Source organism: Pungitius pungitius, chromosome 4, assembly GCF_949316345.1.
Source record: "Pungitius pungitius chromosome 4, fPunPun2.1, whole genome shotgun sequence".
Taxonomy (NCBI): domain Eukaryota; kingdom Metazoa; phylum Chordata; class Actinopteri; order Perciformes; family Gasterosteidae; genus Pungitius; species Pungitius pungitius.
This window is the reverse complement of record NC_084903.1, coordinates 4,442,868-4,514,956: the sequence shown is the minus strand read 5'-3', so window position 1 is coordinate 4,514,956 and position 72,089 is coordinate 4,442,868. Positions and strand designations below refer to the sequence as shown.

At 42.2% G+C, this 72,089-nt stretch overlaps 3 protein-coding genes across 9 annotated transcripts in view; 1 reads left to right on the top strand and 2 right to left on the bottom strand.

Annotated features, from left to right (window-relative positions):
- Positions 1 to 8,142, top strand: part of adamts17 (ADAM metallopeptidase with thrombospondin type 1 motif, 17) — an 81,282-nt gene extending 73,140 nt beyond the window's left edge. For 2 of the 5 annotated variants that reach the window (XR_009956010.1, XR_009956009.1), the window contains 2 exons: positions 4,689 to 4,793; positions 6,794 to 6,828. Coding sequence is in view for 2 of the 5 variants with exons in the window: in XM_037449773.2 (XP_037305670.2) it covers positions 6,794 to 6,971; positions 7,541 to 7,686 (324 nt within the window). In the remaining 3 variants the exon portion in view is untranslated. Of the gene's footprint in view, positions 1 to 4,688; positions 4,794 to 6,793; positions 6,972 to 7,540 lie in introns of those variants that run through there. The other 3 variants (XR_009956011.1, XM_037449773.2, XM_062561672.1) reach the window with 3 other exon arrangements.
- An 8,912-nt stretch (positions 8,143 to 17,054) lies between these two features.
- Positions 17,055 to 21,511, bottom strand: mex3b (mex-3 RNA binding family member B). 2 transcript variants are annotated; one of them, XM_037454773.2, is made up of 2 exons: positions 20,947 to 21,150; positions 17,055 to 19,605 (listed from the first exon to the last, which is right to left on the bottom strand). In XM_037454773.2, the coding sequence occupies exons 1-2, from the start codon at positions 20,981 to 20,983 to the stop codon at positions 18,221 to 18,223; spliced, it is 1,422 nt and encodes a 473-aa protein (XP_037310670.2). In that variant the 5' UTR covers positions 20,984 to 21,150; the 3' UTR covers positions 17,055 to 18,220. The 2 variants fall into 2 exon arrangements, with proteins under 2 accessions (XP_037310670.2, XP_037310660.2); XM_037454763.2 differs by having other exon boundaries at positions 17,056 to 19,605; positions 21,011 to 21,511.
- An 8,038-nt stretch (positions 21,512 to 29,549) lies between these two features.
- efl1 (elongation factor like GTPase 1) lies at positions 29,550 to 68,504 on the bottom strand. Of its 2 annotated transcripts, none has more exons than XM_037451573.2 (23): positions 68,471 to 68,504; positions 68,038 to 68,137; positions 57,454 to 57,521; positions 57,298 to 57,382; positions 55,730 to 55,863; positions 55,056 to 55,193; positions 54,199 to 54,413; positions 52,960 to 53,083; positions 49,062 to 49,141; positions 48,177 to 48,313; positions 47,933 to 48,055; positions 47,611 to 47,710; positions 47,169 to 47,308; positions 46,663 to 46,823; positions 43,864 to 43,999; positions 41,660 to 41,791; positions 39,740 to 39,887; positions 38,882 to 39,011; positions 38,626 to 38,752; positions 37,806 to 38,010; positions 35,553 to 36,064; positions 33,587 to 33,771; positions 29,550 to 31,727 (listed from the first exon to the last, which is right to left on the bottom strand). In XM_037451573.2, the coding sequence occupies exons 2-23, from the start codon at positions 68,126 to 68,128 to the stop codon at positions 31,539 to 31,541; spliced, it is 3,360 nt and encodes a 1,119-aa protein (XP_037307470.2). In that variant the 5' UTR covers positions 68,129 to 68,137; positions 68,471 to 68,504; the 3' UTR covers positions 29,550 to 31,538. The 2 variants fall into 2 exon arrangements, with proteins under 2 accessions (XP_037307470.2, XP_037307480.2); XM_037451583.2 differs by lacking the exon at positions 68,471 to 68,504 and adding an exon at positions 68,259 to 68,464.
- Positions 68,505 to 72,089: the final 3,585 nt, after the last annotated feature.

Genomic DNA, 72,089 nt, shown 5'->3' with positions numbered 1-72,089 from the left:
TGTAAAATGTAAAGTGGTCTGAATACTTTCTGTACCCACTGTCAGTGGCTCAAATTTCAATAATTGCAGTTGAGGTATCACATGCATAACCTTTTCTCTTCCATAGCATCAGCGGAGATGCTCCGTGACCTGATGCAGTTCTGAGTTGGGTGGGAGCTTCTGACAATGAACCTCATCGTTAAGGTTGCTACCTCACCTTACCCGGTTGCTTGCACCTACTTCTCAAAATTAAAGCCACTACCAGATCTAAAACATGGGACATGCTGATGGCCATCCGTTCTATTAGTTCTGGTTTTGGGCTTGTGTAGAACTGTTCACATGTCTGATTTAGTTTCCGAAGTTCAAGTGTTTTAATTGTTTTTTATGTTCAAATTGCATACAAGAAAGCTACGAATAAAAAAATGCAGACCTTAATTGAAATGCTTAGTCATTACTTTAAACATTTTTTGAAAGTTCAGGAGTAATTCGAGAACATCATGCTAGCTAGTAGTCTTTACCGTAATAAAATAAATATGAACTTGGAACATAGTTTATCATTTCAAGTTATATAGTATATACTTTGAAAGTTGAATTACTTACAGAAGTCAAGCATGTAATAATTACCTTGCCTCAATTAAGTTCTTAACATATTGGACAGTGTTGAGATACTCCGAAACAGTCAGACTCGTGCAATGGTTCAATGTAGTCCCACCCTAGCGTCATTTCAGGATCTGAGAGAGGCCTGTCCAGTGTAGGAACATTAAAATTGGATAAGGCTCATTTGTGTATCCACTCTCCTCCCATTGGATCTCTGGTATACCCTGACAAAGACAGATAAGTGCAGGGCTCTCAAGTGTCACACATTAAGCGTGACAGTCACTCATTTCGGTCTTTCTTGATGTTTTCGCTCCCCTTGATAAAGTCAGTAGAATTCGCCAGTGATGGTTGACACAGACGTGCAAGTTCGTGTTGCAATAACTGCACAAGGTTCTCTTGTGGTCTTCCTCCACCCAAAGGATTTGTCTATGGGTGCATGGATTATTTCTTTTGAGCATGAGGTACTCGCAGTGCAAATAATATATATAATATAATGTTACATTATGGTTGTGTGAACGCACCTTAACTGAAAGGTTCGGTAGACATAAAAACATAAGTATTCCTTACTGTTTCAACACAGTAAAGGACAGTAAGCAATAATCTGCTTTTTTGCTCTGCAACATCCTGTGAGTTGTGTGCACCGGCCAATTTCTGTGCCGAGTAAAGCAGCAGCAACGTCAGTCCACAACGTAAACACAAACGGATAATATACGGAACCGACTTCAATAACTCTCAAACTAGCAACAACAAATATGTTCAAGTAAATCCTTCTGACTGCATTTGTAAATCAAATAAATTCGTGAATTGTTCCGTGCGCATTTGTAAATCTTCCTGTTTGCATTTGTGAGTCGTTCTGTGCATTTACCATTATTGAGACTGATCTTACCCCTTATTTAAGAGTGGGGACAAAGACTTGTACACAAGTCAAAAAAAGAGTCAAAATACAGGTTTCGCAAGGCCGTGAGAGAGGCTAAACCAATGTACTCTGAGAGTACAAAAACAGCTCTCATCAAGTGATTCTGCTTCAGTTTGGAGAGGCTTTAAACACCTCACAAACTACAAAAACCCTCCACTCCATGAATGACCTCCGCCTGGCAGACGAGCTGAATGAGTTCTACTGCAGAATTGATACACAAGGGTACACTCCTGACTCCATTCCCCACAGCTCCAACAACCTGGATCCGGACCCAAAAGCCGTCCAATCCGGACCTAAAGCAGACGGTGGTGTTTTATAACCTGACAGGGCACTTTTTGACCGGCGCAGTTTTGGTAGTCTTTACGGTAGTTGCTTAAAGCACAGACCAATAGCATTCGAGGTAAGCCATCCCACGTGATACCAATCGAGTATTTGCATCCTAGGCAGGGTGATATTGTCTCAACAGGAAATATCGATTAGCAAGAAAGTGGCAAAATTCAAATAAAAAATGCAAGGAAGAAAGCAAAATTTGAGAAAAAGACCAGTCAGATGGAGAAAGCGAGGGAAAGAAAAAATAAGGAACAAATGGCGCTCTCTAAAAGGAGAAAAGGGAACAGTGAAAGTAGGAAGTTTAAACCAGGATGGAAGGACTTGTTTCTTTTCATACTTTCCAATTGAGCACTAAACCAGTGTGTCTCAAACAATCAAAACCCATTGGAATTCTTAGCTCAATTCTCCCACTGAGCAAAAAAGTTGTTAGTGATATATATGTATATATATATATATATATATATATATATAGTCCAAATGTGAAACAGAAAAAGGGAAATTGAAGCTTTTCTTCTCGTTATTTTTTGAATTTCTTTTAATTGAAGCACTTTAATGTACAATTTTATTTATTTTCTCCTATTTTCAAATTCAGCCCTACTTTTATTCAGTTACATATGATTCATAAGTATTGATAAAATGCAGATGTAAAATAATGTTGACTCTATCATAATTACACAAAATAGTTGCATTATGATCTTCCTGCAATGTTTTAACTTTCCTTACTCCATATCTGATAAAGGTAATGAGCTCAGACTGTATTTCAGATGTTCTGCTACTCCTCCATTAGGTGTCTCCTTAATAAATGCTACTTTAAGTCGGGTTCAAGGCAAAGAACCATTTTATAAATGTTCCCATTACTCTCTGCCCAGCTTGGCCATCTCTTTGTCCAGCCTCCAATACTAGAATCCCTCACTGACCTATCTAATCCTCAACTTCATCAATAACACAACACATTGAATGATTCACCTTGGCCATCACATTTATCATCTAATGGCTAACAAACACTAATCATAACACATCATATATCGTTGTATGTCTAACATCATATACATAATACTCAAAAAAACTAAATTGACCAAGGAGCCCTGCAATCTGTACACATGCACATCTGTTAGGGGTTCACAGGAACGAAGTGCACACAAATTGCAGGTTTGTAATCAGGTTTTATTTATATTCTCTGGCATCTGGACCAGAGTTCGAAATGTGGCGGGCCTGGGGGGGTCCCGGACGCCCTATAAGTCATTAGGGACCCCCTATAAGAATTTATTTTTAGATTTTGGGGGGTCCCTGAGTAATATTTTGAACATAAAAAATGATTGTGAAAAGGTATTTAGTGATGTTTTATATTTATAACAATAATTTATTTCCTAGCGCGTTTAGGGAAGCAATCAGGGCAGCTAATAGCATCACAGATTGTTGTTGTGGTCCTCCGGCGTAAACAGTACAGTCTATGACGCAGACACGTAGGTTATTGTTGAACGCGGCAAAAACGAAGCCTCACAAAAAGTGAAATCCCTAATGAAAATGCTGTAAGTGCTTCGATTATGTTTATATCTCCATAATAATTGCTTATTATAGTAAAATATTTTGAGTTGATGTTCCTATATCAAAAGTTGCATTAACTAACTTAGATACCCAGTGTAACGTAATGATTAGAAGAGTGTGTTTGTCCACGTGTCTTGCTGTACGTGTATGAAGCCAAACAACCTGCCAGCTAACAGCAGCACATTCAATTAATTTTTTTTCTCAATTCATTTTATTTTGTATAGCCCAAAATCGCAAATTACAAATTTGCCCCAGAGGGCTTTACAGTCTGTACACATGCAACATCCTCTGTCCCGAAACCCTCACATCGGCACAGGAAAAACTCCCCAAAATATGAAAAAACCCTTCAATGGGGAAAAAAGGGAAGAAACCTTAGGGAGAAAGTCAGAGGAGGGATCCCTCTCCCGGGATGGACAGACTGCAAACATATTGCTGAAAATCTACAAAACGCATCACAAATCCATTGCAGCGTTAATGATTGTATAAGTGAGCACTACATCACAACCACGTATGAAAACATGGATTTAAGAAAATATATTTAAAAAAAGATTGGAATGATCAGGATTCTAACCCCGTGGGTCAAAACATCCTGAAGCCTACGAGCCCACTGCTCTACGCAGTGAGCTATGGAGATTTCAGTTTTTCCTGTGCGGTACAGGTGTCTTAACGGCCCGTTATCTACCGGACCGAATAGCAACTCTGATTTCGGTGCCTTATTTAGATGCCAGGAACGGTCTTTATAAACATCATTATTATTCCAACCAGCGGCTAGTTGTTTTACAAATTCCATTAACATAAGGGATGAAAAATGCCAGTTGTATCTCACCTGGTGGATTTGGGTAACTTAGTTAACTTCCTTGCTCAAGGAAAGAATGACCTGTTATCCACTTTTTCATGTCAGGGATTTATATAAGGTGCTGTAACTTTGTTGCTCCAGAATTAGAGGGTTACCTGTTTATAGCCAATCCACTTCTCCAGACACCACTACAATATGGGACTAGCCTAAACCATGAGAAACATCCCAAGACCATCATCCCACCTTCGAAATATGTCAATATAATTTTGCCTGCAGTATATAGTGTAGCAAGGTAGTCTTCAGTATTTTTATAGTTACATTTTAGGGGACCCCCCAAGAGTCCATTTCGAACCCTGATCGGGACTCCTAATCTCACTTGTCCTTTGTTTTCCTCTGCCGGATCGCCACTGCTGCTTATAAAAACAGGGAGATAAACAATTCACACAATTGCAAATGGCTGGGGCTAATTACACCTCCACCTGGCACCGTTTCCTCAGCCACTCCCCCACTCTGTCCCTTCTGCAGCCGAGCCAAACCACGCCTTCCACCACATACCCCCACCGCCCGACTTAGGCCGGGGAGCCATATGGCCTAACCTACTGAATGAGCGTCCCAGAAGGCAGAATAAAGGTAAGAGAAAGGTTAGGGGGGTGAAGGAGTGGTTTCCCACAGAGTCTGTTTTACCTTCTCAAATGCCAGTGGCACTGCTCCGACCAACGGACCGGATCTGACACACCTTTCCGGGTCAGGTCGGTCAAGGGGCTGGTGAGGTCCGCAAAGCTGGGTGTGAACCACCTATAGTACCCCAACAGCCCCAAGAAACCACCTGACCTCTTTTTTTGTCTTGGGTTACCCAGGTGGTACCCCAGATACCATACCTCCATCGGTCCTGTACACTAACTCCAGCACCGCACCCACCCGCTGCACATGCTCCGCCCAGGTGGTGCTGTGGATGATGACGTCATCCAAGTAGGCGGCAGCATAGGCAGCATGCAAACGCAGCACCCGATCCATGAGACGTTGTAACATGGCTGGGCCACCAAACAAGCTAAAGGGAAGCGTGGAGAATGCCGTTTTTTCATCCAGTAGACCTTAGTCAAATCCGGTGTTCCAAAGTGCAGAGTCCATTGTTTATCGACCCAGGGCATTGGGTATGCATCAAATTGTGACACATCATTCACCAGAACCATACAAATCCATCCTGGTCGAACCCCTGGTGTATCATAGACTGTGTACAGGACGAATCCACCATCGCCTGGGGTGTACCCCTCTGGATTCTTACTGGAACGCGGTACGTAGCTCCCGGACCGGTAGATGTTTATTGAACGGCGGGACCCGAACCACCTGCCCCACCTGCATCAGTTGGCATTCTCTCCTAAGGTGTCCAGGCTGCCCGCACCTCCAACACTCCTGCCCTGGCGCTTGAAAATACCCCGGTGGGTTGGGAAAGGCACTGGTGCTCACTAGAGTCGGGGGGTTGCGGGTCAGGGGAAGGGGTGACAGCCAGGGGGCTGGTGCGGGTTGCTCTAGCAGCAGCAGCTGCATCCCTCTCCGCGGTGTGGCTACTGGTCGGGCCGAGCACCGCGCTCTCCCCCGGTCCCCACACCCACTGGGATGCACCGCAAAATGGTCCTCTGCCAGGGCGATGGCCACATCCAGGGTCGTAGGGCAATGGTTGCGCAGCCAGGCCGATGTCCGGCCTGGGAGCCTCTTCCTAAACTGCTCCAGTACTACCTTTGTACCGTTCCCTGAACCCCTCCTGCACTGTGGCTGTGGCCATCTGGTTGCGGTGTCATTGAGCCACTGTGTGTATGAGAGCAGTCTGTCCTCCGGACCCAACCTGGCCTCCCGGCTGCCGCCAAACCACGGCTGCCAACACGGCGCCACCACAGCCGGCACCACATCAACCTTTCATATTGATTTATATTGTTTATGAAATGTATATAATCTGTACTGTTCTCCACTTTCTTGCTTTAAGCAAGGAATTTATTCAACAAAAAGGAGCATTACAACATTGTGAAACCTTTTTTTATTTTGTAAGCACTGTTAAGTGAAAAGTCTGAATATCCAATAGAGAATGTTTTCTTAAATTGACTGCTTGTGCATGGTGGATGCATCCCTGCACTGTTCACTGCTGAAATGTTCCAGAGTGTAAAGTACTAGAGCAATGTACCACAATAATCTGTTACTGTACCTGCTTTGAGGGATTACGTATTTGATACCTGCCTGAAGTGTTAGATCAACTGTTTTGGGAAATATCTTTTGTAAAATGACACGTGACGAATCATAACAATCTTGTGTTATCCTGCAAAGTGCAGATCTGGAATTAAGGTGCTCTTTTAAATAATCATTTTTATTGATGATTCCCTTGGTCAAACCAAAGTTAAATTAATAAAACGATTGTTAGCCTCATTATCTACCTATTATTATTATTAAGACTGGAAGCATGGTTAAAAGCCTAGCTTTGTTCAATGGTTAAAAAATACACCTGCAATATACCTGTTAGATCGCTAACACAAAAAAACTTGTTAACCTGCACAAAAACCGAACAACACCTGTGTTGACTTCAATGGAAAACTAGAGCATCACAATATGAGCAATTAAAACTGATATTATATTTACTGTTTCAGTGCACGTCATCCTGTGGGAAGGGCCTGCAGTCAAGAGCAGTCCAATGTATGCACAAACTGACTGGTCGGCATGGCAATGATTGCTCAGTGATGCTTAGACCACCCACCTACAGACCCTGTCACCATGGTACCTGCAATGATAAAGTCAATGTGAACGCCATCACCTCCCCCGGGGTAGGTGAGACATTTGTCACAATTCTGTTCTACATTGAGGTTGAAAACGTTTCTTTATTCATTTAAAAGAGTGCAGTTCATAGCTGAAGACTTTTGGTCAAAGACATAAACCAAAAATGAACAGCTTGTCAAAGCTATAAAAATATGATTTTGCTATCATGGGTTTTTAAGGACTCAACTGTTTTACAATAATTAACATTTTACATTTCTTTATGTAAAAAGCAATAGCCCTCATGCAAGAAAAACTTGCAAAAACAAATATGCAAAGTAAATGTGACCAGAGCAGGTGTGCATAAGAAACGCATGAATTTTCCCTAAGATTACCGTGAGTGACTATATAATCATGCCATGCTAGGTGTTCAATTTGACTCACCATTTTCCATAATCGATTTATTCCATGTGCAGCTAATTCTTGATTAAAAAATGATTTGCAAGGTGTTCATTGTGTTTTAACTCACACTGTCATACAGAGGCAAGCTACTAATATTGTTTTATAGTATTTTGTCATTTAGTTTAGAAAATTTGGAATTTGGAATGTATCATATTAAATTTCCTCCCACCTTTTTCCCCTAGCTGCTCTGACCTTCAAATGCATTGGGGACCAGTGGTACTGTCTTGTGATCCGAGAGACAAACCTCTGTAAGGACATGAGGTGGTTGCAGCTCTGCTGTGGAACCTGTAGGGATTTTTATGCCAAGAAAATGTTTAAGGAAAAGTGAATGACCAAATGCACCCACTTTTCGTCCAGACAACTTTGCCTTTTTTAATGTTTTTAATGTTCTACATTATTAATTATGAATAGAATATTAGCAAAACAAATTAATGGGACTTTTTTTATTCAGAAAGGGAAAATGCTAACTGCGGTCAAATGTCCCACAGTATTTCACCATGGCTCCCGACAAATAATTACATTACATGTCATTTATTACATGTCAATGTAATTACACAATACAGTATACTGACTACAGTGTTTCTAAACTAGCCCCAACTTTTTAATGATAACAATAAAAAAAAGAATTGTTCATAAAATATTTGAATTTTTTCGCATGGGATTCACAAATATGTATAATTTTTTTAAATTTGCAGATGGCTGATTACAACTGATTATCAAAATGTGAATATATTCCACAAATATCAATTACATGGGGAAAAATAAATGCATTACATGAAATGTTCATATGCCTTTTCTTTGTTCTACAATATGTTTACAGTATTGACCGTTTACTTGCCTTTTCCATACATGCAATCCAGGTCTGCATGTGACATTTTTTGACAATTGCATAGTTTAGATAAACGAGAGAAAGCGATAGAAAGAAACTAATTGTTAAGGATAATAATTAAACTGATATATGAAGATATTTACTAGTTATTTGAAATTGAAACAATCAACTACAAAATAGTGTTGGCTGGGGTAGACTCCAGCCCCCCCGCGACTCTGTGTACAGGATAAGCGGTTTAAAGATGGATGGATGGATGAAAATAGAAAATAGTATAGTCAGAGGAATGCTTGGTAGCAGGACCAACCACTGCAAGTATAGACTATTCACCTTTTGCTGAGTGGCTAACTTATAAGCAGTACAAATTCAAATGAAATTTATGTCAAAGTTGTATTTAAAAAATCTATTAAAGCCTTTTCACTCTTTGCTTCTTACACAGTTTGATTATTTGGCAGACTTTAGGAAACACCTCCTCTGTGCACTCACGGTGACTGTATTCAAGCCAGGTCTGGGCCAGGTTTTCATTAGCATTTGGCGCAGATCCGCTTAACGGACCTGGAGCGGGCACATTCTTTTCAACCGCACAATATCAAAAACAAGATCAAGATCAAAAACGGATCTGGGCCAGATCCACATATTGGGGCTCACCAGGCCCTGGTCTGTGATTCATATTTAGGAGAATTAAGGCCAAAACAAAATCCACACAATTTGACATTTTCAAAATACTTTTTTATTTTAAAAAGGCAAAAGAGTACAATTCCAGCATGAACAACCATGTGTAGACGTGAATCTAGATGCATAAAACAAACTATATAAGCCAATACAATCAACTGGCAAAAAGTATATAGGATGATCAATGTTAATTATTCAAATACAAAAAAATATAAAACCAAATAAAACCTAATGTGATCAATGCACATATTTAAAGCTAATTAGCTGGGTGTGCACTTGTACATTTTATAAAACAAATGAACATTTTATAAAACACATTTACATTTTAGAAAACAAATTTACCAGACGCTAAACACTTTTACCAATCCCGAAACAAATTTACAAATGACAGATTCTTCACGGAAAGGGAATGTACCAGATACCGGAAGTGACGGAAGTGTTGAGGAATAATCCTTTCTGCGGTACAACCCGGCTCCGTACAGTTTACTTTTAAGAGTCCTCAAGCTGATGTTTACACCGTGTAGACTTGACATCATGTCCACGATTACAGCGTACGAGTGGCCCTCGTTAAAATATTGAACGCAATGATGCAGTACGTCTGGTGTTTCCGTCTGGTCCGCGTCCTTTAATAACTCCAAACACCGACCACATGTAAAGCAAAATCGCAGTAAGCGAAAACATCAAAAGGCAAAACATCCCTCGGCCGCAGTCCATGTTCGGACGGTCAGCATGAACATCTTTGTCGCCATAAACTCCACAACCAATGACAATTCAAAAACACTGCGCTCAACACTTCCGTCACTTACGGTATGTGGTACATTCCCTTTCCGTGAAGAATCTGTAAAGAATTTGTAAATTTGTTGTGTAAAATGTAAATTTGTTTTATAAAATGTAAATGTGTTTTATAAAATGTTAATTTGTTTTCCAAAATGTTAATTTGTCTAGAGCTTTGTAAATGTGTTTCATTCTTTGTAATGTTGTTTTGCACTTCACGGCCACCGTAGGCGTGGCTGGGCTACCCCCGCGGTCACAAGCGGGTATAACTACCCAGTATTACAGATGGTATAACTACCCTGTATAACTACAGAGTATTACATAGAGTATTACTACCCTGTATTACAGAAGGAATTACTTAGTATAACAACCCAGTATGATTAAAGATCAGTGTTCATTATTCAAATATAAAAAAATATAAAACCATGTAAAACCTATTGTGATTACTGCACATATATTTACAGCTAATTAGTGTGACCAGTTAAATTGTACTTTAATGGCTCTTATCTATAGCAAGTTGTAAATCGTCTTATTTAATGAAATTGCATGTAGTTGTTTCTTGTTCTTCTGAGTTTGTATCCCTATGGTTGAAATTATTATAAGTCGCTTTGGATAAAAGCGTCAGCTAAATGACATGTAACGTAATGTAATGTTAAACCTTAGGAAGAGATTGTGTCAATCAGTGGACACCGGAGGACTACATAGGACAAAGGACAGTGTCCAACACAACACCTTTAAAGCTCAAGGAAAACATGCATTTCTATATTTTTTGACATTTCTAACAATGTTTTTGGACACCCTGGATGGAGAATGAATTGTGGTTAACCCCTGGGTAAGTCACGTGTCTCTTTAACAGGACAGGAGACAGTGAGTCTATGCTCAGGTCGATATGGATATTCCTCATGAGTAGCTGTTTCTTCATTGGAGGACTTGAACTGGAAGTGATGGAGCTCTGAGTTAAGACCTGTTCTCAGCAGGAACCTGAACATTCCGTAGTTACCGCAACGTGTATCTTCGCATAAATTACAGCATCTGCACACAACTCACATTTTATCAGTCAGAGAAGCAACAACATTTCTACTCTCTCAAGACGAAACCTTCAAACAGCGATTCTTTCCATCCAGAATTTGTAATATGGGACGATTACAAACACTGCATAAACTTCCATTGTGATGCAGACGATACTCAACTGTATCTGTCGATCAAGCCAGAAATGACCGACGAGCTTGTTAGATTTCAAGAATGTCTTGGAGACATAAAAACAGACCTGCAACTTCCTGGTGCTAAACTTGGAAAAAGGTTATCATGATAGGCCCAGAGCGCCTTTGAAGTCAGCTGTCACGTGATACAGTCTCTATAGATGGAATTACTCTGGTATCCAACAGCACCGTCAGAAATCTTGGAGTTGTCTTCGACCAGGATATGTCCTTCAACTCTCATATAAAGAAGACTTCAAGGACTGCCTTTTTTCATCTACGTAATATATCAAAAATCAGGAACTTCCTGTCTCAAAGTGATGCAGAAAAACTAGTTGATGCATTTGTTACTTCTTGACTGGATTACTGTAATTCTTTGTTATCAGGCTGCTCTTGTAAATCGCTTAAACCTCTCCAGTTGATTCAGAATGCTGCAGCACGTGTATTAACAAGAACTAATAAATGGGATCATATAACTCCTGTATTAACTTCTCTGCACTGGCTTCCTGTTAAATCAAGAATAGGATTTAAGGTACTTCTCCTCACCTACAAGGCACTTGCTGGTGAGGCACCGTCTTATCTTAAAGAGCTTGTTACACCGTACTGCCCTACAAGGCATCTGTGCTCTGTAGATGCTGGGTTACTTGTGGTTCCTAGAGTTTTAAAAAGTAGGATGGAGGCCAGAGCCTTCAGTTATCAAGCTCCTCTTTTGTGGAACCAGCTTCCACTTTCAGTCCGAGGGGCAGACTCGGGCAGCTTATTTAAGATAAATCTCAAAACTTTCCTCTTTAATACCGCTTATAGTTAGGGCTGGCTCAGGTTAGCCTGGACCAGCCCTTAGTTAAGCTGCTATAGGCATAGTCTGCCGGGGGACTTAGGACACACCAAGCACACCAGTTTGATTTATATAAACTCAAGCATAAGAGGTAGAAAGCTTGAAGGAGGGGAATCTTTTTTGCTTAAGCAGCATTCCAACAAATATGCAGGGGAAAACTATCCCCAACATCACAATTTTGGATCTCAACAGCAGAACCATTACACATGGAACATAGTTACTGCTCATTAGTCACAGCTAGGCGATCTGAAGTGTCTTGGACACATGGACACTAGAAAAGCTGACAATTGTACCCCCGGTCATCGGAATGAAGGTCGACATTCTCTCTATGGAATGCCGTTTTAGTCAAAATTAAATAAATGAATAAATACACGGTAATGCATAATGACACTGCATTTCATAATAAATAAATGAATAAATACACGGTAATGCATAATGACACTGCATTTCATAATAAATAAATGAATAAATACACGGTAATGCATAATGACACGGTAATACATAATGACACAGTATTTCATTTCACGTTCTTATATGCAAATCAGGGGGCGTGGCTATCTATCACATTCAGAACAACAGAGCCTCAGCCGACACTTGAATTTCAGTGCATGCTGACATTTACGGTATTGAGCAAGTAACCGGACCAAACTTTGAGAAATGGTACCGTAAATGTCAGCATAAACGTGCACTAAAATTCAAGTGTCGGCTGAGTTGACCACGGATATCCCAGTGTCGCCTGAGTTGACCGCAGTCTAGAGCTGCCGAAGTGGGAACCGCAAGCCCTAGTATTTCCAAAAAACCCTCAATATGTGTCAAAATAGTATCTGCAGATAACCCATGTAGATCGATTTGATCCGCTAATGCTAGCATGCTATCTCGGAGCCCACCGATGTTTTCCATTATGTCAACACTCTCACTAACTTAGCCCAGTGGTTCTCAACTTGTCTGGCTCCGGGACCCACCTTTACCCCTTAATGACAAGCGGCGACCCAATTCGATTAGGGGGGGGGGGGGGGTGCTTCCGCGTTCGCTAGCGGTGTCGACGGCACACGGCTCTGTCGTCTGTTCTGAATGTGATAGATAGCCACGCCCCCTGATTTGCATATAAGAACGTGAAATGAAATACTGTGTCATTATGTATTACCGTGTCATTATGTATTACCGTGTATTTATTCATTTATTTATTATGAAATGCAGTGTCATTATGCATTACCGTGTATTTATTCATTTATTTAATTTTGACTAAAACGGCATTCCATATCTCTCCACTGAGTCACTGTCGCCTAGAGCTAGAAAGCAGGGATACTGGACTTGGTTTCCCACTTGACAGTTGACAAACGTACTTTCTGAGTCGTCCTCCTCTTGTGCTTTTACTCACTTTTTAAGTTTTCTTCATAAACTCAAATATATTGAAAGTACAGGATAAAAAACCAATAGTGAATACATTTATTTCCATTGTGGTGCCACCAGCCACTCAGGCAATCTGGTATTGAGCTAAAGTGTGCAGGAGGAAGGTTTCACACTGAACAGTCACACTACAAGTTTGTACAGATTTGATGCAGATTGTTGTCTTCACCCAACGGCCGTCCTGAATTATCATGATAAATTTGTTCAAAAATTAAACAAAAACATAATAGTAATTAATAATTAACAAAAAATGAGTTATATTAATCGAATGATTCGAAAAAACAAAGCAGTTGTACTGTACATGTGAAACACTTCATGTTAACAAGAGTGGTGAGTAACAAGAAGGGTGAGTATTTCTCCGCTTCCTTTAGTGACTGACAATGGGAACTCTATGTATTTGGCTAAAAACACTCATCGGCTCTTTCTGCAGATTCCTACTTAACAATGTTTATGGGGCCAGTTTCTGTGGCATGTGTTGGACGTTTCCATTGGAAACGTCTCATTAGAGCCTGCTCTCTCCTCGGTGTGTTCAACAGGATCACATCAGGCTGCACTTGAGCACAGGGAAGAAGTTGGGGGACGGGAGGAAGAAGCAGAGTGTTGAGAGAATTACTTTAATTTTGAATACCTATATGTATTTTAAAGGTCACCGTGTAAGACTTGCACCATGAAGAAAATATACCAATTTTTAGCCTTAGATTAACACTACCAGGCTGGCGATACTAGATTGTTTTGTTCTATATGTTTACATTGTGTTTTAATGAAATGAAATGTGTCTAGTCGGGGCAACACCGTGTAGGGTATGTCTCAATTCAATAGGCTGCATCCTTTTAGGATCTCTCTCTCTCCGAACACGTTGAGGGATGCAGCCCTCTAGGTGCCAATTTAGAGGACATGGCGCAGCATATCCCATCATGCAGTGCGGGCCTACGAGGATTTCTTTTATTCGAGACGAGGCAGATGAGCCGACAACGCGGAAGAGTTCACTTTTTAATGTAAGAAATAAAATTAATTTGAATATCTACCGATATTAATGTTATATTATAATATACTGTATAACATCACATCTTAGTTTATAAAGTTTTGTAACGCTGGTAACCAATGTCATGTTTTTGAATATACATAAGATGGGAGAACAAACTTACCGTATTTTTTGCACTATAGGGCGCACTTAAAAGCCTTCAATTTTCTCAAAAAACGACAGTGCGCCTTATAATCCGAAGCGCCGTATATATGGATTAATTCTGGTTTTGCTTACTGACCTCTAAGCGATTTTGTGTGGTACAAGGCGCTCACGGCGCTAAGTCAAAATGTTTTAGTACGACTGAAACTACAAAGCCACACCGCTTGCAGCATTAAGGCTACCGTAGCCAGGAACGTCGCGGAGTAATACATACTGTGCTTTACCATAATATTACAGTGTGTGTATCAGAGGTGTGGACTCGAGTCATGTGACTTGGACTCGAGTCAGACTCGAGTCATGAATTTGATGACTTCAGACTTGACTCGACAAAACGTACAAAGACTTGCAACTCGACTTGGACTTTAACATCGATGACTCGTGACTTCACTTGGACTCGAGCCTTTTGACTCGAGAAGACTTGCTACTTCCCATGAAAACTGGGGGAAAACATTTTCACACCGCCGCGCCGCTCTGTTTATCTGCATCTGTCAGAAAAATGTGCGCCACCTGTATGCAGAGTGCGCGCACTGCCTGCACGACATCCAATCACTGCAGTCCATTTTACTGTATCAACGAGACAGCTCGTTCATGCTTACAACATTATGTCAACGTCCGTTTTAAAGTACTATAACACAGTCGCAGTCGATCCACCATTACCACGGGACATGAATATCAATGACTTTCGAGGTGGTCCTTCTTGGTGCTTTCGTTTTATGAAATGACGTAATCTCTCCGCACACGAACTACCGTCTCGCAGCAACTGCCAAAAGATTACGAAGAAAAGTTGGTCATTTTCCGCGCATACTGCAAAAACAAGATCACTGAAAAGAAGATCCGGCCAGAGCACATCACCAACATGGACGAGGTTCCCCTCACCTTTGATATCCCTGTGAACCGCACTGTGGAGAAAACAGGGACCAGAACGGTGTCTATACGCACCACAGGGAACGAGAAGTCATCCTTCACTGTAGTTCTCAGTTGCCAGGATGATGGCCAGAAACTTCCACCCATGGTTATTTTCAAGAGGAAGACTTTGCCAAAAGAAAAGTTTCCAGCCGGCGTCATGATCAAAGTGAACCCAAAGGACTGGATGGACGAGGAAAAGATTTGATGGGAGTGAGTTGCTGAGAGGAATTTACGTCAGGAGACCAGATGGCTTCTTTCACAAATCTCCATCCCTATTGATATGCGACTCCATGCGCGCCCATCTCACCGATGCTGTCAAAAAAAAAAAACTAAAAAACTCCAGCCGCTAGATATTGGTGTCAACAGGGCGTTCAAAGTTAAACTGCGAGCTGTGTGGGAGCAGTGGATGACAGAAGGCGAACACACATTCACCAAGACAGGGAGACAGCGCCGGGCAACTTATGCCACTATATGCCAATGGATCGTGGATGCCTGGGCTAAGGTATCAGTCTCAACTGTGGTCAACAGCTAACAGCAACGACACTGACTCGGATGATGACGAGAGGGATTCGGGCATGTTGGATGCCGTAATCCAACTGTTAAACTTGGACAATGAAGATGAAGAATTTGAAGGATTTGTGGGCGAGGAATAAACTGAAAAGGGGAGTGTATTGTGTTGTATTTTACGTGTTACAACTGAACAAGGTTGGTAGTTATTGTTATACGCTCATTAACGTTTGAAAAATGTTGAGAGTTATTGTGAACGCGTTTAATAAAGTTCAATTGACTGACTTATCTGACTGTTTTTTTCCGCTTAATGCGCCTTATAGTCCGGTGCGCTTTATATATGAAAAAAGATCGAAAATAGACCATTCATTGACAGTGCGCCTTATAATCTAGTGCGCCCTATAGTGCAAAAAATACTGTAGTTGGTTAACTTATAATCGTTAGTGCTGTTAACAGCAGCTTGTCTGGCGTGCCCCAGTCTGTAGTTATTAGTGAAAGAAAAACTTCTCATCTCATCTTCAACCGCTTATCCGGGGTCGGGGGCAACAGCTCCAGCAGGGGACGCCAAACTTCCCTTTCCCGGGCCACATCTACCATCTATCTCTGACTGGGGGATCCCAAGGCCTTTCGGCTCAGCTCTCTTTTCGTCACTACGGTGCGGTAAAGCGAGTGCAATACTGCCCCCGGTGCTCCGATTCTCCGGCCAAGCTCACACTCCATCTTCCCCTCACTGGTGAACAAGGCCCGAGGTACTTGAACTCCTTCACTTGGGGTAAGAACACATTCCCTACCCAGAGTAGGCAATCCATCGGTTTTCTGCTGAGAACCATGGCCTCAGATTTGGAGGTGTTAATCCGAGAGAAAATGTGGGAGGTGCTGCGGGAGTACGGGGTGAGGGGGTCCTTACTTGGGGCCATCCAATCCCTGTACGCCCAAAGCGAGAGCTGTGTTCGGGTGCTCGGCAGTAAGTCGGAGTCATTTCCGGTGGGGGTTGGCCTTCAGCAGGGCTGCACCTTATCACCAATCTTGTTTGTGGTTTTCATGGACAGGATATCGAGGCGTAGTCGGGGGGAGGAGGGTCTACAGTTCGGGGGGCTGCGGATTTCATCGCTGCTTTTTGCAGACGATGTGGTCCTGATGGCATCCTCGGTCTGCGGCCTCCAACTCTCACTGGAGTGGTTCGCAGCCGAGTATGAAGCGGTTGGGATGAGGATCAGCACCTCCAAATCTGAGGCCATGGTTCTCAGCAGGAAAGAAAAACTCGAATGCCTTAATGTTCACACTTCAGAGGCTCACCGACATTGCTCAACTCTCGGAGAAGAGGTTATTTGTTCGGCTTCCAGCAGAACAAATAACTCAACAACAGGAAGCCACATCATGTGAATGTACCATTTTTATTGTACTTGTATAGAAATACTTAAAAAAAACATTAAGCAGCACCATAAATTAAGTTTGACTTTTTATCATGTATAACTTTAAATGTCAGAAAAATAAAACTCTTGATACATTTTCAAATCTTGTCTCAGCAAATATATTAGTATTTTACCATGAGGTTAAAGGCCCTTTATCATTAAATAAAATATAGTTTGTTCTTAAACTTTGCTTAATAAAGTACATTTAGGCTCAAGTAAATTCACCTACATATACATAAACAAGTGGTAAATAAATATATTGAAAAAGAAATACTAAAACCATAGTAGTGAAACAGAAGCCTGTAATTTCCACTGGAATCTAATTTATACAAATCTTACAAAGCATTAACGGTTTCTTTGTGAACAACGTACTAAGTTCTGGACATTTCAATGTTCCATAATATATAATAACATATGCTTCATATTACTGAATTGAATAAAAATATGGTGGGTGAAAAATATTTAAAATACTTTTTTGCTAAACCTATAAAAAAGTCCATCATAACAGAATGTCGAATGTTAAACACATTTGACCGACTGGGATTTATTCCAACAGCCATGTGATATGAAAATAACACATTGATCAATGTCATAACTCCATACTAAAAAATAAACAATATTTCAACCCAGTTCTAAAAAGCCCATTGAACTTAAATCAAAAAATATCTGTAAACATCTTTGCAATAAGAAATATCATTTTTCAAGTCAAAAGAGATCCAAATACTTCATTCTGTATTGTCATTTGAAATGTTCAACTCATGTAAAATATTCTATACATATATAAGATAGATTGCTCTTCTTAGCGTTGTTTCTGACCTGGAGCTGCTGTATCTTTGTCCTGTGTGGCTGGAGGCCCTCCATGTTTCCCAGCCATGGCCTCCCTTCTCACTACATTTGATGGGCTAAACTAAAGGGCTCATCCAGGTCTACACTAACCCCATCCACACGCCCAGACTATACAGTTCATCGTCACTTCATAAATGTAGGGTACTATTTACTACAACTACTGATTACTATGCTGCAATATGTAAATCATGCACTTGGATGTAGAAAATATTTCCCAAAGCTACGGTAAATTATCAACCACAATCTCCTTAGCCCGATTACTGCAGCCTCTTACATATACATGTATATTTATGTACAGTTATGAAAATATACGCATAGCCAGAGTGACGCGGCTGTGACAGACAGGGCATTGAGGTTTGTTCCTCTCACAGATACGATTAGCACATTCCATACAGAAGAGATTGTGCCCACAGGGGACCAGGGCTGCAATGACCTCACTCTCAAAGCACATCGAACAGTCACGGCTGCCTTTTCTGCTGGTGCCAGAGGATGTGGAGGAAGATGAGGACGACGAGGCAGATGAGTCGCACAGAACCCTGGGGAGTTGAGAGCCTGGCAGGGAGGCCATATTGCTAGGATAAGCAGAGAAACTGGTGGAGCCCCTACCAAGATCACTACGCACCCTCCAGGCTAACGGGTCCAGGCTGGGGCCTTGGAGGGAGGGCAATCGTCCCAGCTGTGAGGTGCAACCAGTAACCCTACTGTGACTCACCACTACTCCATTGGAATTGGTGGAGGTGTTGGTGGGGAATAGGACAGAAATAGAGGTGGGTGGGCTGCAGGCGGCTGAGGAGGGGGCTATGCCACTATCGTACTGGGACCAAAGGAGGCCCGGTGGGGTTGACGTGTCAAACCCAGAGGAGGAATCGAAACTCAGATTAGTGCAGTCAGGTGAGGACACCTCATTTTGGTCAATCAATCCGTTGCAGTTAGTTTTGAGATCTATATTGTTGTTGTTGTTATTATCGTTGCCGTTGTTGTTGGTGGTGTAGCTGAGTGTGGGGCTGGGGGCAATGTAGTTGGCCATACGTGAGCTGTTGTTGCCAAAGAATGAATCTGTGGAGACACTACCCAGAGAGGAAGACAAATTGTGGCAATTGTTGGAGAAGAGTTTACGCAGTGAGTTCGGGGTTATCCCGGCGCAGGGCTTAGACCACAGAGTGGCGTGTCCATGCAAGTCAAAACCCACATCAGTCCCGTTGGCATGGAAGTCATTTTCATCCTGAAGCTCAATAACACCCCCTGTCCTCATGGTTATGTGGGCTTCAATCTCTTCGCGAGCTCGGTCCACGTTCTCCGGCATACCGGTCACCTCGAACACCGGCTCTTTGTCTCGGCTGGGTGTCACAATGTAGGTGTGGGTCTGCTCCTGGATGCGCTTGATGGTTGCACCTTTAGGTCCTACAACCAGCCCCACCACACGGTAAGGCACCCGCACCAGGATGGTGGTCTCTCCGGGCAGGTTAGGGGGTCCGGTAGACGGGGTGCTGCTCCCGTTCAAGCTGGTATTTTTGTTCCTGGAGGCTCGAATCATGGAGAAGTGCTCAGCAGCAGAGATGATCTCCCTCCTGGCCATTGCCACATCCTCTCTCCTGCCTGTCACCACAAAAACAGGCTCCTCGCCTCGAACCGGTGTCTTGATGTAGCTGTTGGTCTTTGCCCGCAGTGCTTTGATCTTGCAACCTGAAGCATGGATGCAAAAGGCAAAAGTAAGGACAGGTTCCAAAGTAACAAGTTTAGAATGTGTCATGTGTAAACCACTACTTAAGGACAAACCAAAAACAAAACAGTTGGATAATTATTATTGTTTGGGGATTAGACCAAATTCAAACCACATGCTTCACCACCATAAACATACAGGAGGACTACAATAAATACGTTTTTGACAGAAATATCACTTCTGTGATGATCCTAGATTGGTTGCTAAATTATAGTCAGCAGCTACAACATCTACTGTTCCCTCACTTACTATACTAGTAAGCATTAGGGATGGAAGGGGCAGCTTCTTTGGTCACATCATGGTCTGGCTTTATTGCATAAAGTTGTATTTCAATGCCCTTAACCCATTTATTCATGATCAAAATGGGGCCGCCAGTGGATACAGACTAACGTGAATGACATAATTAGCAGAGCAAAGCCAGCTGGCTGGGACATTGTGATGTAACCAGGGATGAGGAGGAGGGTGAACTCAGTCTTCAATTGAGTCGTTGACATACATTTCGTACGAGTTAATATCATGCTGATGTAGTGTTGAGTAAGTAAAGGTTTTGAATAATCGCAGCTGTATTCACTTAAAGGGACATCCCATTGTAGTCGCTTTAAAGTGGAGGGAGATGTGCTACTGTATTTTTCCTCGGAGCAGTAGCAGCATTGCAGGGATGGAAGAGATTCCACATGAAGGGCGGCGATGGCACAGGGACCAGTGTCGCCCTGCATCCGGATCACTGTCTCAGTCTGTGCAGCTATGTGTGGCAAGGTGGGACCCTCACCACAGTCCTAATTCCATCTTGTTTAGCTGGTTCTCATAATATAGAGCAGGGATTTGATCTGCAAGCCGGAGATGAACAAGGAAGGACACGTGGACTGAGAGCAGCTGTTCTTTCTGAGCTCATAGTTTGGTGACTGAGCCTGCAAGGCCCAGTTCATGAGCTGGAGAGTGGGCTCATGTTCTGGAAGTGTCTGCCTTCTCATTGAATGTAAGTACGGTCCACTTTCCTCAAACCAAATGTCCCTTCATGCTTAAATTCACATGGACACTCATGTATGCACCTCACAAAATATGACCGTGTCACCATTTAGCACACACAACATTTTAACCTAATTGTAACTTTTTCTCTCGGCCTGATTCTCGCTTCCGCCCACGGCAGTGTATTTCTAGAAGAACAGTGTGTGACCAACCGCGAAACCAAAATCTGCATTTGAGTGAATTGTTTACCTCCCAATGGATTTTAAAGATGTTGTATTCACACTTGCGATACTAGCTGTTGTCCTCCCACACAAACAGACACCAGGACATGCTCCTACCTGAGATGTTCCACTGTACTGCTCCACTGCTAAACATGTCAGAGATATACAGAGAAACACACACCCTGTCGGCCCACAATCTCTGCCACGTGCTCGGAGCTGGGAACAGGGACGCATTCGGTCATGTTCACGCTCCTTCCCCAGAGCTCTTGGTTGTCGTAACAGGGGTTCTCATCGTTGTCCAAGCCGAGGAGGGAGAGCTGGTTCAGGGCTGTCTGCAGGACTTCTCCTTGGGCGCTGCTGTCTGCAAAGAGCGAGCTGGGCATCCTTGCGTAGTTGGATCAAAGGCAAAAGGAAGGCGGGTGAATGGAGAAGAAAAGGAGAGGGGAGAGGCACCGGACTCGGTCTGCAGATCAATGTGTGCGTCTGAGGGGGACAGAAAAAATAGAAAAGCAGCAGCCATAAAACAAACATGAGCCACTTGGTTTTCCGATGGACACTGGTCGTCTAGGCCCGACCCAACCTCTGTTTATTCCAGAGAGAAATAATATTCCTTTCTGACAAAGAGCACTCCAATGAAATCCCCCCCAGCCCTCCCCCCACCCCCTGCTGGCTTCTCCCAGCTCCTCTGTTGCTTCTGTCTGAGTCCTTCGCAGAGCCAGACAGTGAGATGTGCAGATGACGTCACCGTCGGGGCAGGGACAATGCAGTGCTTTGAGGTAATTTGCATACCGGTGAGCTTATTGGCTGGGCCGGCAGCAAGTGGGCGTGTCTGCCCTAAAAGAACCCCAGTTTCTTTGTTGTTAGCCTCTCTCATTGTCCCTTACTCCTCAGCTGGTTCTCGCTGTTAACTCAGACACTTGTAAAGCTTTTAGTGTATGTAGTGTACAAGTCACATCATTAGATATTAACAGCACTAATATGAAAGTCAATAGATTTATTGATGGATTTAAAATGTAAATGTGTTTTTGTCCTCCACAGTAACCTCCTAGAGCAGTGGGATCATGTTGAACAGTTTGATAGCTTGCCTCACGGATTTTCAGATCAGACGCATTTAACTAGTTCACATCACCCGAAACGTTGTGTTGAGTGCCAGGGTAATCCATGACAATATGTCTGTAAAAAGGCCAATTACATCTGTTTGGGGTTGCAGAGAAACATCGCTCTTGATAATAAGCAGCACTGTCAGAACAAAATTCTAGGTATCGCTGCTGGAGTTCTATTGTAATTTGTTTACAGGGAGTTACACCTCTTACAATGTTATTAGAATAAAAAACAAGTTATTGACTATGATTTTGCCATTATTATTGTTAGTATTGGTATTAAACATTCAGCAGTGGGACTTGAAACAATTAGGATGTAAAGCCATTGGAGGAGGAGAGCATCACGACAGGAATATGTCATGGTCAGTTTAGAATTCCATTAAACAAGATGAGACTTTTAATCTTTAGAGATGAAACCATATCGACGACGTAATGTGCTTGAAGATCATTAGAGAGAACTCATTCAAAATAATATTAATATCATTAACTCTGCCAATTACTTCATTAGTGATTCTAAGCATCTGATATTGAAACACAAAACTTTACACTGACACAAATGTAAACCCCCACTAGTCGATATCAGACGTCGACTGAAGTCCAGATAGTCCTCGTCCAGGAGACTGCTGCATTTACACACACTCTCTCACACACACACTCACAGGCACGCATGCACGCACACGCACAGACTTAAATAAATACAATTTAAGATAGTAAATCTTCATATCCATCACTGAATATTTTCACAGATCTCATATTTGGCTAATGTGTATAATTTAAGATGTTTTTTAAACTGTGCAATATGTTTACAATCTTTGATCTTATCTGGTAAGTTGTTCCACAACTTCACCCCACAGACAGCACCTGCTTTTGAGTGTAGAGTGTACCTTTGGTTGCCTCAGTTTCAGTCTCCCTCTTAAATTATAGTCACCTAGTCTGTCGCTAAACCATCTTTGAATGTTTCCTGAGAGTAGGCTGTTTCTTGCTTTATATACAATCTGTAATGTTTTAAAATCCATAAACTTTAATATTTTTAATTTCAGAAATAATGTGTTTGTGTATTCATAGTACCTCACATTATTAACTATCCTTATTGCTTTTTTTTTCAATTGTGCATATTGCCTGTAGGCACCCTACAGGCAATATGCACAATAGTATAGCTTTTGTAGGTATTACCCCACCCTTCCACACCGTAACTCAAATAGGGGGAAAACAGTGTACAGTCGAGTGTATGCAGTGATTTTATATTCAATATATGTCTGACTTTGACTAGTATCCCTATACATCGTGCCAATTTTGAGTGTACACGAGTGACCTGTGGCCTCCAGCTGAGCTTATGGTCTATCATTACACCTAGAAAGGAGTATTCAAACACCCTTTCGATTTTTATATTATCAATCTTTAGTTCAATGTGTGTGTTTGCTTGTGTGTTACTTTTACCAAAGACCATAAATTTGGTTTTCTTTACATTGAGTGATAATCTATTTATATCAAACCACAATTTCAACTTGGTTAACTCAGTCGAGACAGCCTCCAACAACTGTTTGAGGTTCCCTCCTTCACAGAATACATTTGTGTCATCAGCAAACATTTTTCAGGATCATGGAAGCATTACTTATGTCATTTATATAAATAAGAAATAGTTTTGGACCCAGTATTGACCCTTGCGGCACACCACAGGTAATATTCCTTAAGGTCGACCTGTTATCCCCTGTCTGTACAAACTGTTTTCTTTGTCCTATGTAGCTTTGTAACCGATTAAGTCCAACCCCTCTGATCCCATAGCTTTCCATTTTTTTTCACCTTCTTCGAAAATCGGAATGACCTTAGCAGTTTTCATTTTGGTTGGAAAGGAGCCCGTTTGAAGTGAAACATGTGCTGATATGTGCTAAGGGATCCGCTATATAAATAATAACTTATTTTACTATTGTCATAACAACACCATTCCAGTCTCTTGATGTTTTATTTTTAAACTTATAAACTTTAGCAATAATTTCATTTTTATCTGTGTCCTTCAGAAAAATAGTATCTGGGTTCCTCTTTCCCAAATAATGTGCTATACATCCCCCTTGCGGAAGGTTTATCTGCTCTGCTAGTTTAGGGCCCACATTTACAAAGAATTTATTGAAGCCTTCCACCATCTCCTTTTTGTCATTAATAATTTTATCATTATCTAGAAATTCTTCTGGCAGGCCAGAGCTGGTCGATTTATTTCTTATAATTGAATTTAAGATCTTCCATGTTTCCTATATATTATTTTTATTTTTATCTAGTAGTTTACAATAATAATCTTTTTTACAATTTCGCATAATATCAGTTAATTTATTTTATATCTTTTATACTTCATTTCTTTCTCCTTATTTGTATTCTTGATGAACTCTTTATATAAGATGTTCTTCTTTTTACAAGCATTCAACAGACCATTTGTAACCCAGGGTTTATCTGAGCGATTAGCTCGTTTTCTGCTTCGCTGAATTGGACAGCATCTGCCATATAACATCAGAAAGGTTTACAGGAAGGAATCATAAGCAAAATCAACCTCCTCTGCCTCATAAACCTTTCTCCAGTTTTGTGCACTTAATTCATATCTGAACTTGTTTAGAGTGTCAACCGTTCTAAATCTCCTTTCTATCATTTCATTCCTTTCAGCCAACCTAAGTGCACCGCTGTAGATTGCAAACACTGGCAGATGGTCACTAATATCATTTAAAAGTAATCCACTTTCTATATTATCTATTAGGTTATTAGTAAAAATATTATCTATAAGTGTTGCAGAGTGAGATGTAATTCGACTAGGTTTAGTAAAAATAGGATACAAGCTTCTGCTGTACATTGCATCAATGAATTTCTCTATCGGTGTTTGTTAGGATTCAGAAAATCTATGTTGTAATCGCCACAGAGAAAAGTTACCTTTTGCTCGGTGTTTGTAGCCATACTCTCCATCACCTCCTTGAACTTCTCTATGCTATTGTTGGGACCCCGGTATGCGCAGCTGACAATGATGTTCTTCCTTTTCCCCATATCAATTTCAATAGTAATACATTCACATATATCATTAATTGCAGCCGTCATACTTTCAACAATCTTGTACTTAAGTCTTCTATCAACATAAAGTGCAACTCCCCCTCCCCTTTTGTTGCCTCTGTTCACATAATTCAGATTATAACCATCCAACTCAAAATCCACCCCTTCCTCCAGACTAATCCAGCACCATCGTTTACTGTAACTTCCCAAATGTCATATGAACACTCCCCCTCCGTCTTAAACACTGTCATCCCTCCATTCACCCACATCCATATTCTCAGTTGTTTTCTTACACACCCTTTTCTTGCCACATCTAGTATCACTAATATGTCATGAGAACACTCACCCTCAGTCACACATCCTGTCATCCATCCTTTCACACGGTCACTCTTACACCAAATCCACAACTCACGCCTACGAGCCTCACAGTGTGATTTTGTCCCCATAACCACAGAAAAGTGTGTGTGAAAAAAGCAGCAATGAAAGGGAAACCTAAGGAAAATGCAACACCAGATAGAAATCCACTGCATGGGAAAACATCTCCACGAGAACACAACATCCATTATTATTAGAAAAGATATTTTTAGAAAAGTCACTATTTGTTGTGTTACCATTTCATGTCCCATTATTGAACTGTAATTTTTTTTCTCGCCTTGCTGAATGATGAGTTTGTCATACCTCAGAAAGGCATAGTCCCCCCTCTCTCTGGCTTCTTTCGTTTTAGGCAAAAGTTCCTTCCTTTTCTGTCTCACAGTCTCTGGATAGTCCTCATTTATGAAAATACTCGTCCCCTTCAGTTTTCTTGCATTCCTTAGCACCGTGTCTCTGTCCTTTATTCTATGGAATCTCACAATGACTGGGCGTGGGTCTGCTTTGAGTGCCATCGCTGGAGATGTTCAAGTTTCCGGCACGCATTGCCTTTTCCACTCCAATTATCTTAGGGTCCAGGTTGAGTTTGAGAAAATTATCAGAACCTTTTCCTCTGAGACTAAGTTGTTTTCCTTTTCTGCTTCAGGAATGCCATCTATAATTAAGTTGGCTCTCCTTGCCTGACTGTCCAGGGAGTCAGATTTAGCATCCAGAATCAACATGGATTCTGCTAGTCGCTCAATATCTGATTCTTGTGATTTGCAGATTGATTGAGTTCCTTTACATGTAGATTTCAATTCATCCACCTCATTTTGCATGAATTGCAGACTTATTCTTAGGTCTTGCAGATCTTTAAGCAGTTCACCAATTCTTTTACTGGATGTATCCATAATAGTGCAGACAAATGCTTTGAAATTGCTTTCTTGCTGCTGTAAAAGTTCTTTGTAAAAAGCTTTTTGTTGTTCAAGGAGTTCTTGCACTTGTGCCATTGATACACTTCGATCACTGTCTTTTTCCACTTTATCTTTGTTCCCCTTCCCACCAGCCATTTTGTCTTAGGTCTTGGCCCAACAAACTCTGGTTCAGGAACAGTCCCAAACTTTTAAAAATATCTTTCAAGTTTGCACCTACAAGATTTAAGAACTTCTGCCAGATAGCTCTTTTAAAATGTTGAAGTATAAAAGGAAGGGATTTCAGAGTAGATTTTTGTAGATTTGCTTTACCCAGTTCAGCAGCAGTTCAGCAGCTAGTCTGAGTCATTGTTATTATTCGACAATAGAAAGCCTTTCTACATGCGACTGTTTGTTTACCACAAAGGGGATATCAAGCCAATTGAAAACCATTGAAACTCCCTTAGTCGTCGCTCCGCGCACGAGTTAGGGGGATATAGAATAAAAATAAAAGATAAAAAGAAATAGTTACAAATAAGGAGAACTGGCAAGCAGATAACTATACTCTACACACCTGCCATATGAGTGTATGTGAAAGTTACAAGTGAATGTGGAGTGACCGCAGGAAAGGGGGATGTCAGAGTCAGTCAGTAGGGGACCCAGGATCTGTTGATGAGCCCAACTGATGATGGAAACAAACTGTTTGTGTGGCAGGAGGTCTTGGTCGTGGTGGACCTCAGACTCCCATCAGATGGTTCCTGGTGATGGAGCTGATGTTCAGCTCCCACTTGAGGTCCTGGGTGATGATAGAGCCCAGAAAATGGAAGGAATCCACAGGGGAGTCACACAGGGTGAGGGGGGAAGGTGGGACTTTGTTCTTCCTGGAATCCACAATCATCTCCACTGTCTTCAGAGCGTTGAGCTCCAGGTTGTTCTGGCTGCACCACGACACAAGATGGTCAGATTCCCACCTGTAAGTGGACTCATCCCCACCAGAGATCAGTTTAATGAGGGTGGTGTCATCTGCACACTTCAGGAGCTTGACAGACTGGTGATTGGAGGTGCAGCTGTTGTGCTGCGTTCACACCAAAAGCTACACAAATTTTCACCACGCTTTACTTGCACAACGTCAGGACCGCAAACGGTGTTGGGTTCGTGGCCACACTCAGCTTGAATTTCACCGACTCCTCCAGGAAGTGAAGGAAGATGATGGAGCCCAGAAAATGGAAGTCTACAGATTGTTGGCAAACTACAGGGTGTCTAGTAGGGGGTTCGTGAGGGTTTTTAGGTGGGTCAGGACTAGCTGTTCAAAAGACTTCATGACTACAGAGCGACGGGCCTGTAGTAATTTAGATCCGGGGCTTTTTGAGAACAGGGATAATGGTGAAGGTCTTAAAGCAGGCTGGTAAATGCCATATCTCCAGAGAGGTGTTGAACTTATTCTATACCATTCCACCTCAGTCTCTTGGTTCTGGATTTCAAATTCTGTAACACACATGATTAATGCTCTCGACCGTACCTCTGTAGATGTTGCTGAGAATTTTGCTCTGCATACCAAATTTCCTCGGCCTTCTTTGGAAGTACAGCCTGTGCAGAACTACTTTTTAATCTGGAGTGTGTTGTGAGATCAGGTGAGTTCCTCACTGATGTGTTCCCAGGACTTTAAAGGTTTTCACCAATTCCACCTCAGTCTCACCAATGTAAAGAGGTGCTGCACCTTCTTCTTCCTTGGGTTGATGATCATCTCCTTGGTCTTGGTCTGTGTTCAAGGAGAGATTATTATTGAGACACCAGGCCACAAGTTCTTCCACCTTTGTTGTACGCTGCCTCAGCTCCACCAGTGATCATTCCAATGGCCGTGGTATTATAGACCAGAAGTCTGTGACGCCACAGCAACAGCGTTACACAAAACATAAAATGCTTCTTGGGCTGTCTTACGTTTCTGTGGAATACATTTTATGTCGATATGATTTACCTACTGAGAGACGCAAGCCAAACTACAGAAACTTTACTTCCTGTTACCAGTAGGTGGAGTTATGACTTGATTAAAAACTCAACCTTCAACCAATAATGACTACTGGTGGGGCGTGGTTTGGCTCAGCTGCAGAGGGGCTGGGTGGAGGAGTGGCTCTGAGAAAGCTCAGACCTCAATTCAATAGAAAATCTGTCACAAACAGACGTTCCCCGTCTCCGGAATACTAAGGTCCGGAGCGCGGGATCTCAGTCACCCCTCTGTGGCACGTTACAGTGGTTTGTGCCATTCAGGATCAGCCCACTGAGCGGGCACGGCCACTCCCACCAACGCACCTGTGGCTCGTCTCATCAGGAGAGGCTGGGCATTTAAGCTGCCGAAGCCTCAGAGGCCAGTGCGAAGTCTTGTGCATGTTGCCATCACATTCTGAGCGTTCTCGCGATATCCTGTTTCTGCCTACCTGCTATTGACCTCTCCTTTGTCCCAGACCTCGTTCACGCCTACCTCAGCGCTCCCGGCTCTCGACCCCTCGCCTGACCTCCAGCTACGACCTCGCCTGCTCCCTGACGGTGCCTCAGTCTGTTCCCTGCTTGCCTGGCTTTTCGACCCCTGCCTGTTCACCGGACACTACCACGCCTGATCCTTGTCTGTACCCCGTTAATAAAACTGCGCTCTGCGCTTGAGTTCACTCTGGTCTCTTGTGGTGCGTTACAGAATCTATAGCTAGATTTGAAATTGACTGTTCAGACGGTCTCCCTCCAGTCCGACTGAGCTTCTGCTTTTTTGGAAAAAAGAATGGACGAACATTTTCACCTCTAGATGTGCAAAGCTGGTGGAGACATACCCCAAAGACTTGCACTGTAATTGCATCAAAAGGGGGTTCTCCCAATAAAAGGTATTTTGCACCATCAAAGTACTACGAATGTTGTGTTGATCAAATGGGAATACGTCTACTTAAATTGCACAGTAAAAATCGTGTGAAAAGTCCAAGGGGGGGTGAATACTTTTGCAAGTCCCTGTATCATCCAGCTGGACTGAAAGTGCCTCGGGGTACCCCAGAATGAGCTGGGAAATGTTAGAGGGCCTGCTGCCATGGCAACCTATTCCTGGAAAAGCAAAGGAAAATCAGTAGTTGGATCGATTTGAAATTAACAAAACCGTTAGTGTGTTTGAGTTATCATGAAAAGTATTTGCATAAGTACAATTGAATTTATCAAAGAATGAACAAATGATGGCAGAATTGTATTTGAAGGTTTGACCACATAACTTCAATTTTCAATTTTATTTAGAAAAGAAAGAAGTTGTTTCCTATTAACTAAAACATATTTTAAATAGCTTTCTGAAAATGTCAATTCTATTAGGGCCAGAGCACCAACGTAGTCCGAGTGGAGGATCCGTTGTTCTTCTAAATGTTTATTATTATCAGTCGCAAAAACAAGGTGCTTGGGTAAATATTTGTAAAAAGTTAAAAAAAATCTTTAAAACAACTCCTAACTGGCCACAACTGCCATTTAGAATGCGGCCCAAAGAGAGCTGTCTAAAACATTGAATCCAGATTAGATCCTCACAAGCATAGAATTTATGGAGCACAACAGAAAGGTCCACTTAACCACATCGCTCTCCTAGCATGGACGTGTGTGTGTGTGTCAGTGCCGTGATAGAAATCCAGATGGAAAGTACTAAAGGATCCTGTGTGTTCTGTCAATAGAGACTTGTCCGAGCGCCTCTTTGTGAGTGAAAATGAGCTCAGCTCAGCAGAACACATCAGCAAAGAAAGCGAAGGATTATAAACCTCAGTCTGCCTGTTGAATGAGGAGAAATACAGACAAAATGCTCTATATTCCTGTGTAAAGGGGGGAGATGGAGGAAGATGACCATCTCTTACTCCCCTGGGTGTTAAGCTTCCAGGGGTTTCAGGAACAAGCACGTTCATAAGCTTCCAGTAAAGGCATTTTCCAGTAGAGCGTGTTACAAAGCTGTGTATAGGTGAGTAGTGGAAGAACAGTCTGTAAAACCTGCAGGGAAATTACTGGGTAAGAGGCCTTTCACATAAGACATGCTGCCCATAATAAGTGCAACAACTACTTTGTCTATCTGGACAAATGATTTTTTCTGTGGGGATAAAAGGCCGTGTACATTTTCTGATGTGTAAAAATCAGTTTATATGTTACTAGTGAAGAAATGAATCAATATAACACACAAAACAAAACAGAGTTTTGCCTGAACCGTGTGATCGTACTGGATTCGACTAGAATGACGAGAAAAAGTGACAGCTCACTTACACTCATAAGCCAAAACGGATTAAGCGTAAATGAGTGACGTCTGGTTTTGAAATCCCCCCCTAAAGTGATTCCGAAGCGTGCTGTGGGTCACGTACAATGGAGGATGCACGGATTACACTGCAGAAACAGCACATTAAATTCATCATTTCATTGAAAAAGACCAAGATAAGTGGCAGATGCCACGTTTACATATATTTTCGAATTTTCTAAATAATACTTGTTGGAGTTGTGTTTGGAGCATTTTTAAACGGATTCTTTCCCTCTCCAGGCCTTGGTTTCAGCCTTGTTCTATTTGTCTGTGGTGAGTACAGACTCAGTGTTGGAAGTTGGTCCTGCTCCATTGGAAACCGAGGATGGGAGATGATAGAGTGCAACAGGGCTTTTATTTTGAAAGACACAGCCTTATCCTGAATAGGAAATGGTAAATATACTTCAAATAGACTAAAAAGACTCTGCAGCCTTTCAGTGCTGGTGTTACAGGCCTGGACATATTTTTGAAATCGGTTTATTTTACTTTTACCGTCTTTTAAAGATCTTCTGAATCAATTTAATTCACTATGAACGCTAAGAATTGTCAAAAGCACATGTAGCTGTGTTTTTTCTTATTAATTGGGCGTACCGGTCACCATTGTGTCGCTTTATTTTATGGGTCATAATCCCAGACACAGACGCTAGGGGGAGGTATAAAGGGGGATTAACTACTAAACCCTCCTCTGCTTTATATCGTAATGATGGGGATCAAAGCCATTTCATGAATAAGTAAAGGAATGACAAATAATGTCCATAGCCACATTCCAGCACATTTGAAATTCAAACATAACAGCTCATTGAAATGAAGGTATTTCAAGTTGACTTATTTTATTGATGTAAATTGTTAAGCACATCAAAATATAAAAATAAGTAGCTGTGTATATAGTTTTATAAATTAGACCTAACCACTTGGCACTACAGCCGCAGCCAACTAGGCTGCATTCTGAGGCCCAAGCTAGAAACGAGTTCACAGGTGTGTGTTTTGGGATCAGCACTGTCTCTGCCTCTGAGGCTCCTGAAGGAGGGATCTTCTGTGTTTTCTTCTCTACTTGTTCTTGCCGAGTGTTCTCTGCTTCTCCGCATGCTCCACTATCTTCTCCTCCACATAGAGGCCTTTGCGGCGGCGGACAGCATTCATGTATTTCAGGGACTGGTTTGCAGAGTCAGCTTTTTCCCCAAAGTGCAGGTATTCTTCTTCTGTGGTGGGAACCCAGTATGGGTCACTGCTGATCACCTAGAGAGCAGAGATGAGAGGGATTCAATATTTCTCCCCACTATCTTTATGTCAGATTAGAGCAAGAGTTGATTTTTGATTTGACCTCGTCGTGGTTCACACTCTTTTTGGAGTTAACAGTTCACTACTTCCATTCATACCGTTGGGCTCCCACAAAAAAACAAGCTTTGGAATGGATTGCTGCTACACAACATATAACCCCAGCTAGGAATTGGTCGACTGTGAAAAGTGGGTCCCAGCAAACATCTGAGCAGAGAGAGAGGACAAACAATTCCACTCGTGGTACAACCAAAGAAGCCACTGGTAAAGTCTTTATTTTGTTTTCTGTGTATATATATATATATATATATATATATATATATATACACAGAAAACAAAATATATATATATATATATATAGGACACACGCTGTGTCAAGTTTGTGGCACAAGTATACTGTGTCGTAAAGGACGCAGGACAACTCTTTCCAACTCGGATTTCAAAACGCAGTCCCAAAACACGTTTTGTGACTGGCGTGATGCGTGTCATCTCATCTCATTCACCCCCCCCAAAGCACAGCTACAGTCAGAGCAGACAAACCCCTCCATCCAGACTGTAAATCACTGGTCTACATGGAGCGCTGTCTAAAATTGAGTTAGTTGCTGTTTTTAATCAAACTCTGACCTTGTCTGATGTCACTATTTATAAAGCTGCGAGCAGCGTTGTGCGACGGCTGGAAACGCAGCCAGAACTCGTGCGGCCGTCAGACAAAGTGGGCCAAATGCTGCTGCAGCACAATGTGGAGACACTTCGATACGTGCCACCATGACAATTTTAAACTAAACTGTTGCACAAAAATAAGTTGTGAAAGATGTTGGAATTTGTTCAAATGTTTTCGATATACATTTTGAATCATTATGAAAAGCTGACCTGTGCACTTGTTATTCAGTAGTTTGGTTGTTGTTTTGTACAACTCGGTATTGTTCAAGTAGCTCAGAGTTTCAGAAGTTCACCCTGTGCATTAGACATGTTCCAGCTTTGGTTCCAGTTGCCTCATGGACATACGGCTCCACGTCACAAGCCAGTGGGAGTTTATTAGGCGGCTTCGTACACGAGCAGCGAGTATCCACTATGAGACCAAATAATGCTCAAATCTTTCATCATTTAATGGGATAACATCAAACATGTATGAATAGTAGTGACTATAAATATGTATTATAGATTAAAAGTTTTACAGAAAATATTAAATAATTTTAGCATATATATGATATCATGTATCATTAACACTTTAGATGTGTTTATTTCATAATAAATGCAGATTTTTATTTATAGTCACTTAACTTCAATACCTTTTATGAAGTGAAAATTTGGTAAATTGTTTGGTAAAGGACATTTTTCAGAAATGATTTGACCTGTTCTCATTTTCATTTTTTCTACACTGAGTCACAAGAACAGCTGTTGTAGTCAACGTAACTAACGTCACTGTCGACCTCCTGATCAGTTCAACACAAATTGGTTTTTCACAGGTTTCCTGGTCAGAAAACTAGAAATGCTCATCTTCAGATGGCAGATTGTTCAGTGACTGTTGCCCGGGATATTTCTTGTTTCCTGCTGTTAGAGTGTGTAACTAATGCGCCGTTGACTTAAATCTCTGGGCATTTCGTATCCCAAATCCCTCACGCCTGATTGGCGGCTGTGTGCGACTGAGATAAAGCTGGAGAGTTGATTACGTATTGAAATGTTTAGAGCAATGCATCAGGTAAGTGGCACAATTCTCTCAAACACACACGTGGGACGTGACTCCCAGAAAGCTCACAGGAGGAATCAGGAATGGATATTACCCAGTGACCTATGTATATATGTGTGTATACAATATTCACCTCCCAGTGGCTGAAGACCAGCTGTGGACTGGCCAGGCCACTGGTCTTTTTGCGGAACTCGTCAGCAAATCCAAAGCTCTCGGCCACAGGCAGAACGGCTTTGATGATGAACATGTCCGTCCCTTCCTTCATCTCTTCGTGCAGCACGCGGCCCTCTCGCTTCCCCAGGACACCATACACTCGGCCTGGTACGGGGAGAGAGAAAATGTTAGAACACACCCAACATGGTCACAACATTTCATTAACTAGGAGCGGGGAGCGGACATACCGACCGACCGCAACCAAGGTTCAACTGCATCTCTAGTTCAGAGATGTGTTTTTTTTCAAGAAGCCAATATTGAGGATATATGGATTTGATAAATGGTGTTTGGCAGCAGCATTTGGCTCTTCAGCCGCTCCGCTTCCTGAGGCTAAATGTGGAAATACATAAAGGTTATTTTTTACTCTTTTAAAACACCTCTAGTGTAGTTTAAGGTTATACTGTGTCACTGAAAATATAAAATATTTTAATATTTTGTCAACTAAAATGTGCTTCTCATGATATGCTGTCAAATGCCTTCCCCTGAAAACAACTGAATATTTAAAGAGCCTGCAACAAAGTAAATGCACACTGCTCAGAAAAAGATAATCGTAGGTAGGTAGCAGAGGGGGTTGTTAATCAGTTCCATCCTCAATGGTGTTTATGTAATTAACACAGGTGCACCAGAGGGACAATAATGAGACAACCCACCAAACAGGACTGATTTTGCATTTGAAGGACAATTTAAGTTTCCCCCTCTTGATCTCTTTGAATGGTTTTCTACTAGTGTTGGCTTTAGCTAGAGTCACCACCACTACTGGGAGGCAATTTCTTAACCCTACAGAAGTTTCACAGGTTCTCTAACCCAATGGTTCTCAACTGGTCTGGCTCCGAGGGGGGGGGGGGGGTCGCGACCCACCAGTTGAGAAACAATGCTCTAACCCCTCCACGCGGGCCGAGATTTGACGTGTCTCCCCCACAATCTCTGGAACATGGAGGAAATTCCAGGAGACAGGCAGTTACCTGCTGCTTTGTGCAGGGAGGAACCGGTTGAGCACTAACCAAGCCCTACAGAATGACTTTCAGCAGGCCACTAGGTGAATGTCTCTGCCCAAATAATCAGAAGCAAACTTCATTAGGGTGGCCTCAGGGCATCCTGTAGTGTGCCCTGTGCTCACTGCCCAGCACCGTGGAGCTCCACTGGCACCAGGATTGGCATGTCTGCCACTGGCACGCTGTGCTTCTGTTCACAGATGAGATCTGTGATAGAATTGAAAGGGTCTGGAGAAGTCAAGGAGAATACAATGCTGCCTGTAACATCGTTCAGCAAGAGCGGTTTGGTGGTGGGTGAGTGACTGTCTGGGGGGGCGTATCCATGGTAGTAGGTCCTGGGCCTACTGTTACTTTAGACATGGACGACACTTTTAACCCCGTTTGTTAAACATATGGGGATACCCTCACACATGCAAACATCCCCAGTTTGATCTCAAGCTGGCTGCCAAAAACTATAGATGATAAACCCTTCCTTTGCGTCCCTTCACTCTGCAAAACGGTCACTGGATGTCAGAATTAGCTGAAGTAGCAAACTTCTTAACTGGCACAGAACGGAAAATTGCACATTAATTTTCTTTGAATTCATCTTGGAGGAAATACTTTTGAGTAGATGTACCATGAGGTCACATGTGGGTGGGGACCATTCCAGTCTCATTTGTGTAAACACTCATTGAACCCCACAACCTCTCACTTTACTTGGGTTGAAGCATACATCTCAGACAGATATCTCAACACCTGGACAAATGAAAGCCAAACTATTGACATGACCTGATGACCACAATTCATACAAAAAAAATGTCTTTTCATTACAAGTTATTTTTAAACCCAGAAACTACAACAATGAATGAAACAGATGTTTTGTTTGACAGAGAGTGCTTAACAATATTGTCTTACCCAGCACATCAGCGGTGGTCATTATCTCGCAGGTATACATGGCGGCCATCAGTCTCTGGGGCTGCGCCTGGAAAGCGTGACGGCACGCCTCCTTCATGGCAGCAATCAGCTGTCCGGAGACCGGCCCGTAGCAGTCGGCTGCTGCCTCGGGCCTGAGCCCTGCGCCGATCGGCCCGTCCTCAGAGGCCTCCGCACCGCTTCCTTTCCCTTTGCGGCCTCCTGAAGTCCCACGCGATATGCAGTCCTCCTCCAAGGGGTCCTGATGTTGTGGCGGCAATGAGGACTGGATGTCCCACTTCTCCACGGAGAAGCAAACGCCCATCAGGGGCTCCTCACACATGGGCCCTGACAGAGTGGCTAGCTGGAAGCCGCTGACGATGCTGTTATCCAAGTCTCGTATAACAGCGGCCTGAGCTCCAGCTTCGCCGGCTTTCACTCCTCCGGCCAAGCACTGCCACAGGGAAGGCCGCTGGTAGCCCTGCACACTGTTCAGCAGAATGTTGGGACCATATCTGAAAACAAGGACAGTAGCACGCTGAATAACTCATTTGTGTTGATATAAACTCCAGTTGTGTGGAGGTAGGGTTCTAAACACCATTCGACACAACCGTGTGCTTATCTGCTTTGAAGTGAAAAGAAGTACTAGGATTCTACAAATATTTAACTTTAGCTACATTCATTGAGATTTGCAGTCCAACAAGCTGTAAAGAAACCAATGACCTGTTGACCCCAAATTCATTCGCCAAAGCTAATGTGTTTGCAACAGTTACTTAGGACACAAAGCAACATTACATTCATGTTTATTTGGCTTTGTGTCCACCCGATCACTTTAGGTCCAATATTCCCTTTTCTTGCCCAGTTTAAGACAACTCCTGACAAGAATATCTGACTTCACGAGTAACTGCGTCTGTCCGGTTGCACGCACGTCGAGATACTTGCCATTTGGTCAGGTCTCAAGCCTTCAATATCTTGAGTGTGTCTCGGAATATAATCTTAAATGTAAGCTGGAAAATATTGTCAAAAAGCCAGTGTTTTGGTAAAAACAACTGCTTGTGCAGACAGCTCGGAAAATCCCTGCTGAGTCAGTACAGAAGAAATGATGGACTGTATACATCCACGTGGAAAAAGTCAAAAGAAGAAATCATGTGTAATCTATAATATAAATGATGCCGGGTGAGGATTAATTTGACTCAAATTCAAACATCTTTCTTTGCACTATTTAGATCACACATTAAACAAGTGTGTTTTTCTGATCATTATTGTGATGCCCACAAGGTTTTTGGATCACAGTAGTTGTAGAATCCTGCTTACGCCGATCACTAGGTGGCGCTATGTGTTGATGGAAGCATTCAGAAGTCTTCAAACCACGGGGAAAGTTTGAAAAAATGTGGTAATTTTACTGCAGTTTGATGCTGTTCAATGACATCACATTGTACAGCGCCGGGCCAAAGAAAACAGGGATTAAGAGCATGGCCCCCTAATTACTAATTGCTAGAATTTTTTTGGTCTACATATGCCAACAGGATTTGGTGAATCTCGGTCAAAACTACTGCTGCTGCTGCTGTTTTGTCAAAATGTATTAGAGGCCACCGTTAATCCGAGTGTCAAAACCACCCAGGATAACTAACTCTACGACTTTAAATGTGTCAGCCATGTCTGGTTCAGTTTCAAGTATCTGAAGCCCCCCAAAATTGCCTTTGGATTTTAATGGCGAAGAATATGTTACCATGGCGATGCTGGTACACAGAACATCACAAGCTCCTTACGTTTAGGAAAGTAATTTTGTCAATCTGACTTCCCACTAGAGACAGGAACGTCTTGTTACCGGTGTAAACGTCTGTGACTGTGATTCGCCTGCAGGCGAGTCGGACCGTGTGCAGTCCAGTCACATCGGTTGACCAAACAACCTTTCCTATGAACCATTGTGAATGTCTTAAGGCGTGTGCTACATTTGAGATGGATCCAGTTTCTCCCCGACCCCCTTTAAGACGTTGAGGATACTTTATTCTGAAGGTTGTAGGGACACAGTAGCCACTTTTTTTAAATTCACAACTCAACATCCATCGTAGACTGCAATTTTTGCAAGAACGGCCTTGCATTACAAATGACATAACAATCTATATTAGAAGAACAATCTGTCCCGTTTCCTCATCCTGCAGTACAGTACAAAAAGGCTCTAATACTACGTAGAATGTATGTGCCATATGAGCACAGTCTATTTGAACAGTCTATTTGCAGAATCTGGTGTCAGACCTGCGCGGCCCAAAAGCCCAGATGTGCTCCACAACGTCCCTCCACTTCCGCCCCTGCAGCAGACTCTCCAGCTGGACCTTGAATCCAGCGATGGTCTCCAGGGTCCGGGGGCTGACGTCCAGACTCCTCCCCTCCCTCAGGGACATGTTGATCTGCTCCAGGGTCCGAATCAGCTCTGTGCTTCTCTCCAACAGACTGGTCACTTCTGACAAAAGAAAAGGGCCAGTGGCACGGTTTGATTACAACACCAAATAACATTAGTTACCAATATAATAGGCTGCAGGTGTGAATGCATCAAACAGGCAAAAAAAGGAGCCCAGATTTCACTGGTCATGGGTCGATATGATAAAGAAAAGTGGGCAGTGTGATCATATAGCTGCCATGGAGTGTATGTGTCTATTGGCGCATCTCCACCGAGCAGTACGGTACGGTACGGGTCGGGTCTGTTAACCATGATTTGGCGAGCGTTTCCACCGCCGACAGTACCCTTGCTTGATAGGCGTGGTGTATTCCAGAAAGTAGTGGTAACGTCACTTGATAGGCGTGGTATTGGACGGAAAGTAGATTGACGTCATTCAATCGCGCGAAAACTGAAAGCTAACCACAAACAACAATAAAGGACATACAGCCGATCCTGTTCTTGCTTCTCGATATGTGGCTGTTAAAGTAAATGCTGCGCGGCGACATTGTTGCGACCGTGTTGTAGTTTAAAAATGGCGCCTAGTGTACCCGTACCGTACCGTACCGCTCGGTGTAAACGCGCCATATGTGAGGGTTTCAGGACAGTTAACCATTTCTGCAGAGTACGTCCATGTCTCACCTGATGGGAGGGGGAACGCCCGCACGCTGACCGTGGCCAGTCTGTTGGGAGTGGTGAGGGTGACCAGACCACTGGAGTCCACGTTCAGGGTCTCTGACAAACGACTCGGAGGGGCCTCTTCTTTTACCTAAAACGTCCACACAATTATTCCAGCATGGTAATCTAAAGCTCAACACAGAGCCGTTAAAGAGGACTTTCAATCAATGGGTTATATAGTGACTTATACCGAGGTTCAATGAATGTGCGCTTCACTGACCTTGTGAATAATGGCAACTTTCTGCTGCTTTCCCAGGTCTTCATTCACCATGTCCACTTTTGGAGGACGAACCACTGTTTCTCTGAATGGAATGATGGGCTTGGATGCGCTGAACTCAATTTTAGCAAACCTTCAGAAGAAAAAAAAAGGTTTAAAAAGTTAATGACACTAAAGACGGTTTTAGATCTTCTGAAAGCCACTTCATGCTGTTTAGGAATCATCATGCATTAACGTTACTTAGCAAACAGCATTGTGGTGAGACACACAGAATGTGGGTAGTATTTAGGCTGTAAGGACCACAGCTGTGCAAAAAGTTGAAAGCAAATCTACTTTTGAAGATCCCCACACGGTGGGGGCCAATCACTTAGCGGCTATCAGCCCCAATGACAACCACATGAAGGACCTATAATCCATGTAGCATTCTGTAATGATGACTGAGCTCTGAGTAACAACAGGTCAGCAGTTAAAAACAGAATCATGTGGATTTAAATATTGCCTAACCAGAATAACATAAATAAAACATTCTTGTTGCAGATCTTCACCTGGTTCCAACTGATGTAACGAGATATATTGCAGTCATGCTGTGCTGTAATAAGTCCTCTTAAAGCATGGGTTTTCAGAGGAATGAGCCTTCACAACAATGGCCGCCTGTTTTTGCGATACCGAGCAGACAAGGAGGCCTTTCAGTTGAATTGTATATCATTCAGAATATTGGTGCTTCAGAGCAATCAGCCCTCAAAGGTCACCAGCCTTGATAGGACACGTATGCTTGCTATTGTTAGTTATAGTTGGAGCTCATTGGGCTGCAAAGCACAGAGGCGGAGGTGAGGAGACATTTGAGACGCCACACACACTGACCGGTCTCTGAGGTCGTCCAGGCAGCGTTGAAGATGAACCTCCCCAGCAGTGACCAGGACGTGTTCTCCCGTTTCCTGAATCAGAACCTCAGCACAGGGATCTGCCTGGTTCAGCAGACGCATCCCACGCACCAGCTTTGGCATCTCACCTAGCGCACAAACCATTAGTCTGAATCAGCACTTTGTTGTACAATTGCATTTTTAAGATGTCACTAGGAACTGCGCTACAACTAACCTCACTGTAACTCCACTCCATGTCTCTGATCACTACTTTGTCTCATACATTCTTCCGCTCTCCCCAACTAACGACCCCACCCCTTCAATCGACTCTATACCCGTTTGCCGCAACATTCGCTCACTCTCTCCCCCCTCCCTGGCCTCCTCCGTTCTATCGGCTCTCCCCTCAATCGACTCTTTCGCACTCTTGCATCCGAACGTTGCCGCATAGACTCTCCTAACAACTCTGTCCTCCTCTCTCAACTCGCTGTGTCCGCTTAAGACTGACATACGCTCCTCCTTCTCCAACCCACCTCCTTCCAACTGTATCCCACAGACTTCACCTCTATGGCCCTCGCTTCCCTGTTTCACACCCCTGTTACCTTAGTAACCTCTGCCTGTCCCACCACCTGCCCTCTCGACCCCATTCCATATTCTTCAATCGCCCCCGACCTTCTTCCTTTCCTCACCTGTCTCATTTACAATGCTCTGTTATCTGGCTGATTTCCCAACTCTCTGAAGGAGGCAAAAGTTAACCCACTCATGAAGAAACCCACCCTCAACACTTCTGAAGAAAACAACCACAGACCAGTATCCCTTCTTCCCTTTCTGTCCAAAACTATTGAACGAGCCATCTTCAACCAACTCTCCTCTTATCACCACCGTAACAACCTCCTTGATCCCCATCAGTCATCCTTCAAGGCGGGCCATTCCACAGAAACTGCTCTCCTCGCTGTCTCGGAGCAACTCCACGCTGCTAGAGCCGAGGATCGGTGTCGGGAACCTTGTCCTCTTACTACTGGAGATCCTCAGGGCTCCGTCCTGGGTCCCCTCCTCTTCTCAATCTACACCAACTCTCTTGGCTCAGTCATTAGCTCGCATGGTTTCTCCTACCACAGCTATGCAGACGACACCCAACTAATTCTCTCCTTCCCCAACTCGGACACTCAGGTGGCGGCGCGGATCTCTGCCTGTCTGACTGACATCTCTCTGATCCAGTCTACATCCAGGACATGGTGAAACCCTACATCCCAACCCGAACACTCCACTCTGCATCTGCCAAGCTGCTTGTTCCTCCATTACTGAGAGAAAAGCACTCGGAGAGATCGCGACTGTTTGCTGTCCTGGCCCCCAGATGGTGGAATGAGCTCTTTGATGACATCAGGACTGCAGAGAGCCTTTACATCTTCCGTGTATGTGTATATAAAAACGTGTATGTATCATTTGAGAACCTAAAAGTAAATATGATGGCCCTGGCCCCAAAGCCATTACAATGGTATCAAAACAACACACACTAACATCACACACTAACATTCCCAAAGTATTTATTTTATAAAGCCAAAAATGCTAAATCATTTGGGCCTAGAATGTAGGTTCATGTACTTAATGTATGGAAATTTGTTTCTGATGCTACCTGTTCAGATTCATCAATGGCAGTACTAGTATAAGAATGAAATTAATCCCTCTCAATTCCAGCAATATTGAAAACTAATCAATATTTGACTTCAGGGTGAGAATGTGTAGGATTTGGGCATACTGTGAACGGTATGTATCTCTTCAGATGAACTCAATTATTAGTATGGTGTGTGTAGTCTATAAATCTTAATGATTCAATACATTAGACCAAAAGTACCCCACATTTCGTTAATGCAAATTATATATTGTCATAAGCAAACTCTGTATTTGTGTGCCTCTCAAGACCTACTTGGATGTTTGGGTTCTATGGCAACCCGAACAATGGGTGTGGCTTCAAAGTTGAGAGGAGTGAAGGGGGGGCAGGCGGGGGAGGTTGACAGCGTGGCCGACTTCAAGACGCTCTCCTCCAGACCTCCGATACCTGAGAGAAGAGGATGGAAAGAGAACGTCAACAGACCGCCACATCAAGGACAAAGACCCTACTTCTCACATTGCAATGATAAAAGTGTTCTCCGCGGGCGCACACAAGTTTTACAAATAAACAAGAGAAAATTAAGACAAAATACAACAAAAATGTCAAACAAATGTAGAATAAACTTTTAACAACTAGTTACAATATGAATTCAATTATTTATCCAATAGTATGTAATGAATATAAACCTTTATAATACAGGTAAACTGATATAAAGCAGTAGTGTGAAGTGCCCCATCCTGGTGTTTCAGCAACAAGGAAGAGTCCAACTGGGCTAAAGCTACTACAGCATCAAATGATTATACACTATTGAGTAAAGGAAGAGTAGAGAGTACAATGTTTTTGTGTAAAACTATAGCCAACAGTTGTTTTCTTTGATTTTCAATCCATACAAGTATAGAATAAGAACAGATCTGGGGATCAGTCTTTTCCACCACACAGTTCATGCTTGGTGAATATGTTCTGTATGAAGCCCTTAAATTGAGTCAGGAAGACTATACACTTATGTTCTTGGGCTTCTAGTTTAGTTGTTGTAAATCCGCCAATCAATCCTCATGCATGCTTACTCAATATCTCCTTGCAGTCAGTGATTGGGGCTGTAAATCAGGTCACCAGCTGCTCTCTTCTATCAAATAGCACAATGAAACAATTAAATACCAAATAACGTTCCTATGCTAAACTACCCATCTTTATTCTACAGTATTTCATCTTTGCTCAACATGAACAAAGATGAAATCCTACCTATACAGTCTGATTATGGGTTTGTAAAATAGAATTCCCCTGGACCCTACTCTGCTGGTGCCACATGTGCGCATACACACACACACACACTTTTTGGGGCGTAACTGCCGTGCATAGGAAGAAAGAAAAAATATCTCTTTTTCTAGGTCAGTAGTCACGGCTGTCATCAGGCAGGCCTAATGCAAAACAAATGGTTTGATCAATGTTGAATGGGGATCATTATTTTCCTTCCAGAGGACTCATTCGTAGTACTCGAGCTACAGATGAGTCTCCCCAAACAGATGCTTTATACTAAAACCTGATGATGAAAAGGACTGCGTTCAGGCGGTCTCAAAGGGAATCAGCTGTATTTCAGGCCATTCTGCCCTTTAGTCAATTTGACTTCAGATGAAGGCGCTGATGAAAATGAATAAATAAGTGATATGCAGGTTCACTGGGGTGGGCTGGCCGTAGGGGATACCGGGGAAATCCAGTGATAGAGATCCCCATGGTTGGGCCAGTCCAATACCTGACATTGCCGGACCCGACTCTCCGCATTACACAACACTTTAAAGTACTACTCGGCTAAGTAATCACTGACTGAATACTGCTCGCAATCTATATTCACACTTACTCCATCTTCTATACTAATCTGTTCTCTTTCGTCAGTCTAACTTGGTTTTAGCTGTCCGACCGTAAAAAGCATGCATCCTACCGGTCAACTGTAACAACCAGCATGCAACACTACTGATAACACTGTTATGTTTATTCCTACAATATCGTTCATACTGATTCCAGTGACTTTCTCTGCTACTAAATTCCTTCCTTAAGGCTCTGTAGACATACGTGTAACCATCTGATAATAGCCAAGAGAGAAGCATCTTCATCTAGAAAATTATACCTGGAGTGTTACAACAGCCATCATTCCATCCCATGAGTCCATCCAGGCAAACAGATGGATCCAAATATTAGAAAAAAAAGGTATGTCAGCTCTTTGTAATCGTCCAAAATAATCTTAAGTGTATGGGTACTTTGCCACGGCACGTCGCAGGACATTCAACAACAAAGGCCGGCAGAAGGATACATCTGGGGAAAAGCCAGGGGTGTGATTTTGCAGAAAGGATGTTTTTGTATAAAGGAGATGTGAATAATATTTTTTTGTACATAGTTGTGTTTCTCCTACCAGCACACAAAGAGGTCATGGTCTGTCCGCAACCCACCCCTCTGTCATGTAGACATTGTCCGTCGATCGACAACCAATTCAAAGCAAAAATCTGAAGGAAGGAAGGTTATGTTCTTACCCAGGACATTTCCTGCAGGCACCTCCTCCAGCTCTTCCAGCTCTCTTCCCATCAGCAGGTAGAGGCTTTCCATAGAACAGCAGGACAGATGAGGCACGTCAGACACGCAGTCTGAAGAGCTGACACCCTCTGGCAACTAGCAGGGAGGAGACAAAGACCACCACCATGATGAACAAAAGCGCATTGGGTATCACAAGCTAGGAGGCAATCAGATGATCAGCAATGTCTGCATGTATAAAACATTTGGACATTCATTAGAGGTATACGTATATTGCTTTGGCGGGAAGCAACACAGCTATTGCTTTGTTGATGTTTTTCATGCTGTGCATATTTGCTGACTAATAAGCCCGTGTTTCTAATAGAAGAGCTGCACTGGACCTTGTTACTCAAGCTTTATTAGTTTGAGCTTCATAAAGCTTGAGGCAGATTTTGTGGGCAAACTTAACTATCGATTTTGTCTCAACTCCAAATCCAGTTTTTCATTTAGAGTTGAAAAATATAGCTGGTTTTGATATAATCACAAACATTATTCTAGGATTTTCTTTTCATTCTCGTCAATGTCACATCTGTTTTGAAAGAAAACTGCTTGGATTCCATTTTCTTTCATCAGCTCCCATAAAATGTTGGTTCTGTACCGTATTGTTCTTAAAAGTAAATCAATTTGTTTCGTTTCAGGTATGACAACAGATTTGTCTTACTCTCCGTCTTATCCAATGAGGAAGACAAGATAAACATGGTAGGGTACATGTAACAGGTTCTTGACATGACACCATCTGGTGGTCTGACGTGAGTAGAACTTCCACAACAAGTAGAGTCACTATGTCATCCATGGTTGATGCTGAGCAACAACAATGGTGAACAGTTGAACTGGTTCGGGGTGATAAACCACGGCGTTGAGAGTGAATATGCCATGCACGCTAAATGCCAACACATGATGCCCCAAGAGTTTGCAGGGTTTGAGGGAATGCTAAATGGTGATGGGTCATGGTGGCGCATGGAGTAGTGTGATGAGCTGGGAGCTGCAAGTTTTGAATCCCGGGTGCCCCATGTGCCATGTCAAAGTGTCCCTGAGCAAGACACCTGACCCCTAACTGCTCCCCTGGCAAAATGTAACTCATGCGTTATAATGCAATGTAAGTCGCTTTGGATAAAAGCGTCAGCTAAATGACATGTAATGTAAATATTCGCCCACCATTAGAGTTGTAACAAGCCACGGGTGAAAAAAAGCTAAAAAAATCTCCCCTGCAATTGACCCGAATGCACGTGGGAGGATCCAAGATCAATTGGAGAAGGTTGAAGAAGGTTCTTGGTCTGATGAGACAAAAATATTGCCTTTTGTTGATTTCATCTTTTCGCCACTTGTTAGTTATTGTTTGTGAAGGACTCCACAGCGGTGGCGTGGGAGTCACACAGGGCGATGGGAGAAAGTGGGACTGCGTTCTTCCTGAAGTCCACAATCATCTTTACTGTCTTCAGGGCGTTGAGCTCCAGGTTGTTCTGGCTGCACCACGTCACCAGTTGGTCAAACTCCCACCTGTAGACGGACTCATCCCTCACCAGAGATCAGTCCAATGAGGGTGGTGTCATCTGCATAGGTCAGGAGCTTGACAGACTGGTGACTGGAGGTGCAGCTGTTCTGCTGCATTCACACAAAAACTGAAGCAAATAGTTGTAGTCATTTCGGAGCCCATTTTTTCTGCTTCATTCGTGCCTGAAAGGGGCGCGACTTATCTCTGCAGCTTTTTTCCGTAATGATATTTGCTACTATCTACCATGGAAATAGATAACCACTATTTCGGCTCTTTATTTGTTGTGTGAATCACACAAACGTCGGCGACCGCAAACAGTGTTGTGTTCGGGTTCGTCACTGCACAAAGCTTCAATTTCAGACTCCTCCAGGAAGTGCACCTGGATGACCGCCGCTTCCAGCGCTGCTAACAGACTGACCAGTAGCCCGTCTGATGACCTGTTGTGTCGGATCGGTGCCAGCGTCTCTGTTAGACACTAACTAACCTACAGGGGTTCAGTCTCAGCTGCCTGTGTGTCTCCGGTGAGCGGCTGTTTAATAAAGTGTCTTCACGCTGTGGCAGCAGGACGGCGGTGATGACGAGCGGAGCATCTCAACTCAACTGATTGGCTTTCACAAGACAGCGTTGGGGAAATGTTTCACTCAAAGTTGAAATATTTCAACTACTAGCGATTAGTGTACAGAGAGAAGAGCAGAGGGGAAAGAACGCAGCCTTGGGGGCAACCGGTGCTGAGGGTCCAAGAGGCAGGGACATGTTTCCCCAGCTAGACGTGCTGCCTCCTGTCGGACAGAAAGTCAGTGATCCACTTGCAGGTGGAGTCGGGCACGTGCAGCTGGGAGAGTTTGTCCTGCAGCAGAGACGGGATGATGGTGTTAAAGGCAGAGCTGGAGTCCACAAACAGGATCGTGGCGTAGGTTCCTGGGGAGTCCAGATGCTGGAGGACGAAGTGGAGGGCCATGTTGACAGCATCATCTACAGACCTGTTGCTTCAGGGTGTGGGGGGGGAGACAGAGTCCGCTACAGGCTGCTTTGCGGGGGTTCTGTTTTTTAAAAAGCCTGTTAATTTAATTAACTGAATTTTACTGTTATTCATTTTTATTATCCTAAAAACTCCATGATACCAGGATGCTTTGACCCAACCTGGCACACGGCCCCCTTCATAACCTGTTACATTTTGTCACTGAAAAGTGAAGCCGAAAATACTTTTTATGTAGACATGTAAATTCCAAAATGAGAAGTACTATAAAGGTTGAAATATAACTGGGGTTACCGTGCTGAGGCCCAGGGCGGGGTCATACTTTGGACCCAGAACAAATACCCTCTGTCCTTTCTTTGCCACCCCACTATAGACACGCGCAAAAGCTATGAAGGTCTGCTGCTCCTCTTTCTCTTCTGGCCTTGATTCTTTCAGTGTCAGACTCTCCACCTTAGCTGAAAGGGAGACAGAAGATACACAAAAAGTGGGTAATATGTCACGGTTTTGTTCTCTGATGCTGAATCATTCGTAAAAATAAGATGAACATGGGATTACGCAGATAAACATTTGGCTGTGTTCCGTCAACCTGGGTATGACCAACAGGGCTGATGTACTATGGATTACATTTTCTGCCAACACATGACTCTTGTGAGCATGTGATCCACAGCTGTCTGGGAAACACAATTAGGTAACAAAAAACAAACTCAACCATTTGCATAGTCCCACTGACACATGACGCAACACGTTTTTTCAAGTGTGATGTACTCATAAATTGAAAAGTGAGTGAGAGAAAAGTTTACCTGTGTCAAGTTGGGCAGGTAGGCCTTCCTGTGGCGTCCTCTCTGAGTGGGAGGAGTCTACGGAATCAGCTGCCATCCTGTCAGCGTGTCTCTGTCGAGCCAGCTCCTTGCGATGGGCCATCTCCTCCTGGGTCAGCGGCCTGCACACACACATTTGGAACATGTTGAGTAAAGGCTGTAATCTCTGCAGGTACAAGTTCAAAGATGGAAACGTTATCAGGCGGCTCAGACTTTTCACGCAGTGCTATGGTTAGCCTTGGCCCGCTAACACTCGGCTAATTCCCAAGTATCATGAAGCTGGCTCCATCAACTTGCAGGAAGACAGCTCTGAGACTTGTTACTTGTGTTGTTTGGTAACTGTACCTCACAAGATAAAGTGCACATACCGATACACAGTTGGATGTTGTTAAGCTCCTCTTTGCACATGAAAACAAATACACACCTCGGCCTGTTCTGAGGCAACGCTGCGGCATCAACAGCAAACATCTTGGACACGAAGATGATGAGCGGCTCCTTCTCTCCGCTGGAACACCGGAGGAACGCTGGGAGGGAAAAAGAAAAGAGTCAAGCAGACATCAGAAATCCTATGAGCCGAATAAAGCCAATCCTTCCAGAGAGCTACACTTAAATGACACAAATCATACACACACACACACCTCAGCAGACATCCAATGTCACTTGAAGAATGCTACACTGCACTACGTTTAAGTGCAGGTAAATTCAGAATTCAACAAAGATCCAGTGTGTGTGTTGGGTCTGCTTACCGGTTTTCAACTCCTGCGTGTGTTCAGGCAACGAGTCAAATCGCCGAGCTCCAACGCTCATCAGCTTCTCAACCCTCTCTGCCGCCATTTCCAAGGGACTGGGCAGTTTCTCACAGACCATCACTGCAATCTTTGTTTAAGAAAACTTGACACCAGATGCAAAAACATTCCCAAAAAGTTCTCAACTGATGCAGAAAAACCACAAAGCGAGGCATCCCATAGCCCATAACAGACAGAAGGATACAGAGCACAGCCTGGGAAACGGGTAACCACTGGCTGCAGATGGCAGAGAGGAGGACTTTGGGGTCCGAGTGACGTAGGTCCCTGGCCAGCACCTTTATCCCCAGTGATGTCACCACCTTCTCCACCTTCTCCTTGTCTCTAGTCACACAAACAGGACGGATTGGGTTTACTGACCTGAGCTGGTTCCAGTGCAGCAGCTTAGTGGAAATATCAGTGAGTAAAAATGTCCATTGTGGCTACAGGGTCCATCTACATCTGAAGGCTTGTCAGTGCACAACTGCTTGTTACCTTGTGTGAGGCTGTGGCCGTTTGGGATACAGACTGTGCTTTATTAACTAGTACAATCGAGACTTCAGTAGAAACAAACTAAGATGACGTTTTATTGGAGGGTATATTTGGTTAGGGGGTGGATGTCCATCAACATGTGACTTATGTTTTGTCATTTTGGATCATGGTGTTTCTGGTAAGATGTATTTGACGTGACATTAATCAGTCTTTCCCATCAGTCCGTTTTTCTTTTAAATGATTTTGAGTTTGATCAATTTTCCAGATAAATGTGTTGCACAGCAGAGAATACATGATATACTGATGTCTATACTTGGTTCACCATTAGAGCTGTAACGGATCCCAAACCTCACGATCATTAATCGGATTAGCAAAGAAAAGGGGAGGAGTCAGATGGGACATTTATTAATTCAAGTTCAAAACACTTACACTTAACTGTTGGTTAAAAAAAAGAAGTCAGTTGTAGGTGCCAATGAAAATATCAAACAAAAATAAGCAATCTTAATTAACCCATATTTAAAACACATTTATAACACATATTACTGGAGAGAAATGTGTAAATTAACAAAGATTTACGACAGGTTATTTATCTTCCACCTACCTCCTAGTGACAACAGCATCATATAAACTCCAAATGTTATCCAGCACGAGCTGCACAAACAGCTGCTTCTTTCCTTTGGCCTATAGCATGCAAGAGAGAAGAACAACACATGATAAGCGAAAACAAAGGTCATTTCAGTCCATTATGAAGCCACTACAAACATTACTTACTCAAGGTAAGGTCAAACTGAGCATCAGAATGTGGAAAAGGGGGGATTTAAGTGACTTTAACATGAATGGTTGTTGGTGCCAGACGGGCTGGTGGGAGTACATCACAAACGGCTGATCTACTGGGATTCAAGCACACAACCATCTCAAAAGGTCTATAGTCAATGGTCCTAAAATGAGAAAATATTCAGTGAGCAGCAGTTGTGTGGACAAAAATGCATGTTTGATGTGAGTGGTCCGAGACTGGGCAGACTGGTTTGAGATGATAGAAAGGCAACAGGAACTCAGAGAACCACTCGTTACATCCTTGAACAAGAGACCACAGCAGCAGAAGACCACAGCGGGGGCCCCTCCTGTCAGCTAACAGGAAACTGAGACTACAGCTCACAAAGGCTCATTAGAACTTGACAATAGAAGATTGTAAAAACCTGGTCCAGCTGATCATTTAGATGGTCGGGTCAGAATTTGGAGTAAACAACATGAGAGCATGATCCATTCTGCCTTGGATCAACGCTGCAGGCTGCTGGTGAGGTGGTGGGGGGGTATTTTCTTGGCACACATTGGGCCCCTTCGTACCCTTTCAGCATGGTTTTGAATGCAGCCTACCGGAGTGCTCACCATGTCCATCCCTTTATGACCACAGTGTACCATCTTCTGATGCACCATGTCACATAGCTCATATCATCAGACTCTGATCTGTGTGAAGCCGTCACGTCAATATGGACCAACATCTGTGAGGAATGTTTCCAACACATTGTTGAAAGTGTAGGAGCCGCTTTTAAGTTTTTTGTATTTTGAATGATTTATATTTTTTCCCTTTTTTCTGTGGAATTGCGAGTGTGTTCCCTCTGTAGGTGGTGACGGTGCCACCCTTGAAGGGACCAAAAGACGCGCAAATACCGTCATTGACCTCAGTGCTGAGCCGTGAACCACGCTGTCTCTGTTTTGGTCCTGTTCAGCTTGTTGTAGGCTTTAGTTATTTGGACCACAAAACTGCAATTGCATTCTTACTTTTGTGACAATTTGTTGTACAATAAAACCGGCAACATTGGATGGTCAAACTCCCTTTGCATTGAATTATTGGACAGAACTGCGAGTCCTGACATTGCTTTTGCTGCTTTCTTCATGGTGGTGAAATCAACTAGGACATAGGAATAGGATCTAGGGGTTTAAAGGAAAAAACTCAACTGTTTTTGACACAGAAAGTATAACGCCAAGAATTAAGGCAGTTCTGAAAGCAAAAGGGGGTCCAACCTTTTACTTGTTCTGGTATATCATAGCTCAGGGGTGTCAAACTCGTTTCAGGTTCGGGCCAGATACTGCCCACTTCGACCGAACGCGGGCCACTGCCTATCGGTACGGCTGACAGGGGGGGTGGGGAGGTGCGCGCTGCCGATCCGACCGGCAAACGGCACGGCCGACGGCTCACTGACTGGCAGTGACGGCTGTCTCCCGGGATACGCACTCCGGCGGGGGGCAGCACTGGACGCCCCGGTATTAAACACTAGGGAACACTGGAATTAATCAATCAATATCGCGTTTTTAGCCTACTTTTATTGTTGTGTGGAGTTAAAGATTAAACTCCTCCCAGAGATTAAACACAATTCTTTTCTAATCCGGCCAGTATGGTGCTGAGACCTTTGCTTTTTTTAATGTTTCCCAATGAATTGCGGATCTCTCGAACTAGAGATCTCGGATCACTCTTCAATATATTTGGTATGGGGCTGCAGGCCAATAATGAAAACCATAAAACATCAGGCCTACCAGCAGAATGGTTTGGAGCCTATAAGGAAGAACTGACTCCAGTACCCATGAGTTCCTTTAATTGGACACATCCATCATTTCCAAGAGACTGGACTCTTATTCCGGACCTGATTGACATTGATCAAACCAGGGATGTCTACCTCAAAGTCATACTAGACCATCTTTACACATCAAACAAAATATTAGGGAAACCAAATCCAAAGCCAAGTTATATAGTGTGGATGCAGAAAAGGCTTTTGACCACATCAGCTGGGAATATCGGTTTTTGGTCTTTGGTCGAAATGTCAGCTAAGACTTCTACACTTAACTTAATTACTAATGGCACGAAAATAGAAAGATCCACCCGTCAGGGATGCTCCCTCTCCTCAACCCTTTTTGCACTTTAAAATAGAACCCTTGGCACAAGTAACAGGAGAACAGGGTGATATAAAAATAATTCCAGTGGATGGGGGAACATAAAATAGCACTATGCCGATGATGTATCACTATACATCCAAGTAGGGCTGTGCTATATACCGTTTCAACCTGTAAAAAATATCCTTACGGTATCAATTTCGCACATACCGTTCATTCTGGTGTTACACTATAACAACTGACGTTGCTCTTTGGCAGGCGGCAGAATTTATTTTCACACGTCATTGGAGGAGCGGCCAGCGGTTAGAGCTACTTGTCTTACGTGTGTTGAGATTGACATGGTCAGAACTTTATAACTATGAATAACCCACAAACGCTCTTTAACAGGGTAAAACACCAAGACACGAGGAATTGATAGCACTAATAATTGTACATTTAAAAAATGACAACGCCGAACTGCATGCTGGGTAGTTTGTACCTTTTCTCAGTCCTCTAAAGTGCTTCCAAGCTTCTTCTACCTGGTTTCCGGCCCCCCGGCACTCGCCACTCCCCCTTTTTCTATAAGTGTGTTGATAAAACCCGCCACGTCTGCCCTCCCCTCCAGGTGAGAGCAACAACACTAATAAAGGGTTTTTTCATCTAATTTGTTATCACCCAGGTCTGGCTTTTACACCCACTGCTACACAAATATTGTGGGAAAATATTTGCAGCATATACTTGGGCATAAGATCCTACACAGCTGAAAGTCACTCTGTCCAGGCGACCTACCAGAAATAGTAGGTAAAAAAAAACAATTACCCGTCAATGGCTACAAGCTGAGCAACCTTCTGCAGGAAACTGGTTTGAAATGGTTAAAGAAATCCCAGACATTGAAAGTGGAGATTAGGAGGGACATACACAGCAAAGTGGGCGGGATGGATCTAATGTACGCTGAACAAGAGCCTGGGCACACGAGCAGCCTCACCTAGGCGCCCGGCTCTGGGGGTTTTCTGGATTTTGTCTGCTGAGGTAAAACTACCACACTTAACCAAGATGCATATAATCCTCTGCCAAAGGCCAAGAAAGGTTTTGACCAGAACAACACAATAAAAACTCATACAATCTTTCATTTGGATGAAATAGAAGGTTGACTTGATTGACTGACAACATTGTTGGAGTGTTGCAAGAAGAGGTGTGAATTAATTGATTTATTTTCACCTATAAAGGTGATGTGTTTTCTCCTCCGTGGGCTTTGTCAGGTGCATGACTTTTACCTATAAAGTATTCCTTTCCCTTGATGCAAAATCCCCTAATAGAAATGCTTGAGTATCAAAGAAGATGCTCCCAGACATTCAGCAATCAGCTCACTAATGACAGAAAAGCATTCGAGCAACAAGATGCACTCATTTACAGTTTACAACATACAAGAGGGTCTATTGATGTTTGCGTGTTTTAATTCGACCACGCAATGCTTAAACTCTAACTCTATCTAAACAAAGATTATCTCAATTAATGTTAGACATTAAAGCTTCAAATACATGTCATTTGTTGTGATATTAGCCATCTCTAATTTGACTTAATGTTTACAGTTGAAGAAAGATTAAAAGAACAGGGGAGAAAGGTTGAAACATCACCTGAGCTCCTTTCATGATCTTCTTTGCCTTTGCATCGAGGTAGAAATCTCCCCACAGGGTTTTGAGCAGAACCTCTGCCTTGATGCCCATTCGCTGGTTGTAGATGTGGGCAAACTGTTGGATGCTACAAAAAAACAAAAGCAAACGATTTGTCTGACATTTACATTTTCCATGCAAGTTCCTTTAGGAAAGAGAGGCATCGTCTTTTTAAATCAGGTGTAGCTGAATACGTGTTGGAATACTATTGGTGTACTGTTGGAAGATGAAAGATCCCAAGGACACAGATCCCTCAGTCAGACCGTCAGGGCGATGGTAGGTCTTTTAAGTGTCTGAAGGTTGTGATCCAGTTGAGCATTACACAATGAGTATTAAATCCAAGCTGAAAGCACCATCTAGTGGACACTTACAAGATGTGCCAGGTCGTCTAAATAGTCAATGGGTGTATGATAAAGTGATTTGGGTTATTTATAGGGTTACTGGTTATTTCAGGGACATATTGACGAGGTCCCTGATGCCAGTTCTGCAGAGTTGCGGCAAGAAAAGTGTTAACATGAAAGCCCTCGAACTGTCTGTGAAGAGTTAGAACAGTATACCAATTTAGAGATGAGGAGCACTAATGTGAAACGGGCCGGTGGAGCATCATATGCTGATAGGACTCTCTGAAGACCCCATTCATGATTCATGATTTGAAGTCAGCAAGACAAAGGGACTGGTGAGACACATGAGGAACGAATGGTGTTCTCCAAAAAAGAGGAAAGTGGACAGTGAAAGTGGGATGTTTAATCCAGAATGGAAGAACTTGTTTCTGTTCATACTTCCCACTGGACCACTGGTCCAGGGGGGGGGGGGGGGGCTGATATTACCAGAGGTGGACTGCAATCAGGTTGTAGAAACATCTCAAAGAAGAAGCTCTAAAGCTCAATGTGTGTGTTGCAGCTATGAATATCTAAGTGTGTATGTAGGTGGGTTTATTTTTAATCGATTCACAAAGGTTTAACCAAAACGTTTCTCATGTTATTATGGGGTGCTGTGTGTTGAATTTTGAGTGGAAAGAATGAATTGAATCCATTTTGGAAACTGAAGCGCTGTGACGGCCGTAACATGGGAGCAGAAAGGCTTCCACCAGGAGGCGGGATGGTCTCCGTATCAAATATACAGCTGAGGCGTCGCCAGACAAGCTCCTCCTCCAGCTACTACACTTCAGCAGACTGCATCCTTAGAGCTTATGAGCCTCCTCACCTGAAGCCCCACCCATCGATGGCGCTGGCAAACACCACATTTCCCTGGTCAGGAGAAAAGTAGAGCAGCGAGTCGTCAGCCTCCTCCTGCCTGCTGCTCCAGTCACACGCCTGGTCCCCACCCAACTCCCCCTCCTCCTCCTCCTCCTCCTCCTCCCTCTCCGCCTGCTCCTTCAGAACTTTGGAGGTGAACAAAGTCCCTGTCACGGCATTCACCTGCAGAGAGCACATGCTGCATCTCAATGAATTACAAAATCAAACAGTTAATTTGTTCCAGGATTTCAAAGTAAAAAGTGGAGCTCATAGTATATTCATTAGACACAGCTGTGTTGGGTTTGGTTATTTTTTTACTCAAAAACGCTTATATTAATCTTGGTAGCATTTGTTTTTAATGCCGATTTCTCCTGACAGACCACATTGAGGGGAATTGATGTCTACGGCACAGTGGAGATCCAGTAAGGACCTCAGTGGTGGTGTCAGTGACGACGGGGGGGCTACGAAATGTCTACATCAGCCCTGTATGACACACCAGCAGGCGCTTTGTGCAGAAGGAACGGGCCTCGCTCATGCGATGACCCCACTGTGTAGCCACACAGACACTCAAGGTGTCACAGGAGGAGCTGGGAGCTGGTGACCTGTTACACTCAGCAGGGGACGAGTTTGCAGGGTAATATAGCACCTTGTATGATGTAATATACAGTATGTGCATTCAATCAGTGAAATAAATTCCCCTTCTGATGATGTTCTAAATCATTGAGGTGCACCTCCTTCAGGTTGACATAAAACAGATGAACACAAACAACGTCTGACATCCTTTGGCATTAAAAGCTCCTTATTCCTGATTGTGTGGAACCTCACCTGCTCCAGGATCTTCTGCAGGTGTGTGTAAGCCTCCTGGGAGGTGAGCTTCAGCTCCACAATGAGTCGGTCTATCTTATTGATGACCAGGACGGGCCGGATGTTCTCCAACCACGCTTGACGGAGCACGACCTGCGTCTACACACAATGCAGACGTTAGATTCATTAAATCAATTAGGAAACACAATTGTTCAGTTATTTCACCACAACACTCAACGGCCCTTCTCTTCCCTCTCTATCGGGACTACAAGGCCTTCTCCACTAGAGTGGCACATTGCTTTGATGTATCAATTGATGGGGGCGTCTACCTCAGAATTAAGGATTGTGTGGACGTGAAAAGAACTAATCAAGTGATGATTTTTATATCTTCATTGTTTGTATGGAGTTTTAAAAGATTAAACTACTCCCAGATATTAAACAGAATTCTTTCCTAATCCAGGTAGTATGATCTTGCTTTAAAAAAATATTGAGCAATGTGAATATATAAATGATATATAGATCCACTGTATGAGGCGTATGGAGGTAAGGCCTCCTTGAGCACAGTTAAAGGTTTTTAAGTTGCGTGATGACACATGCTACTTATTTCTTCTACTGTAAGTCAAACCCTGTACTTTTCCTTCGTTGCCTCATTCCCAATATCAAGCACTGAAGGAAGTATGTCAAACCTACAGTACCTGTGGACACACTCCCTCCACAGCATCGACTACTACGATGGCCCCGTCACACAGGCGCACAGCGGTGGACACCTCGGAGGAGAAGTCGACGTGACCGGGAGAGTCGATCAGATTTAGGAGGTACTCCTGGTCCCCTGAGCACACAAATGCACACCATGTTTCACTCTAGTTCCACAACAGATCATCCATGTGTGGGATCTTTCTTCCTGCTCCCCATTAACACCAGCCCAATTATTCAGAACTAGCATGCATTCATTTGGATTACAACAAAATACTTAGATCTATTTATTGAATTAATGATCTAACTAGGCGGTTTCCTTCCTCTCAGCTGATGATATTCATAAAGTACTTTTTGAAGTTTGATAGTGTTGATTGGGGTACACTGGGGCTGGCTTGGAGTTGTCTAATGTTCTTGGTGAAGTGAAGCAGTGGAAGTGCCCAATGATGAGAGCTATTTGAATTCTCTAAATGCTAAGGAAAGGAGCTTTCAATTAGGGCTGCGCGCTATGGCCAAAAATCCATATCACGGTATTAAAAAAGTTCAGACAGCATTGCTTTTTCAAGTAAACACTACTTGGAAACCACGCAGTACTTGGAATAGGAGGTAGAAAACAGTGTTGCACAGTTTTCCATCCAAACAGACATAGCTCCTCTCTTTTCGCCTTCATACGTGATGGAAAAGGGGAGTGATTTATCTCAGAAGCTATAAGTTATAATTTCCCTGTCCAACATGGAAATAAACACAATTTCTGCTCTTATACAAACATCGGACACCAGCTAACTTACAGGCGTTCAGTCTCAGTTGTGTGTGCGTCTGTGTGTGTGTCTGTGTCTCTGGTGAGCGGCAGTTTCATTAAGTGTCTTCACGCTTTGGCAGCACGACGGCAGTGATGACGAACAGAGCATCTCAACGCTGATCGTCTTTCGCTTTTTCGTGTCCTCCACAACGATTGGGGTCTGTGCGGTGACTTTGCATGGAATCTAAATGTGTGAATAATTTGTGTGAACGCAGCATTACACGCGTCTCCCTCCATCACAACTACGTAGCTTAGTGGAAGTGGAGTCAATTCCACAAAGACCTCGTTGGCTTTTCCCAACCCCCCGTGAACTCTCCTAACCACCTTTCCTTGACCTTTTCCACACAGGTCAAAGAATAGTGGTTAGGAGGTTATTTTTTTACATATCTCAAATCCAGGTTGGATTACATTCCTCTGAAAGTGGTATTCAAATTAAGTCAGATTGGTTGGTTGCACGATGCCTTTCATTTTTTTTTTTACATTGGTTGACAGTGTTTTCCCCTAGATTCACAATTTCAGGAGGGGGTGAGGGGGCTGTATTAGTCGGGCAAACGTGGTAGTAGGGTAGTCAGGTGCTCTCTGCTTAGAGGGTTGAGGATGATATGATGAATAATAAAGAACATCAGCCATTGATTATGATTACAATATGTTAAGTTGGGAATGGGAACATTCAAAGGCACACCAGTGGGCAAATGAACGCTTAAAACCATTTGAGAATCACACACCACATCAAAGGAGAAATGAATTGATCCTCGATACAAGTGGGCTTACCGTTGGTGTAGTGCAGTGAGATGGCGCTGGACTTCATGGTGATGCCTCGACTCTGCTCGTCCTCCCGGCTGTCCAGGTACCTCAGCTGGAGACGGGCACAGCGCACGTTAGCAGGCGTGACAGACCAGTGGAGAAAAGGACGTTACCTCAGCGTACCTTCCCAGCCAGGCGGCTCGATATGATGCCATTAGTCGCCACCAAGCAATCCGCCAGAGTGGTTTTGCCTGCGCACATTCAGACGGTTCCAAATGATTGACAGCTTATTGCATAACACTACACATTCTGACTGACACGTCAACCTTTTTATTAAACTTGTGATCAATATCTCATTTTTAAGCCTTTCTGCTTTCCCCTGTTTTAAATAAATATTTTAATGAATTAAAAAAAAAATACATCTAACACAATAAAACCACAAAAGCAAAAATTCAGTTCTTTCTTCAGAGACAATTTAGCAGTGGTAAACTTACAAGTTTTGTCATTTGTTTTTGATAGGGCTGATGAAAGATCTAACGTCATTTGTAACTAAACACTATCAACACAAATCAAAAATCATTCATGAGTTCAGTCTTCAGATAATTAGGTTCAATGGAAATATTTATCAGAGTGACTGATGTCCACTAGCTTCATGTGTAATTTACGTCTGGGTCTGTCTACATAGCCTATAGTGTATACATGAGGTTAGAATATCAAGCTAGTGATAAAATGCTAATGACGCTAGCATGCTGTCATAATGCCATATCAATTACTGGCAGATAATTTAATTCATAGTTAGCCAGACAATGACAGAAAAAATTCATTTGTTAAACATTAAAAATCCAAATCTTCCAATTTAAAAAGGCGTATTATTAAACTATTTGTAGTAGTTGTATTATATTCTACATTCAATTCAAGAAGGATCGTCAACAAGCTCAGAACGCCGGGTGGGATTTAGGACTGCGGTCATGTGGACCGCATTTCAAAATAAAATGCGCCTCTATGTTAGGTATTACGGTAAATGGGTCTGTACAGCCAAAAAGGCACTGATCATGATTTGAAGTGTCTTTTTAAAATCTTTATACTCTCTTTAAATCAGATAGAAGCCGGGTAACACTCTTTTGACACTTGATCCTATTTCACGCTGACCTCCCCTATTAACATGTAAAGTTACATAAAATATTACTGTGTACTTTTTGAGAAAATTGAAGGCAAAGTCAGCAATATTGCCATTATATTCGTCTTTTTGTCAATGTTTGAATTATTTTTAAATCAGATAGGAGCCGGGTAACACTCTTCTGACACTTGATCCTGGTTCATGTTGACCTCCTCTATCACCGTGTAAAGTTACATAAAATATTACTGTGTACTTTTTGGGATACCTGAAGGTAAAGTTAGTAAAATTGCCATTATATTCGTCTTTTTTTAATTTTTGAACTGTCTTTAAATTAGATAGCAGCTGGGTAACACTCTTTCGACACTTGATCCTATTACACGTTGGCCTCCTCTATTAACATGTAAAGTTACATAAAATATTACTGTGTACTTTTTGAGATACTTGAAAGTAAAGTTAGTACTTTTGCCATTATATTCGTCTTTTTCTCAATCATTGAACCGTCTTTAAAATCAGATAGCAGCCGGGTAACACTCTTCTGACACTTGAACGTATTTCACGTTGACCTCCTCTATCAATATGTAAAGTTACATTAAATATTACTGTGTACTTTTTGAGATACTTGAAGGTAAAGTTAGTAAAATTGCCATTATTTTCGTCTTTTTTTCATTCTTTCAACTGTCTTTAAATCAGATAGCAGCTGGGTAACACTCTTTTGACACTTGATCCTATTACACGATGGCCTCCTCTATTGACATGTAAAGTTACATAAAATATTACTGTGTACTTTTTGAGATACTTGAAAGTAAAGTTAGTACTTTTGCCATTATATTAGTCTTTTTCTCAATCATTGAACCGTCTTTAAAATCAGATAGCAGCCGGGTAACACTCTTCTGACACTTGAACGTATTTCACGTTGACCTCCTCTATCAATATGTAAAGTTACATAAAATATTACTGTGTACTTTTTGAGATACTTGAAGGTAAAGTTAGTAAAATTGCCATTATATTCGTATTTTGTCAATCTTTGAACTATCTTTTAATCCGATAGAAGCCGGGTAACACTCTTCTGACACTTGGTCCTGGTTCATGTTGACCTCCTCTATTAACATGTACATTTACATGAAATATTACTGTGTACATTTTGAGATAACTGAAGGTATAGTAATATTGCCATTATATTCGTATTTTGTCAATGTTATATTATTTTTAAATCAGATAGCAGCCGGGTAACACTCTTTTGACACTTGATCCTGCTTCATGTTGACCTCCTCTATCCCCATGTAGTTGTTGCATAAAATTAGATTTTGTAGCTTATGAGCACAGGTGAAATCAGTAAGAATGACATGTTATTTGTCATTTCCCTTCCCTCTATGCCCATGTATATTTCCATAAACCTTTACTGTACAGTTTGAAATAAGAGAAAGTCAGCGCAGTTGGTACTTTGTCCCCTTCAGTACAGACCACAGGATGTACGATCCAAGGGCCCCTATCAGGCCATTATTCCTCCTCGGTTGGATGTAGCTGCCGGTGGACTTTTGTTTTTGTACTGACCGCGTTATGCGTGTTCCGGTTACGAAAGGAGTTGCTCCTGCGGGGGTCCATGGGTGGGACCCTCCTCTATCGCTCCAGCAGTTCTGGGGCTGCACCTCATTTGACTTTGACCTCAGATCAGACAAGCTAACCCTCTGAATTGAAGCATCTTACTAAGTGCAGGAAAGGAAACTTACAAGGTTACCCGCAGTAGCGGCAAGCGAAGAGGAAAGAGCCCAGTGCCAAAATGCGGTTCCACGTGGGACCGCTCAGCCTGCACATCAGATTGAGGCAGAGCCCATAGATGGCAGGAGGCCGTAACAACCTTTCTTGAAGTCGGGTTGTTTGGACAACAAACCCTAACCCTAAGAACTCCATCAAAGGCTAAATACTAGCACGAGACTGATAGTGAACAAGTACCGTAAACCTCTATGGCAGACTGTAACCTTCAGGAATCAGGAAACGTTTATTGTCATAATATGTTGGACATACATGGAAATTGTCTTGGCGGTTGGTGCATGACAGAAGACAGTACAATAATGATGACATAGTGCAAATGAGATAAAAATAAAATAAAAGTATAATAAAATATATGCTATGGGTTAGTACGCTAAAAACTAAAGCTATGGGTTAGTAAGTTAGAGGAGATAAGAAAATTAGAAATAAAAATATAGATTATAGATTAAGTGCACCAGCTAAACAAGTGACGAGTGACAAGTGAAAGTGACAAAGTGAATGAATGAACATGGGAGTCCGAGTCAGTCAGGGGGGGCCCCGGCCTCTGTTGATGAGCCCGACTGCCGAAGGGAAGAAACTGTTCGTGTGGCGGGAGGTCTTAGTCCTGATGGACCGCAGCCTCCTGCCGGATGGAAGGGGCACAAACAGTTCATGTCCAGGGTGGGAGGGGTCGGCTACAATCTTTCTGGCCCGCTTCAAAGACCTGGAAGCGAACAAGTTCTGGAGAGACGGAAGATTGCAGCCAATCACCCTCTCTGCAGAGCGGATGACATGCTGCAGCCTGCCCTTGTCCTTGTCCTTGGCTGTGGCTGCAGCGTACCACACGGTGATGGAGGAACAGAGGATGGACTCCATGATGGCCGTGTAGAAGTGCACCATCATCGTCTGAGGCAGGTTGAATTTCTTCCGCTGCCTCAGGAAGAACATCCTCTGCTGAGCCTTTTTCGTGATGGAGCTGATGTTCAGCTCCCACTTGAGGTCCTGGGTGATGATGGAGCCCAGGAAACGGAAGGAGTCCACAGTGGTGACGGGGGAGTCACACAAGGTGAGGGGGGAAGGTAGGGCTGTATTCCTCCTGAAGTCCACGACCATCTCCACTGTCTTCATTGAACCGGTGCTGATGGACCGAGAGGCAGAGACGTGTTTCCCCAGCTTCACGTGCTGCTTCATGTCGGACAGGAAGTCAGTGATCCACTTGCAGGTGGAGGTGGGCAAACCAGAGTTTGTCCTGCAGCAGAGACGGGATGATGGTGTTGAAGGCAGAGCTGAAGTCCACAAACAGGATCCTGGCGTAGGTTCCTGGGGAGTCCAGATGCTGGAGGATGAAGTGGAGGGCCATGTTGATAGCATCGTCTACAGACCTGTTGGCTCTGTAGGCGAACTGCAGGGGTCCAGGAGAGGGTCGGTGAGGGACTTAAGGTGGGACAGGACTAGCCGTTCAAAGGACTTCATGACTACAGAGGTCAGTGCGACGGGTCTGTAGTCATTCAGTCCTGTGATCCTGGGCTTCTTGGGAACAGGGATGATGGTGGAGGCCTTGAAGCAGGCTGGGACGTGGCATGACATCAAGGAGGTGTTGAAGATGGCGGTGAAAACAGGAGACAGCTGGTCAGCACAATGCTTCAGGGTGTGGGGCGAGACTGAGTCCGGACCGGCTGCTTTCCGGGGGTTTTGTCTTCAGGCAACACAATACTTTTTTGGACCTTACACTGACCTACCCTTTAATGAAAAACAATGTATATGCGGCGGGGCGTTAGGGAGAGAGACCAACAACGCCACCTGGGGACTTGCACCCCAAGAATTATAGAGAATACCTAAGGCACGCAAATACTGTGGACTAGGCTGCATTCAACCCCACCACATATATAATTTCAGCAGACATGTCTGCGTCCAATCAAAGGAGGGCCCAAAGTGGGTGAGACTTTTTCTCTTTGGGTGAAGCATTCTTTTATGGCTGCCAAGCTGCATGGGACACAATGCCCCAAATTTGTGAGACAAAAGTAACTCTAAAACTGGTCTATAAAATATCTTCATTAAAGAATATGTTTTTGTGTGCATGAGTATGTAACTAAGTATATTTGGTAATTAATTTACTGTTATTTCTTTATTAAAACTGGGTGTTTTGGTTAGTTGACACAAGGCAACACTGTGCAGTTAGGTCATTGACCACAGTCAATATTTTTGTTGTACCAACTACTGATATTGAATGGGAATGGAAACAGGAACATTTAATGGGCGAAATGTTTGAAAATCAAGCTGTTAGGGCTGATCCATCTGACAACGAGGAAAGTGAGCTTGAAAGGAGTCAGAAAGATTGGATTGGAGTCAGAAAGATTGGATCCCTGCCAGACAGTTAGGAGATCAGGGGTCCGTCAGGGGTCAGTCAGTAGAACAATGTGTGTCCTTCATTCATTCATTCATTTTGAATATGACATTCATATTTGTACTTTCTTAGGATAACGCATGTCTGATCAAAGCGACAGTGAGTCTGTGGATCAAGATGAGGATGAAGACATAGTAGAGGCTGAACACCCCACAATACATTCTGTGCTCGCCCTGGCATACCATTTCTAATGATATCATGTCCCCCCTTCAGTATTTTAAGATATTCTTCAGGTTATTGTAGGTCAGTCGAATGTGTATGCCATACAAAGTGACACAAACATTGCTTTTTTGACTTATTTCACTTTATATATACAAGTTGCCCTGAGGCAACAAACCAAAATCAAGTTGGGGGGGGGGGGGCGCATACATTTTATGGTTGATAAAAGCTCCCCAAATATGGGATGAAATATGTTTTACTCCAAAAATTAACGTCATGCCAATGAAGAAAAATTAAAAAGGACTATGAAGAGAGAGTTCAACAGGGCGTAAAACCGTTGAGAGGTCAAAAGGCACTGCGGCCCTGCACCGCCACCGCCTTTCGGCCGACCCTGCCCCCGGTCCAACTGTTCTCCGGGGCAGACAGTCCTCAGAGCGACCAACCTTGTTGCATCGCCAGGGCGTTAATTAACCAACTCCAGTCAAAGGACCCTGTAGCTCAATAAAAGTGAAGGCTGACGCGTGCCGGCTGAGGCCCACCATTGGCTCGGCTTCTATCTGATTTAAAGACAGTTCAAAGATTGAGAAAAAACTAATATAATTGCAAAAGTACTAACTTTACCTGCAATTTTCTCAAAAAGTCCACAGTAATATTTTATGTAACTTTACATGTTAATAGAGGACGTCGACGTGAAATAGGATCAAGGGTCAGAAGAGTGTTACCCAGCTTCTATCAGATTTAAAGACAGTTTAAAGATTGAAAAAAGACGAATATAATGGCAAAAGTACTAACTTTACCTTCAAGTATCTCAAAAAGTACACAGTGATATTTTATGTAAATGTACATGTTAATAGGGGAGGTCAGCGTGAAATAGGATCAAGTGTAAAAGAGTGTTACCCGGCTGCTATCTGATTAAAAGATAGTTCAAAGATTGAGAAAAAGACGAATATAATGGCAAAAGTACTAACTTTACCTTCAAGTATCTCAAAAAGTACACAGTAATATTTTATGTAAATGTACATGGTGATAAGGGAGGTCAACATGTAATAGGATCAAGTGTCAAAAGAGTGTTACCCAGCTGCTATCTAATTTAAAGACAGTTCAAAAATGAAAAAAAGACGAATATAATGGCAATATAACTAACTTTACCTTCAAGTATCTCAAAAAGTACACAGTAATATTTTATGTAAATGTACATGGTGATAGGGGAGGTCAACGTGTAATAGGATCAAGTGTCGAAAGAGTGTTACCCAGCTGCTATCTAATTTAAAGACAGTTCAAAAATGAAAAAAAGACGAATATAATGGCAATTTTACTAACTTTACCTTCAAGTATCTCAAACAGTACACAGTAATATTTTATGTAATTTGAGATGGTAATAGAGGAGGTCAACGTGTAATAGGATCAAGTGTCGAAAGAGTGTTACCCAGCTGCTATCGAATTTAAAGACAGTTAAAAAATGAAAAAAAGACGAATATAATGGCAATATTACTAACTTTACCTTCAAGTATCTCAAAAAGTACACAGTAATATTTTATGTAAATGTACATGTTAATAGGGGAGGTCAGCGTGAAATAGGATCAAGTGTAAAAGAGTGTTACCCGGCTGCTATCTGATTAAAAGATAGTTCAAAGATTGAGAAAAAGACGAATATAATGGCAAAAGTACTAACTTTACCTTCAAGTATCTCAAAAAGTACACAGTAATATTTTATGTAAATGTACATGGTGATAAGGGAGGTCAACATGTAATAGGATCAAGTGTCAAAAGAGTGTTACCCAGCTGCTATCGAATTTAAAGACAGTTCAAAAATGAAAAAAAGACGAATATAATGGCAATATAACTAACTTTACCTTCAAGTATCTCAAAAAGTACACAGTAATATTTTATGTAAATGTACATGGTGATAGGGGAGGTCAACGTGTAATAGGATCAAGTGTCGAAAGAGTGTTACCCAGCTGCTATCTAATTTAAAGACAGTTCAAAAATGAAAAAAAGACGAATATAATGGCAATTTTACTAACTTTACCTTCAAGTATCTCAAACAGTACACAGTAATATTTTATGTAATTTGAGATGGTAATAGAGGAGGTCAACGTGTAATAGGATCAAGTGTCGAAAGAGTGTTACCCAGCTGCTATCGAATTTAAAGACAGTTAAAAAATGAAAAAAAGACGAATATAATGGCAATATTACTAACTTTACCTTGAAGTATCTCAAAAAGTACAAAGTAATATTTTATGTAAATGTACATGGTGATAGGGGAGGTCAACGTGTAATAGGATCAAGTGTCGAAAGAGTGTTACCCAGCTGCTATCTAATTTAAAGACAGTTCAAAAATGAAAAAAAGACGAATATAATGGCAATATAACTAACTTTACCTTCAAGTATCTCAAAAAGTACACAGTAATATTTTATGTAAATGTACATGGTGATAGGGGAGGTCAACGTGTAATAGGATCAAGTGTCGAAAGAGTGTTACCCAGCTGCTATCTAATTTAAAGACAGTTCAAAAATGAAAAAAAGACGAATATAATGGCAATTTTACTAACTTTACCTTCAAGTATCTCAAACAGTACACAGTAATATTTTATGTAATTTGAGATGGTAATAGAGGAGGTCAACGTGTAATAGGATCAAGTGTCGAAAGAGTGTTACCCAGCTGCTATCGAATTTAAAGACAGTTAAAAAATGAAAAAAAGACGAATATAATGGCAATATTACTAACTTTACCTTCAAGTATCTCAAAAAGTACACAGTAATATTTTATGTAAATGTACATGTTAATAGGGGAGGTCAGCGTGAAATAGGATCAAGTGTAAAAGAGTGTTACCCGGCTGCTATCTGATTAAAAGATAGTTCAAAGATTGAGAAAAAGACGAATATAATGGCAAAAGTACTAACTTTACCTTCAAGTATCTCAAAAAGTACACAGTAACATTTTATGTAAATGTACATGGTGATAAGGGAGGTCAACATGTAATAGGATCAAGTGTCAAAAGAGTGTTACCCAGCTGCTATCGAATTTAAAGACAGTTCAAAAATGAAAAAAAGACGAATATAATGGCAATATAACTAACTTTACCTTCAAGTATCTCAAAAAGTACACAGTAATATTTTATGTAAATGTACATGGTGATAGGGGAGGTCAACGTGTAATAGGATCAAGTGTCGAAAGAGTGTTACCCAGCTGCTATCTAATTTAAAGACAGTTCAAAAATGAAAAAAAGACGAATATAATGGCAATTTTACTAACTTTACCTTCAAGTATCTCAAACAGTACACAGTAATATTTTATGTAATTTGAGATGGTAATAGAGGAGGTCAACGTGTAATAGGATCAAGTGTCGAAAGAGTGTTACCCAGCTGCTATCGAATTTAAAGACAGTTAAAAAATGAAAAAAAGACGAATATAATGGCAATATTACTAACTTTACCTTGAAGTATCTCAAAAAGTACAAAGTAATATTTTATGTAAATGTACATGGTGATAGGGGAGGTCAACGTGTAATAGGATCAAGTGTCGAAAGAGTGTTACCCAGCTGCTATCTAATTTAAAGACAGTTCAAAGAATGAAAAAAAGACGAATATAATGGCAAAATTACTAACTTGGCCTTCAATTATTTCAAAAAGTACACAGTAATATTTTATGTAAATGTACATGGGGATAGGGGAGGTCAACGTGTAATAGGATCAAGTGTCAAAAGAGTGTTACCCAGCTGCTATCTAATTTAAAGACAGTTCAAAAATGAAAAAAAGACGAATATAATGGCAATTTTACTAACTTTACCTTCAAGTATCTCAAACAGTACACAGTAATATTTTATGTAATTTGAGATGGTAATAGAGGAGGTCAACGTGTAATAGAATCAAGTGTCGAAAGAGTGTTACCCAGCTGCTATCGAATTTAAAGACAGTTCAAAAATGAAAAAAAGACGAATATAATGGCAATATAACTAACTTTACCTTCAAGTATCTCAAAAAGTACACAGTAATATTTTATGTAAATGTACATGGTGATAGGGGAGGTCAACGTGTAATAGGATCAAGTGTCGAAAGAGTGTTACCCAGCTGCTATCTAATTTAAAGACCGTTCAAAAATGAAAAAAAGACGAATATAATGGCAAAAGTACTAACTTTACCTTCAGTTATCTCAAAAGTTCCACAGTAATATTTTATGTAAATGTACATGTTAATAGAGGAGGTCAACTTAAAATAGGATCAAGTGTCAGAAGAGTGTTACCTGGCTTGTATCTGATTTAAAGACAGTTCAATGATTGAGAAAAAGACGAATATAATGGCAATTTTACTAACTTTACCTTCAAGTATCTCAAACAGTACACAGTAATATTTTATGTAATTTGAGATGGTAATAGAGGAGGTCAACGTGTAATAGAATCAAGTGTCGAAAGAGTGTTACCCAGCTGCTATCGAATTTAAAGACAGTTCAAAAATGAAAAAAAGACGAATATAATGGCAATATAACTAACTTTACCTTCAAGTATCTCAAAAAGTACACAGTAATATTTTATGTAAATGTACATGGTGATAGGGGAGGTCAACGTGTAATAGGATCAAGTGTCGAAAGAGTGTTACCCAGCTGCTTTCGAATTTAAAGACAGTTCAAAAATGAAAAAAAGACGAATATAATGGCAATATTACTAACTTTACCTTCAAGTATCTCAAAAAGTACACAGTAATATTTCATGTAAATGTACAAGTTAATAGAGGAGGTCGGATTTAAATAGGACCAAGTGTCAAAAGAGTGTTACCCATCTGCTATCTGATTTAAAGAGAGTTCAAATATGGATAAAAGACACTTCAAATGATGCTCAGTGCCTTTTTGGCTGTACAGCCCCTTTTACCGTAATACCTAACATAGAGGCGCATTTCATTTTGAAATGCGGTCCACATGACCGCAGTGATTTAGGCTCCTTAACTTTAATGGTTTTAATTCTATATTTTGCTTTCATAGCATAATAATAATAATACATTGTTGATATCAAAGCCAAAGTTTATGGGCTGTCAAGTCCATTTAATAAAACTAATATATATATAATACATCAATATTTTATTAGCTTTGTTGTTCTGTGACTGTGGGGTTCGCCAGAGCTGCGAGTACATTATGTACATCCCAAACCTCAATGCTCTGCTACAGCGGAATATAAAGAGAAAAGTAGTTCCTATATTTAAATACAAGCTGTTGAATTTTGACAATTTTTTGAGGGGTGTTTAGTATGAAAACGCATTTTGATGTACTTTTCCCATCTCTGAGTAACCAGTAAACAACTGTCTACACAGAGTACACACTGTACACACACTGTACACACATCCCGCTCACCGTGGTCCACGTGCGCCAGGATGCACAGGTTCCGGATGTTGCGTGGGTTCCTCTGCAGTGCGCGGATCTTGTCCAGGCTGGGGGGTGCCATGGCGAGCAGCTGGGACAGAGGACAGCAGTCAGTGGACACGAACGGCCTCCGTGCTCGTGTCGCAGTACACACGGTGTGACAGTACCGCTGTAAGGTGTGTGTGTGTGTTCTCTAGAGAGCAGCTACACACCCGGTGGGGACACTGCGGTCAATGTGTGTCTGTCCACACTCTGCTAGCATACAAGCTGCACTAGTCACAGACAGATAGATACAACACAACCTCACGTATAAAGTATTCACACATCGCTACCACAACGTGTCACGTGGCTGCATCAAGTAAAATACGACATTACTTTGACAACAAGCATTTATTTCCATGACATGTGCGCATTAGGAACTCACGCTGATCCCCGGAAGTTGATGGGGCACATTAGCCACGCCCGCTTGCTAACATTGGTGCTGCATTCAGGGAACATGGTAATAACGATATTCAACATGCGACCTAATGTTCAGAATAACACCTAAATTGTAGCCTTTCCAATAATTGCAACCACTGGAAAGTGGTTACATTTATTAAATAGGGAAAATGATCATGATCATATCGTTAAAGCACAATTCAAGACATGTTTCAAGCTGTAACTACTGCTACTCAATAAAAATCTATTATCTTGTTCTACTGCGCCATCATCCGGTGAGTTCTCTGTTCTTCCATCACTGTGTGGTTTGGAGCGGCCACCAAACAGCACCAGAGAAGACTGCGACGGGTCATTAGATGTGCAGAGAGAACCATTGGCCCCAGTCTGGTCTCCATCCTGGACCTGTACACCTCTGGTCAGGAAAGATCACTGCAGGCCCTCCTCACCCTCCACAAGAGCTGTTCCATCTCCTCTCCTCTGTGTCGACATTATCACTTTTTGAGATAGTCATTATAATGGAAAATAAATATCGAAAAGTAATATGCTTTAGAGATTGAACTGCACAAGGGACAAAAAAAGCCAACATACTATGTCTAGTATTGCCTTAAATAATTAAAACAAAAGTTAGGCAAATAATTAGACAAAATATACTTCACGAGGTCCCTATTGATGTTACCTCAAACTACCTAGTTTTGGTCACAAGCTCCCATAAGGTTTAGGGCTTGGGCTTATTTTATTTACCCTCTATGTAAAAGGACATGAAGTAAAATTGTATGTATTTTTGAAGGTCATTGTGCCAAGTTTGGCAGTTACACTGTAATAGACCTGACAACCAACACTTGTATTGATCTGCAGCTGGTTCAGGTGAGTAACATCAATTCCAATCTGTAGGTGTGAATAACACCACTGACAGAAAGACCTGCATCGTCACAAACAGAGGGAGGGAGATCGTTGTGACAACTAAAATAATGGAAATGCAATGAAACAACTTCACTAAAACAGTTCACTGAACAAAGTATAGAAATAAAGCTTGTCAATTCTTGCTTTATTATGAGAGCACTAAGTTGGTGGGAGCTACCACATGGAGTTAGAGGGTCTGAAAAGGAGCCTTGCTCTCTTGGAAGTACATGTGGTGCGTCTCTCAATTGTATTGCCACGGACCCTTAAATCCAGAAATTTCTAGAACGCCTCTGTGTGGCAGGGGGCTCATTCGGCTAAGAGATGATCTGGTGTGAATGGAAGGATCTGGAATGACACAAGAGTTCATTTAACAGGCAGATGTAATAGGCGGAAAGTGCTATTTAATGTTTTGTTGGTTTTTACAGACACCCCATTTATTTTTCGAGTGTACATGAACGCATCGTGGACGTCAGTAGGTGGCATTTTCGCGCCACTGTGGATCAAACGGAGAGACGTTAGTAGCGCGAGCCAGTGCTTGATTAAGACTACCACCTGGTATGTCTCTTTATTAATCCACAGGGGACGTAAAATGTGTTTGCTTGCTTTTCCCACTAATGGTAATATTTCAGAAATGACTTTACTGTACTTTTGAGATGACGGAGTGTGTACGTTCGTTATCTAAGTTGTAACGTGACTGTTTCCAAACCCAGAGTAGGACATTTACATTTTGTAATAAGAAAAATATAGAATCAGAAGCCATGTATTGCTTCTAATGCTTGTGTTACACATAGAGGAATAAAATAAGATTAAAAAAGGGGTCATGATCACACACTGAAAACACATGAAGGTTTGTGCACATCTGTTATAAAAAGATATAACCTGTATCCAGAGTAAGATGATTTCAAGAAATGTAAAATGTTTAGAGAAAATAAAGATAACCCATGTGCATAGCTGGGTAGAGAGTTAGTGTAACTTATTACACAAACAAGTTGTTTAAGTTATATTGGGCTTTTTAAAAGCTTAGTTAAACAACAAGTTACAATTTAGTAAAAAAGTGTTTAACACAAAGTAACCAAATGCATTTCAGTGCATTAATAAAGTCTGCGTTTGCATTACTCACAAGCTCACATGAGGTGAAGGTCTGTACATCAATTCTAACAGAATTAAATTCTGTTTTGTTTTGTTAGGAGTCGACACCAGCTGTTTTTCTGTTCTGAGTCTTGAATGGCTTTATAATCTATGAGGAGATAACCACAGGGGTGGGTTGCATCATTAAATTCCTGGAAACATCTGTCTGGCCAATAGTATAGTTTGATATTCATCCCGAGGGTTTTTAAACAGAATGAGATAGTGTTTAATGTCATGTAATGTACAACATGCCTTACCTTGAACAAACACATTTTGTACTGAATATACACAGCTGAGATTTGTATGATGAACATATTTGGTAAAACATTTCCAACTTCTATGTTATTTCTGGCATCATTCATCAAATTGTCTATGATGAGCAGATTGTGAGGTGGTAGTAAAACATCGTCACACAGAGATTCGTATAAAGGCTTTCAACATGAATAATCAATATTATCAAAAAACGCTATAATAAGCTGTCATTCAGTAGACATCACTGACAGTATGCAGCTACGTTTCATTGATGTGCTTGTTTTTCTCTATTTCCAGCAAAACCAGCAAATCCGAAACATGCATAGGATGTTAAACACATCACCAGTACCATTCAGAGAAAGTAGATCAGGAAGACAAACAAATTTGTACATATTTATTAGGGTACATTCGTTTACTTTACGTTTGTCCAATGTCAAAAGTCTAATAAGTTTTCATGTTTTAGTCACATTTCTTCTTAGATCAGTTAATGGGACAGATAGAAGGCAGTTACTAAAATCTCATTTTCACAGGTCAATATAATGCTGCATTACTATTTTAGACAAATTCAGAGTGCACTCAGAGACCTCAAATGTGGCCTCATATCCCTTTCACAAGCAAAAAGCATTTTAAAATGATTGTTCTTCTCTCCAGGGGTTGAGGGCAGGTTGTGTGACATACGACTGCAGGATTTACCGCAATTGCAATAGTCCATTTATAACGCTAATGGCTGAATATCCACACAGATATACATCGATATATATGGAAACACATATCCCTGTTGTACATCTTTTACATTGTTCATTTTGTACACATGACATCCATTGGCTATACAAAATAAAATGAATTAATTCCATAAACCGAAATGATAGAAATCTTGTCTAAACTATCTGTACTAAAATAATCTTTAAAAATCACTTCATCAAAATTGTCATTTGCAGAGGAAATGTTAACATATTGTGCTATGAAAAAAAAAAGAAAACATGCTAAAATGTAAAACCAAACCATGCTAAAATATAATAACCAATAATTTATTAAACCACAATGTCCCCCTGGTGACATCCCTCCACTCTTTAATGTTGGCAGTCCCTGCAACATGAATACCTAAACGTCCCTATAACGAGCAGGTGGTTGGCCGAGGTTAGTCCGGTTTGAGCGTCGTGGCGCTACTTCTGGTCCTTGCTCCTGCGCCGGGACCACCACTGGGGCTGGAGCAAACCCATAGAATGCTGTTCCTTGTGGCCAGGGTGTCTCTTCTGTGGGCGTCTCTTCTGCGGGCCCATTGGTCGGTGGGTTGGGGTCTGCTGGAGGAGCTAAGCAGACTTTTA

What these genes read in the sequence shown, in the direction of transcription:
- mex3b (XM_037454763.2), bottom strand. Translation starts at nt 21,212, where the DNA reads ATGCCCAGCTCGCTCTTTGCAGACAGCAGCGCCCAAGGAGAAGTCCTG. An exon ending in AGAGATTGTGGGCCGACAGG is followed by an intron (nt 19,606 to 21,010) that starts GTGTGTGTTTCT and finishes TCCATGCTTCAG; the next exon opens with GTTGCAAGATCAAAGCACTG.
- efl1 (XM_037451573.2), bottom strand. Translation starts at nt 68,128, where the DNA reads ATGGCACCCCCCAGCCTGGACAAGATCCGCGCACTGCAGAGGAACCCA. An exon ending in GATGCTGTTGTCACTAGGAG is followed by an intron (nt 48,314 to 49,061) that starts GTAGGTGGAAGA and finishes TTGTGTGACTAG; the next exon opens with AGACAAGGAGAAGGTGGAGA. An exon ending in TGGGCTTTTGGGCCGCGCAG is followed by an intron (nt 36,065 to 37,805) that starts GTCTGACACCAG and finishes CCTTGTTTTCAG; the next exon opens with ATATGGTCCCAACATTCTGC.